This window comes from Mesoplodon bidens, assembly GCF_964165515.1.
Source record: "Mesoplodon bidens genome assembly, chromosome: 15".
Taxonomy (NCBI): domain Eukaryota; kingdom Metazoa; phylum Chordata; class Mammalia; order Artiodactyla; family Ziphiidae; genus Mesoplodon; species Mesoplodon bidens.
The window spans coordinates 627,571-693,450 of NC_138171.1; the positions used below are offsets into that span (position 1 = coordinate 627,571).

The window sequence follows — 65,880 nt, forward strand, 5'->3', positions numbered from 1 at the left end:
CACAGAGGGGCCCCAAGAACGCTGGCAGATGTCCTGAGGGCGAGACGCTGCCTCCCCTCTGGAGAGTGAGGGGGGGGACGTGGTCAGGGGACCCAGGGGGTCCCCAGGACCCTGTTGAAATGGGGTTAGGGTTCGGGTCACCTGGGCCCAGTCCTGTGTGGTCGAGCTCACTGTGAGGGCCCTTTCTGGAACGGCCGTGGATCCCAGGGAGGAACTGTGGCCTGACACACCCCACCAGCCCCCGGGGTTCCACCAGCACAGACAGAGCTCAGGCTGGGGGATCATGAGGACGGGCAAGCAGGAGGGTCGTCACAGGATGTGAGAGAGGGGCCAGGACGGGCCTGGCTGGGGAGGACATGGCCCCAACCAGGGTTGCCAGTGCCCCCCTGGCCCACAGCCCCTGCTCTGCCTGGGGCGCAGGCCCAGCCAGAGGCCTCAGAGCAGCCGTGAGTAGACACGGGAGACATGCTTCTGCACAGCAGGGTCTGCACTGCAGCCAGTGTGTCTGTACTGCAGAGGGTCCTCCCTGCATCTCACCCAATGCATCCACCTCGCAACGCACACACAGTGACGCACCTACACTGCAGCGCGCTCATCCTCCAGTGCGTCTAACCCCGGGTGCATCCACCTCGTGATCTGTCTACAAACACACGTGTGTCCATACGTGCACACATCTAAGCCGCCCTCAACGCCCAGCCTTCTTCCACACGGCCTCCCCTGGCCTCCCTGCAGGAACCTCCGCACAGACACCCACCCTGCTCTTGGCCCGGGAGTTAGCACACAGCGAGTGAAATAACAGCTTTTGACACAAGGGCCAAGATTTTACCTTCAAAAATTTACCCTTTAACATTTTCTAGAATTAGTTGGTTTTTGGTTTTTGTTTCAAAAGCCTCATGCTGCCTTCAGGGAAAATGTCCAAAGTCCTCCCAGTGACACACCCGCACCTTCCACATCCCCGCCTCCCGCTCTGTCCCAGGCCAGGCTGCACCTCCCACCAGGCTCCGCCTTCCCTGTAGGCCCTGCACTGCCTCCTTCCCTGTTTGGAGTGCCCCCGCGCTGGCACTGTTTGTGTTTCCTGGCCCCCCTGCCAGCCCTCGCAAAAGCCCACAGACTGGGGGGCTTAAAACAACAGAGATGTATTCTCTCACAGCCTGGAAGGCAGATTTCCAAAATCAAGGTGCAGGCAGGGCAACCCTTGCTCCAGAGGCCACAGCGGAGGCTCCTTCCTCACCTCTTCCGGCTTCTGATGACCCCACATGTTCCTTGACTCACAGACGCGTCACCCCAATCTCTGCCTCTGTTGTCACCTGGCGTTCTGCCTGTGTCTTCCGTGTCTGTGTCCAAACTTCCCTCCTTTAATAAGGACTTGACTGCAACTAGTCACATCTGCAAAGACCTGACTTCCAAGTGAGGTGGCCTTCACAGGGACTGGGGGTCGGGACCTCAACACGTGTTTCTAGGGACACAATTCACCCCACAGCAATCATTAATGAAGAACCCAGTAACATTTTACAACCCAGATCAAAGAAGAATCCAAACCACAGACACATCCACGGGCAACCCAGAATCCTGAAGGGCAACCCAGAATCCTGAAATGCATTTGTAAGTACAAGCAAGACCGGTCGGTATCCAAAGGGCAATCATCAATTGCTTTCCACTGGACAAAATTAATTTGCATTTCTATGAACAAGAACTGTTTGCATTACTATCAATTTTCTGCCATTGTAGAGCTACAAAACAGTTCAAAGATAATGAAAGGCAGAAAATCTGGAAGAGTGAACCAGCAGGACACCCAATACATTTTCTGACATTTCAAAGTCTTTTGCAATTGATCCTGACAAAATTTCAAAGACACTCAAAAATAGAGAGAAGAGGGCTTCCCTGGTGGCGCAGTGGTTGAGAGTCCGCCTGCCGATGCAGGGGACACGGGTTCGTGCCCCGGTCCGGGAAGATCCCACATGCCGCGGAGCGGCTGGGCCCGTGAGCCATGGCCGCTGAGCCTGCGCGTCCGGAGCCTGTGCTCCGCAACGGGAGAGGCCACAGCGGTGGGGGGCCCGCGTACCGCAAAAAAAAAAAAAAAGAAAGAAAGAAAAAACACCAGTACCGCCCATGTGGGCACTGCCAAACTCTAAGGTCAACTCCGGCCACCTTTGTTTTGTCTCTTCTACACCCACATCCGCAAGATCATCTTGACGCAAATCCCAAACACCATCACGTCATTTCATTCATGAGTATTTCAGCGATTCTGTAAGGGCTTCCAGAGGGAGACAGGACACGACCCTACTGGGTTTTAGAAAAATCACTCATTGCCAAGTAGAGAAGAGACTAAAGGAAGAGACCAGAAGGAGGCAGGAGGGAGAACTCCACCACACCACACACACACGCACACATGCGTGCACACAAAACATGCCGTGTGTGCACGTGTGTGTATGCACCGCACACGCGCACACACACACAGGTCCGCATGCAGGCATGCGCACCACGCGTGCACGCGCACCTCAGGTACCTCTGCATACTTGCGTGCCCACCACACGAGCCCCCCTCCTTGGATGACACCTCCACACAGAAATATCAGGTCCCCAGAGCCCCTCAAGCTATGCAGGCCTGAGCCCTGCGGCTGCCCTCCGCCTCCTGCCTCATCTGTCTCACCTCTTGGCTCCAGGCAGCCTCCCCCTCCCCAGACTTCTCTCCAGCCTCCAAAGACCCCCGGCTCCTCTCCTCTGCTATCTGGAAGTGTAGGATTTGACCACACAGCGTTGCCCTCCGAGCTCCCCGCTGACCCTGCGCAGCTGAGCAGGAAGCCAACTGAGGCTTCAGGCAGGGACTGAGTCCAGGCACCCCCACGGGCCCAGGTTAGTTTAGACACAGGAGACCCATTAAGCCCCTCCCCACAGACCTCTGCACCTCCCTCATCACCATGTCGGCCGGCAGCTGGGAGTCCGGCCTGGGTCTCCTAGCACCAGGGCTCCCCTTCTTCCTGTCCTGGGGCTGCCGGCATCCACAACTGCCCTCCAAGCCACACCCCGACGTTCAGCCAGTCCGTCCCCAGGCCCTGGGCTCTCCTCCCCAGCAGGCTGGGGTCTTAGCAGCTCCCTTTCCCACCAGCCACCTGCTGTTAGCCTCCACCCCTCCATCCACCTTCCGCCCAGCAGCCAGAATGACTGTTTTGAAACGCAGTGTGACCGTGTCACTGCTCTGCCTAAAACCCTCTTTGGCCCCAGGTCCCCTCCCAGTGCAGCCCTGCCTGCCCAGCGGCCTCAGCGCCCCCAAGTGCCAGCCTCTGCCGTGGCCCCACATGCTCATCCATCCCTCCGGAACCCCAGGAGCACAGCTCAGGGGCCACCTCTCAGGGCTGGCCCGTCCAGACCAGCCTCTAGCATGACAAAGGCCGACTCCAGATGGGGCGTCCCTGAATCCCTGGGTCAGGCCCCTCAACAGGAGTGCACACCTGGGTTGAATGAAGCCTTGCCACCGAGCCTGGGGTTCCACCATGGGGCCTTCGTTGGGTGTGTCCAGGCTAGACTTTGGGAAGGGCGGTGAGGCTCCTGGGCTAGGTCACAGGACATCCCCCTGGGTCACCCCCCAGGCCATCGGTCCCAAATCCTCGGCAGCAGTGCTCAGAATTGGCCACTGGGGGTCAGGGTTGAGCTGCACGATGAGAACCCGGCCCAGCTGGAAATGGAGAGACCCCACCCACCCACCCCGCCCTGGGGAAAATGGCTACCCCTGCGTGGTCAGGCAGCGCTGATCCGGGAGGGCCTCGTGGAAGAGGGGGGCTTCGAGGCGCTTCCCTCACGGCAGAGCTCCACACCTCGGGCGAGCGGCCGGCCGCCGGGTTTCCCCGTTCCCTGCACAGGCTGGTGACCCCCTCACATGCCTCCTCCAGGAATTTCTTTCTGCCTGCAGGTCTCGACCACTCAGCAGCCTCATGTCCCACTGACAGCTGACGTGAGGCCAGAGTTCACTCCAGGCCCCCATCTAGCTGCCCGAGCCCAAGGCTGAAACCCCGGACCAGGCACGGGCAGGTGGGACTGGGGCGGGGCTCCTTCCAGCATCAAAGGCACTGGGTGGGGCAGAGCCCTTGCCCGCATCACCTCAACGTAACCTCTCCACGTTCTGAGGCGGGAAAACTATGAGCCCCATTGGACAGGTGAGGAGATGGAGGCCCAGAGGGGTTGAGTACCTCACCTGGGTGCTCAACAGCAAGCACAGAGCTGGCTCTAGACCTGCACTCCCGACCGTCGCCTGGAGGTGTGGACAGACCGCAGGTGAGACCCGTCTCCGCAGCACGAGTGCCAGCTCTGCTCAAGCCCACACTCCTCCACCCTGGGAAGGAAGCCGGGGCTCGGGGTTTCCAGCCGCTCTAGCGTCTGCCAGGCTCCTGAGAGCACCACGGGGGTTGGCACCGGGGCCAGCCCTTGGGCGTCCGCCCGTGGACACTGCTGGCAGCGGCAGCTCCCTCGGGAGGTACACCTGCCTGTTGCTCAAGGATGGCACCTGCCAGGGGACCCCCACCAGAGCCTCCTGCTCTCGCCTGTGAAGGGGGGCCAGGGCGGCCCTGCCTCCTGGGTCACCGTGGGATGGAGAAAGCACGGATGTGCCAGGGCTCCGCCAGTGCCTGGCACACAGCAGGCATTTAAACCAGAGGCGACAGACCGGGGGGGATCAGCAGGGGTGCCTCGGGCCTGGGTGGAGACGGGGGGACAGGGGTTGTCTTTTGGCCGAGCCCAGGCCTGGCCACACCAGGCAGCCTCCCCTGGGGGGTAGCCTCTTCTCACGTCCACCCCCTCCCCAGACAGGCTCCCCTGGTAAGTGGTTTGTCCAGGACCAAGGGGATTCCTGGAATGTGGACATTCAGGGCTGAAACGTGGACAGTCACAGGTAAACCGGGAGGGCCGGCCACCCGCCTTCCCAAAAGGGGACATGGGAGGTCACAGGGTCACGGGCAGAGAGGCTCTCGAGGGGACACAAAGTGGACACCGGGAAATGTCCCTGAATGAGACCTGTTGGGACAGGGTTGCCATGGTGACAGGAGCACCCACACATGGGCAGGGGCGGGTGGGAACTGGCCCTGCTGCTGACTCACCAGGGCTGGGTGGGGGGCCCACAGCTTCCTCCGGACCCAGCAGTGCCTAGAGCACCAAGAAGAGGCCTGGGAAGGAAAGACACCCAGGTCCTGGGCTCCAGACGCAGTTCTGAGGACACAGCGACCACACTCCGGGCCTCAGTCCAGCAAGGACATACAGAAGAAGCCCGTGAAGTACCTGCAGGGCCTCTGGGCGCAAGAAGGTGGCCCTGCCCAGGGCAAGAGGCCCCCAGGCAGCTGGGTGCTGGCTGACACCGCCACACGCCAACCACTTCCTCCATGCCCACAGCCCCTGCTGACCCTGATCCCCCCTCAGGGGCCCTCCCAGACCACGCTGGCCCCTCCCAAGACACCCTCGCCCAGCCCAGCCTCTGACCTCCTCTCTACCACTGCCAAGTCCGCCACCACGGCACGAAGGAGCTGTGTGCACAGGCAACGTCCCCACGCACGCGTGCCGCCTTCCCACCCTCCCCTGCGTTGCCGGCTGATGCCACCGGAAGCTAACATTGTGGTGGGCGAGGTGCGGGGAGCCGCCGTCTGGATTCAAACCTCTGCCCTCCCCCAGCACCAAAAAAACGGTGCCCGGGGCCTATGCAGCTGGACTCTCCCCACAGACGCTGTAGGACCCAGCAGGCCAGGCCAACCGGGTCAGCGGGGCTGTCCCTCCCTCCCCACTGCGACCCACAGTCTGGAGCCAGGTGGGGGCTGAGGTCCCAGGCCAGGAACTCTGAGCTCCACCCAGGCCCCAGGCCTCACCTGGGCCCCGGAGAGCCGCCCTCCGACCTCCACACCCACAGCTGCGGGAGGCCTGCCCGGGAAGCTCCAGACTTTGCAAACCTGCTCCTGCAGTTCTTCCTCTCCTGCTGGAAGCTCCCACTACCTGCCATCCCTGAGTGCGGAGGAAGGGAGCCTCCCTGGAGCCCAGGGCTGAGCGCACGGCGGTGGTGACAGGGTGGTCCCAGACCCCAGCGCAGGGCTCTGTGGAGGGTCGGGCAGAGAGGAGTGATGTGTGTCCCACGGGACACACGACCAAAAGGGCCAGGACCAAGGACTTCTAGACCTGAGGCATCACTCACACTTCCAGCCAGCTCAGTCCCTCAGCCAGAAGCTCCTACCCCACCCCAAGCCAAAGGCTCTAGGTTGGGTAGAGCCGCGGTCCTCAGCTGGGCCGGTGGGTCCAGCCCCCTCTCCTGACCACTGCCAGGGTGACAACAAAACGGTCTTCCCACAAGCCCTGGACAGAGGCTCCCCACCCCGGGCCGGGCACACAGAGAGGCATCACTGTCTGTTATGTGGACCAGCAGAGCACATGTGAGCACAGGGCCAACGGGTGGGGGGGCGTCCAGGGCAGCCCCATCATTAGGAGACCCGGGTCCCCAAGCTGAGGGTGCCTCCCTCTGGTCCTGGTGGCACCCGTCCTTCAGGTATTCGCTTGTGCAGCCAACGCCCAGCCCTGCTCAGAGCCCAGGATGCCGTCTCCCTGGGCCCCCTCCCCGGCTGAGCCCTGCCCCCTCCCCGGCACTGCCCCCCTGTACCGTCTCCCCAGCCCTAGGCGTGGCCCCTCACAGACCCCCACATGCTGATCGGCACTCCTGCCACCAAAGCCCTCCCAGCATCGGGTCCTGCAGGGCCCTCAGAGTCCTGCAGACACCAGGCCTCCCCAGGGGTCACCCACAGCAGGACCCCAGAGGCCACGGAGAAGGGCCGGCGGTGGACAGTGCCCTGGCGAAGGCCCCTCTCGGGGTTCTGAGCCTTGTGGGAGAGCCTTGGGCGCGCAGACGAGACACAGCAGGGTGGCGGGGTGCTGCCCCGTGCCGACTTGAGGGGGCCCAGAGGTGCGTTAACAAGCCACATGTGCACGTGTCAGCCTGAGGGGGAGCACGCTGAAACACACATGTGTTCCCACACCTGTGCATCAAGCATGTGAGCATGGGGCTCCCGGCCTGCCCTGGCCACCTCCCCCATCACAGATCCCCCCAGCGAGTGACGGGCCCTCACCTGAGCCCAGCCTTCCCCTGCGGAGGCCCCGTCTCTCAGTGACCGGGCTGGACAGCGCCCACTGCAACCCAAATGGATCTAAGGGCAGCAGGCAGGATGCCACCGTGCACAATCTGGAATGAACCGGGAGGTTCATGCAAACGTCGGGGAGGGGGGGCATGTGCGTGCTGTCCTCGGCTTCTGCCACGGGCTCAGGCCAGGCTGCACCCTCTGAGCTTGGGGTTGGCGCCAGGCAGGTGGGAAGGGGGAGGGAACAAGCAAGACCAGAGGCCCCTGGGCCAGCAGGACCCATCACCCTGGCCCCACCAGCTGCCAGCTTGGTCTGTCCTCCACGTCCCACGGACAGAGAGCTTGGTCCAAGGTCAGCGAATCTGGCCTCTGGAGCATCCCAGACCCACTGGGTCCAGAAAGCAGCTGAGCTGCGTGGCCATGAGGCCACGTGGAGGGACAAGCACTGCCCCCTCCAGGGTCACAGGGAGGCCTGGCCTCCTGCCTGACTCAGGATTCCGCAGGAGTTGACTCGAGCGTGAACCAGCCTCGCCTGCCCACCAACCTTCAGTAAGAATTCACGGACAGGGACTTCCCTGGTGGCGCAGTGGTTAAGAATCCGCCTGCCAATGCAGGGGACACGGGTTCGAGCCCTGGCCCAGGAAGATTCCACATGCCACGGAGCAACTAAACCCGTGAGCCACAACTACTTAAGCCTGCGGGCTACAACTACTGAAGCCAGTGCACCTAGAGCCTGTGCACCGCAACAAAGAGTAGCCCCCGCTCGCCGCAACTAGAGAAAGCCCGCATGCAGTGACGAAGACCCAACACAGCCAAAAATTAATTAATTAATTGATTGATTTTAAAGACAAAAAAGAATTCACGACAGACCCGGAAGCCAGGCTCACGGATGCTCCCTCGCTGGGTGTGTCTCTGAGCCCTCTGCTGCCCCGCACGCACACTCCCGCCACCCACGTGCTTGCCCGAGGGCCCAGTCGTGCCTGTGACCCCTCCCGCCTGAGACACAGAGGCACCTGCTCACTCCCTCCCAGTCCTGCCTGTGCTCTGTGTGACCAGAGGACCAGTCCACACATACGCCATGGGCATAAGACCTCCCAGGAGACAGGCCCCAAGCTCGCTCAGGGCAGGGGCGCCTCCGTGAAGCCCTCCGTCGGGCCCAGCAGGCCTGACCGTGGTGGCTGGCGTCTGGGCAGGAAGGAGGGGACAGGGCCTTACTACCCCCACCCCGCCTGTTCCTGGGGAGGGGAAGGGAGTCCTCTGGTAACTGGCTTAACAACCCACCTAGGCTGAGAAGGGCTGGTGCCCCGGGGATCCATGCACCTCCTCCATGCTTCCTGCCTCTCAGCATGGGGAGGGGGCGTGTGGGCAGGGCAGGCCAGGGGGCCTCAGGGCACCCAGCCTCCAGCCCAGGCTGCCCCTCAAAACCCCACATCCCGAAGGCCTCGGACGGGTTTGGACTCTGTACTCCATCCTGACCTCCAACCTTCCCGCCCCTCCCAACCCCCGGGCCAGGGCTCCTGCCAAGGCGCCCTGCTCCCCGCACCCCACACCCCTCAGACCCTCTTGGCCTAAGGACCTGGCTGACCCACGCTTCCCTCCTCAAAACCCTCAGGAAGGCCAGAGCCCGCGTCCCTAGAAGGGCGGACCAAGCTCCTCCCTCTCCCGTGGCCCGTGCCCCCCACACACCTGCCAGGCCTCTCCTGTCTCCTTGGTTTCAGCACGAGCATCGCCTTCTCTACAGGACCACCCTGTTGATGGACAGATGTCTCTCTGCTTTCTTCCCCCTAGAGCCCCTGACCTCCGGCTAAACCTTGCGATGTACTTGGCGCTTCCCGATGTTGTTTCCCGCCTCCCCCGGTAGAGGGGCGGCCCTAGGAAAGCAGGAATTTCCCCCTCTTTGTTCACTGCTCTTTTCCTAGACAAATACTTGCAGAGCAGACAAATGACTCTGGGCCCAGGGCTGGGATATTTCGGAGCTGGCTGAGCAGCAGGCCCTGTGGGACCCCAGTCTGGCTTCCCCGGGCCTCTCTCACTGGCCCTGAGCCCGGGGAGATCAGGAACCGTCAAGAACCCCCAAGCCGGGCTTCCCTGGTGGCGCAGTGGTTGGGAGTCCACCTGCCGATGCAGGGGACACGGGTTCGTGCCCCGGTCCGGGAGGATCCCACATGCCACGGAGTGGCTGGGCCCCTGAGCCATGGCCGCTGGGCCTGCGCATCCGGAGCCTGTGCTCCAACGGGAGAGGCCACAACAGTGAGAGGCCCGCATACTGCCAAAAAAAAAAAAAAAAAACCCCAAGCCATGACCTGCCCCTGGGGACGGCTCAGTGCCACTGGTGCTGAAGGAGAGAGAGGGGCAGCTGGGGGCCGGGTGGCAGGGCCAGGGGTCCGAATGGCTCGGTTTGAAACGGGCCCTCTCAGTTTTACAAACAGAGTTCTCTCTGCTTCCCTGGAAATGCGCTCTGAATCACCTGTCTCTTCTCAGTGAGCTAAGCCTCCCAGCTACCTACTTAGAGGCAGCACTTACCCTTCAGGGCTGTCTTCTGAGGCCTGAGCAGGAGAGCGAGAGGGGACGGGCCTGGTGGCCAAAGCACACGCAGGGGCGAACGCATCCGCCCGGGCCTGCGTGTGTGTACGCGTGCCTGCGTAAGCGCGTGCGTCTGCTGCGTGCATCTGTGTGATGTGTGCACGTGTGCGTGACGACCATCAGGTGCAGGTGGAAGGTGGTTGCCACACCAGGTGAATTACACACAGCTGTGAAAGCCGCTCGACCGAGCTCGCTCACGACTCGACGCTGTCTCTGGTCTCCCTGCCCACCAGCCACACTGGGCTGGGTCAGGGCGGCTGCACCCCCTCCCTCCCTTCTCCCTCCTCCCTGCGCAGGGGTGGGGAGGGAGGCTCACCGCCAGGACCTGCTTCCCCCGACCCCCACCCCGCCCAAGCGGCTGCACAGAGCGCGCGCGCGCGCGCATACACACACACACACACACACACTCACACCGTGCAGAATCCCACGGGCTCCCATTGCGCAGGCCCCAGCCCCCAGCCCCTGGAGACCAGGCAGAGGCCTCACCCCTCCCCTGCGCCCCCACCTCTCTCTCCACAGCCTGAAAGCCCTCCCAGGCTGGTTGGAAACAGCCGATTCATTTCTGAAAATGGAACTCATCTCCCCAGGGTGACACGCACACAATGCCCAACCCACGTGCAGACAAAGCCCCCTGCTGCTCCGAGGGCCACAGAGCAGAGGCTGAGGCGCCCCCACCGCTGGGCCGGCGTGAGGGTCACCTGGGGGGGTCGCCACACCTGCAGGCCTGGTGCCCCCTCCTTAGCACCCCCAATCCCTGCTGCCCCAGGGCCCCCATCCTCTCAGCTTCCACCCCCAGCCCCCTCAGACGTGACGGGCCGGCTGGGGAGCCGGCAGCCCCCAGGACACTCAGGAGAGCAGAGATCAGGCTGAGAGGGGCTCAGAGCCCCAGGCCCTGCCAGACACTGGTGGGGTGAGCAGGGACCCCAGACTCATGGCTTGCCTCAGAGGAAGCCAGGGCCGTGCTGGGAAACCGCCGGGAAGTTTCTTGTAATTCTGGCACCTCCTGCTCCTCCCGGGGCTTGAAGGGAGACCTGCCTAGAGCAGCCAGGCCCGGAACAAGTTTGGGGTGGCATTTGGTGTCCTGCTGAGCTGGGGCAAAGAGCAGGAGGGGCATGAGGGTGAAGAGCCCCCAACACAGGCCCACGCTCAGGGGGGCACCAGTCGGTCACGTGCTGGCTGGCAGGCAGACAGAGCCCTGGGCACCCCCAAGGCACTCAGGAAATAGGGACCCCCAGCACCCATCCCCCGGGAGACCCACAACCAGGCCCAGAGAGGTGAGCCCTGCCCCACCCCCAGGACAGCAGCTGAGCGACAGGAGGCCTGGGCCACTCCCTACAGGCCCAGCACCAGGGCAGTGGTCAGCCATTCACCCCCCGGGCCAGCCCGCACGCTGGCTCACATGTAGGCCACATGGTCAAGGGGAACGGGCGGCCCATACACCAGGCCTGAGCCTCTCTCCGTCCTGTCTCTGGTGTCCAGGAGCTGTGACCTGACCCAGCACCCCTCCCCACGCATGAACGCCCCCAAATCACGAAAGTCAGCCCCAGATGCAGGGGCCTCCCCTCACACTCACTGACCACCCAACCCCTGACCTCGGTGGGTCTCAGGCTGGGGCACCAATGACCAGTCCAGAACTTGCCCCACCCAGACCAGAGGGCGGCTCCCTCCCTCCCAGGCCCAGCTGGTCACCTTCTCTCTGCTTCTCAAAGAGAATCTCCTCATCCAAAGCTGTGAAGCTCGTGTAGCCCACGTGAGACCGTGAGTATCCCGAGGAAAGTTCTAGCCCCGGGGCCCCCCGTCCCCACCTCACACCAGAAGCAAAAGCTGGTGTGTAGAGACCGCTTGGAAGCACGGGGTTCTTGGGGGACCGGGGGAGTAGGGGTCCCACCTGGGGGCAGCCCACTGGACAAAGGCTCGGCCCTGGTGGACAGCTGGAGCCCCTGGCCAAGGCTTGCAGCCCTCGGTCTCCCACAGCCAGCAGCGCTCGCAGCCCAGGGCTCCACGTCAGCCGGGGGACCCCCCACCTCCCCACCACCTCCAGGCACGTAGCAGCGCTGCCACGAGGCTGGAGACTCTGCGGGAAGCCAGCTCCCTCTGAGGCTGCCAGTGAGCAGGTTCTAAAAGCCCCCCAGGTGGTTAAGGACGGACTGGGACGCTGGCAGGCGGCCCATCGGTGGAGGCCACACCTCCCCCCTCCACCCCTGAGGCCGCCTGAGCTGGCCACCACATGTCACCCAGGCCACCAACTTCTGGCCATGTGTCTCCAGACAGGTCAGCGAGGAAAAGTGCTGGTGGCCACACACAGAGGGTCTGCAGCTTGACTAGGAGGGCACTGCTCCAGGACTCCCGATTCGAAGGGGGCCAGGAATATGACGGGAGGGGCATTTTCGAAGGGACTGCCTTGACTTATGTAGCTTGTGCTTTGGGGTGTGGCCGGGATGGGGGCTGGGGGTGGGGGGGGCAGGTCCAAGCCCTCCCTTCCCAGAAGGGTGGTTGGCAGCTGCTCTCTGCAAGAGGAGGGGGCCTCAGGGGAGGAACCCAACCAGCCGAAAGTGCTGCCCAGGAGGAGGTGCCCATGCACTCTGCCAGGCTCTCTCTTGCCACTGGAAAGGGGTGGATGGAGAGAGACGCCATGAATCCTTGACCCCGGCAAAGTGGCCACAACTTCTGCCAGAGAACTTGAGGCAGCTACCGTTCTAAGCTGACAGCCAGATCCCAGAGTTTCTGGTTGTTTCTTTCTCAGAATCCAGCCCAAGGAGGCCCCTGACCAGATTCCCAGCTTGGAAGCACCTTCCACCTGCCCAGGGCACAAACCATTATCGGTCCTGCCTAACGATGGAGGCCACGGGGCCGGAGGGCCTGGACAGCTGAGGCTCCCCCTGGCCAGGCACAACGGGCGCCGGCCTCTCTTGGGACAACAGCACCAGACACAGCATCACATCCCCTGAGCCGCTGCCGGCTCCCCATGTGTTCCCGCCAGTGGTGTCCGCTGCCATCCGCGCCATGGGGCTAACGGGCAACGCGGCCGTCACCTGTGTGATCCTGAGAGCGCCCGAGATGAAGACGGGGACCCCGCGTTCATCCTGAACCTGGCCGTCACCGACGACCCTTCACACCGGTGCTGCCCACCAACATCGCCGAGCACGTGCTGCAGCGCCGGCCCTTTGGGGAGCTGCTCTGCAAGCTGGTGCTGGCCATAGACCGCTGCAACAGCTTCTCCAGCGTCTACTTCCTGGCCGCCGTGAGCATGGACCGCTACCTGGTGGTGCTGGCCACGGCACACCGTCCGCGGGGCTAAGATCGCCAGCCTGTGCATCTGGCTGGTGTCACTGTCGCAATGCTGCGCTTCTTCACCTTCGCCGGAGTCTACAGCAATGAGCTGCCGGTCACAAGCTGCAGGCTGAGCTTCCCATGGCCTGAGTGGGCCTGGTTCCAGGCGAGCCGCATCTACACGCTGGTGCTGGGCTTCGCGGTGCCCACGTGCACCCTCTATGTTCTCTGCGCGGACCTGCTGCGGAGGCTGCCGGCCCTGCGGCTCCACTCCGGAGCCGAGGCTCTGGGCAAGGCCAAGCGGAAGGCGAGTCTCCAGGTCCTGGCTGTGCTGGCCGTGGGCCTGCTCTGCTGGACGGCCTTCCACCTGGCCCCCGTCGTGGCCCTGACCACAGACCTGGCCATTCATCCTCTCCTGTGTCGTCACCAGCCTCAGCTACACCGGCTCCTGCCTCAGCCCCTTCCCCTAGGCCTTCCTGGACCACAGCTTCTGGAAGAGCCTCTGCACCACGTTCCAGTGCCCGGGGGCATGAGCACCCCTCCCTCATGGCCCACGCAACTGTAGAAAAGCTCTGTTCCTTTAGAGCAACACCCCACTTGTTCACATCCCATCACTATTTTCTCCAGACAGAAAGAGAAAGACCCACGGAGGCTGGCCACCGAGCCCTCAGAGGTGGCCATGGACCCACCCCTGTCTCTGCCTCCTAGACAGCCCTTGGGTGGCCAGCTGCAGGGATTCAGGTCCTGCCAACCCAGGCAGGTGGTCCTGGCACAACAGACATCCTGGGGGACACCTGGGCAGCAAAGCCAGGTGTTGCTGTAAAAGCCAAAGGCGCACATCAAAGGAGGCCATGAAACACGCTCTCACAGCCGGAAACTCAGGTGACACTTCACCAGGAGGCCTGTGCCCGTGTCCCCTCCTGGCTCCCTCAGCAGGGCTCAGGCCCCCTTGAGCGCCCCATGCCCCTTGTGCCCTTCAGGCCGATGCCTGTGGTCCCCCCATGTCCTGCTATAGGACCCAGGGCCCTTCTGCCAGGACCTCTGGACCCACACTCTCTAGAGGGGGCACCTGTCACTTAGACAGGATGGCACCTGGACCCCTTCCCCCCTGAGGTGTGCCCTGGGGCCTAGACTCAGCCAGCAGGAGCTCCACACTGAGCCCGGGGGTGGGGTGGGAACGCTAAGGGGCTGGCTGCTCAGAGACCATTTCTGCCACTGGTGGGGGGTCAGAGGACAAGTCCCTGAAGACCGCTATGGTGGGCCTCGGCCAGGCTCCGCACTCTTGGTCCCATGGCTCCCAGCTGCTTCCAGGCCTGGAGCTCCAGCCTTGCCGTTCCGTAAGTCACCTGCCTGGCACCCGATAACCCTTCGAAGCTTATGGGGCCCCAGGTTGGTTTTAGTCCTTGTGACACGGCTCTGGCCAGTCTGTCCAGCTGGCAAACAGGACACACCTTTCGCCACCGGGTGAGGTGGCCCCCAGGCTGCATGGCCGCCTCCCCCCCACCCAGTCACGTGGAAGAGCTCGGGCCCACACCCCTCTCCCCTGCCCTCCCTCAGCGTGAAACAACTCAGAGGCTACCTCCGTCCTGTTATCTTTCTGACCACATGGTAATAGTAAGCTATTACTGTATAAAACATTCCCCCCAAATTAGCAGCTCAGAACAACATTTACTAGTTCACAACTCTTGTGGGTCGGGAACCTTCCAGCAGCTCTCAGCTGGCTCCAGCTCAGGGTCTCTCAGGACATTTCAGGCAGGCCTTCAGCCGAGGCCCCAGTCACCCGAAGGCTGCACTGGGGCTGGAGGAGCTGCTCCCTCTCGTGGCCACTGGCCGGAGGCCTCGGGTCCTGGCCCTGCGGGCCGTCCACAGGCTGCTTGGGCATCCTCCAGGGGTGGCAGCGAGCCCCCAAGGCAGCATCCGAGAGAGAGCCAGGCGGAAACCTCCATACATTTAAGGCCTATCTGGGAAGCCATTCTGCTACTTTCTGTTCCTTAGAAGTGAGTCCCCAGGTCCCAGCACACTCAGGGGCTGTGGCCACTTCTCAAACCGCCACTAGCACCCAGCCTCTCCCGCGAAGAACTAGCTGTTCCCGATCCGCGCTCTCACTGTGCTGCACTCACACCTCGGTTCCCACGCAGCAGCCGTGATTACCTCGTCAGCGTTCATCCTGCGCCCTGCGAGCCCCCCGAGAGGAGAAGCTGTGGCTCCCACACCCCAGCTAAGACCCCAGCTGGGCCGAAGCGAGGCGTGAATGTGCGTGGCGTGAGTGCGCGTGGCGTGAACGCGGAGCAGCAGGGGCGGAGCTGTGTCAGCCGGAAGCCCACGGGAACGAGCAAGGGTCTCCCACCCCGTCCCCAGCAGAACGTCTCCCTAGCACAGGAGGTGCCAACCAAGCCTCCTCAACGGACCCCACACTCTTTATTCCCTGGGGTGGCCCCCGCCCCACACACAGCCCAGCAACGGGAGCCACCGTCTGGCACTGGGAACTCCATGGTGGGGACCGAGGAGGAGCAGGCCCAACCAGGCGGTCCACATCCGATGGGAGGGAGGGTCTTCACGCAGGGCCCGCGACACGCCAAGGGTGGGGGAGCCATGGGCCAGCCAAGGTCGGGGTGAGAGGAGAGCCCTCACCGGGATCCCGCCCCGACTGAGCTGTGGACCCCGGGGAAAATGCCGCCCCCTCCACCGTGACTCCGGAGATGGACTGGGGAGCGGGGAGGGAGTGTCCCCATGCTCTGGGCTCCTGGTCCCAGAGAGAACTGGCCCTCTCCTTCCACTCCCCAAATCCCCTCGCCGTGACCCGGACCCCGGCCCGGCACCACCCGGCGCGGCCCCTGGGCGCAGCCTCCCGCGGGCCACAGCGCCCCTGGTGGGCAAAGTCCAGAGCTCCAGGTGAGCCCGCAGCTTCCCCGGTCCAGCCGATCCGCTGACACCCCCCCAACCCGGCCTTCCCCCACTACCCCGTGAGGAAGGTTCGGCGTCCCTTCTGCGCAGGCAGGGAAACCAAGGCTCAGCGAAGCCGGGAGACTTGACCGAGCCCAGCTGGTTGCGGTGGGCGGGGCGGGGATTGGGGCGAGGAAAGGGGCAGGGGGCGGAGGTGGCGATGCAGGCTGGAAGCCGGGTCGGGGCGGTGGGGCGTGGAGGTGGGGGCGGGTCGGGGCTGGAGGCAGGGGGCGGGGTCGGAGGGGGGAACAGAGGAGAGATCTGGGTGCAGGTGGGGGGGACGAGCCAGCCTTGGTCCCGCTTCCGAGGTCCCGCGGGCTGCTGGCCGGCCCCTCATCCCTGCCTGAACGGGGACGAGCGCAGACGCTCGCTGTGGGGTCGGCCTGGTTGGCAGCCCGGAGCACACCCTGAGCCGCCTCCTCCGCCAGGACCTCGCTGCCTCCTGAGCGCCCCCCATGCTAACTGCCACTGACTGTCTTGCACAGGTCGTTCCCAAATGGCCAGAAGCCCAGGAGGACATCTGTGCCCTGGAAGGGCAGTGTCAGCAGCACCAACGTGTCTGCCAGGGCCAAGTTAAAGATGTAAATGTTGGTAGCTGTCTTCATCTTGGTGTGTCTGCAGAGAGGACGGGGAGGAAGAAGGCTTCATTTGGCCACCTTGGCAGACCTGGCAGCAAAGGGCAAGGGGCCCTTCCTCTTGGCCGTCACAGGGGGCACCCTAAGCTTTCCCTTGATGCTGAATTTTTGTGTTAACAGCAATTTGCTTGTCATTAAAACTTATATAAACCCGGACATTGGCCCCTCAGCCTGTGCCCAAGCACTGCGACCGAGCTGGCCCTGGATGCCGCTGCGAAGCCCCTCTCTCTGACAGGGTTGTCTGCCCGACAGTCAGCCTGGGTAGAACCGGGCCCACGCAGGAGCCAGGAGGATCTCAGGATCTCGGGGCTGCCAGAGGAAGCGGCTCTGTCCATCTGTCATCAAACTCACTTGGATCCGCCCAAGGAACGAGGAAGGAGCTAGAGTGCGGGGAGGTGGGAGTGAAGAGAACCCAGAGCCCACTGTGGGGAAGCGCCCACCCACTGGACCCACAGGAACTTCCGGCTACAGGGGTGGGGAGTGCAGTGCTTGATTGTTTGGGGAGAAACTTTGTGCTGAAGCAAAGAAGACAGGCCCCCAAGACGTCATGAACTAGTCGACCCCTTCCCAAAGTGGGACAGTCGGCCAAGCACAGAGCCACATGAAGAGCACAGAGCAGGTTGGAGGACGAATCGACTTACACCCCACGTGCTAATCCCAGAGAGTGTACCCCAATGGCCCCCCCAAAGAGTCAGAAACACCTGTTGCAAGCAGAGCGCCCTGACCAGTGTGCAGGGGGTTATTCTGACCCTCCGTCACGGCCCCTGGAGACAGTTCAGGGCTGGTTACGTGCAGGGGAAATCACACTGTCCACATGCATAGATACATGGAGACACATGTTACACCAGCGCAAATGCGTGTCTTTCAGCCTTGGCACAAAAATGCTGCAGCCATAGTGGCTCTGGTCCTCAGAGCCTCCCGCTGCTGGCAGCACGGACAGAGCCCCGCCCTCCCCAAGAACGACCCCACAGGGCCGGGGCCCCCAGAGCAGGAGAGGCCAGTCCAGAGTCAGCACCTCCTCCTCTTTCCAGGTGCCTCAGCTCACCTGGCCAGGTCTGCAGCTCAGCTAGCAGGTACAGGCAGCTCTACCACTGCAGGTGTTTCAGCAGCTTGTCTGCAGGGCAAACGCTTGCCAAGTCACCGAGCTGCAGCCTCCATCTGCAGACTGGGAGGGTACTCCTCTGGGTGGTCACAGCGGGCAGGGTCCCCACGGCTCAGATGGTCCTTGCAGCCTCCCTCAAGCAGGTCTGCCAGCCCCAGCTCTCCTTCCAACTCTGCATACGAAGCCGCCTCTGACTGGGAAGCTCAGGCTTCCCCCACAGATAACTCTGGAGGCTTGTAAATGAAGTAGGGCCTCAGTCACTGGGGGTGCAGGGCAGGACCTGTCCCAGCTGGCATCCTTCCAAGGCCACCAGGACCCAAGCAGGACACAGGGTCCTGACAGCTGCACAGCCGCTGACCTCTGATGGGAGTCTGAAAGGAGGGCTTTGAGGGACAGCCCGAGGGGGGCCCAGGCAACCCAGACAGAGCACTGCAGAGCCTTCCCCACCCCACAGCTGAGACCAGGCACATGGGGCTGCTTCACAAACGACAGGGTGGCCTGCGGCGGTCCTGGCCACCTCACAAACCTGAACGGCCATGTCTGCGGCGCAGCAGTTCATGTGTCCTGGAGGGAACAGCCTTGCTGAGAAGCCTCCTAAGAGTTTCACTCTCAGGGCGAGTCTCACTGCCCAGGGATGCCCACTGGACTCTCCAGGCAGCGCCAGGCCCATCCAGCGGCCCAGAGGAGATACTGCAAGGCTCCATGCAGACAGCACACAGCACGAGGGGCACGTAGGACTGTACAGCCGCTGTCACGCTTCCGGCTGTGTGCCTACCCAGAGCGGGATGCAGCAGGGGAGAGGCCAGAACAGTCCATGAAGCTTGGCAGTGCCGGGGTGGCTCTGGCCGGGCATGCTCACCAGCGAGTCCTTGCACCCCCTCCCCGCCCTCCACTAGGAGGGCAGCTTTAGTACGACTAGGGCCTCGAGGGCAGCCCTAATGCTCTGACCTGTCCCATGATGTCACCAGACCCTCCAAGGCCACAGGGCCCGTGGAGGCTGGTGATGCGCAGTTGCACGTCAGCCTAGAGAGCGGTGACCTGGGTGAGCTCCGTGTTGGGTGTGGATGGGCTCTGCGGGCTGACAGGCACCATGGGCAGGTCCACGCCTAGTCATGCCGGCCGTGGCACCATCTCAGAGGTCTTGCGAGCAAGAGCCACATCCTTGGCAACGCTGCGCACGCGGTCTGACACCTGCGTCTCCCGGCGCAGGGTGGACGCGCAGCAGAACTTGCGGAAGCAGGCCTTGAAGTTCTCGTCCAGGAAAGCGTAGAGGATGGGGTTGAGGCAGCTGTTGACATAGCCGAGGGCCGTGCAGAAACGGAGGACGGCCACCACAGTCTCACTGCCTGGCTGGACGCCCAGCCCTTGGACCAGCACGAAGACCTGGACGGGCGTCCAGCAGCCCACGAACACAGCCACCACCACCAGCACCAGCCGCGTGATGCGCCGCAGGTTCCGGTCCTTCTCGCGGGAGCCTGAGAGCAGGCGGACGCCTCGCAGCCGCCGGATCATCAGGCTGTAGCAGACGGAGATGATGAGCACAGGGATGATGAAGGAGAAGAGGAAGATGCAGACGGCAAACACGGGGCCCCAGTAGTCCTGGGGGGTGGGGATCTCCACCAGACACTCGATCTCTGCAGGGAGAGAAGCAGGGTCAGGGCGGGTGGGCAGGTGGGCAGGGAGAGAGCCACCCAGAGCCAGGGGAGCGTGGCACTGGGGAGGAGGGTCCCCTGCACTGACCTTCATCCTCAACCTGTGCCGAGCCCATGATGGCAACAGGAACGCCCACAACAGAGGCCAGGGCCCAGATGGCCACATTGACAGCCTGGGCCTTGCTGGATGTCCGGACGTCAAGGGCACGGATGGGGTGGCAGATGGCTACGTAGCGGTCCACACTCATGGCAGTCAGCGTGAAGGTGCTGGTGAACATGTTGTAATAGTCAATGGCGATGACTGTCTTGCACAGGGCGTTCCCAAATGGCCAGAAGCCCAGGAGGACATCTGTGCCCTGGAAGGGCAGTGTCAGCAGCACCAGAGTGTCTGCCAGGGCCAAGTTAAAGATGTAAATGTTGGTAGCTGTCTTCATCTTGGTGTGTCTGCAGAGAGGACGGGGAGGAAGAAGGCTTCGTTTGGCCACCCTGGCAGACCTGGCAGCAAAGGGCAAGGGGCCCTTCCTCTTGGCCGTCACAGGGGGAACCCACTCTGCCCCCTGCTAAAATGTAGGCTCATGGGCCCAGCCCAATGCCATGGAGGCTGAAGGCAAGTATTTTAACACATTCTTCAAGTACTTACAGCACACAAAAAATGGTTCGCAACCTAAAGACTTGTCTGCCTTGGAAAAGAAGGGTGTGGGGTCGGGGGAGCAGAGTGTCTGCCTGCCCCTGCGTGAGAGCAGAGACAGGACTCATAAGACAAAGAACCTGTCCTCCTCCCTTTCAAGTCTCCCCCAAGACCCTTCTTGGACCAAAACGTTGGCCCTTCCACCACCAGAGGTTTCCAGGGGCTCCAGAATCTGGAAGAGCACACCAAACCAGGCCTCACTGTTGCCTAGCAACCGAGACAGGAAATGGTGACAGGGATGGGACAGATGCTAATGGGGTCTGATTGTATGCAAGAACCTGGCATGGGCCTGGAGGAACTGTGGGTGCTTAATAACTATCTGCTAAATGAATTAATAGTTGTCATAGTGGTGATGGTGGTAGTGTTGGTGATGGTGGTAATTATGGTGGTGGTGGTGGTGATGGTCATGGTGGAGATGGTGCTAGCAACAGTGGTGGTGATGGTGGTGGCAGCGATGGTGCTGGCGATGGTGGCGGTGGTGCTGGTGGTGGCAGTGGCGATGGTGCTGGTGGCGATGGTGGTGGTGATGGTGGTGGCGGTGGCGGTGGTGGTGGTGGTGATGGTGGTGGTGATGGTGGTGGTGGTGATGGTGATGGTGGTGGTGCTGGTGGTGGCAGTGGCAATGGTGCTGGTGGTGGTGATGGTGGTGGTGGTGGTGGTGGTGGCAGTGGGGGTGGTGGTCATTATGGTGGTGGTGATGGTGGCGGTGGTGGTGGTGGTGATGGTGATGGCAGTGGCAATGGTGCTGGTGGTGGTGATGGCGGTGGTGATGGTGGTGGTGGTGCTGGTGTTGGGGGTGATGGTGGTGGTGCTGGTGCTGGTGATGGTGGTGGCAGTGGCAATGGTGCTGGTGGTGGTGATGGTGGTGGTGGTGGTGACGGTGGTGGTGATGGTGGTGGTGCTGGTGACGGTGGTGGTGGTGCTGGTGACGGTGGCAACACCAGAGACGACAATGTTCCATGTCAATTAAACTGCCATGAAGGAATCTGGGGTTTCGTTCTGCCTCTTCGAGAGAGATTTAGAATAAGCTCAAAGAGGCCTTAATCATGACCAAATAACAAGGACAGTGGTGACGGCAGATGCCTGTGCCAAGTTCTTCACTTGGATTTTAACTCATTTAAGATTCAGAAGCGCTATTTTGATGCCCAGTCTGCACAGGAGGACATTCAGGCTCAGAGGATCTAAATGGTCTTCTCAAGGCCACAGAGATGGTAAAAGGAAAAGTGGGTCGAGAGAACTAGAAGAGCAGCCACAGACAGGAGGAAAGATTTGCCAAAGACCCATCTGACAAAGGACTGCTGTCCAGAATGCACGAAGAACTCCTAATACTCGACAATAAGGACACAGACAGCCTGGTTAAAAATGGGCCAAAGACCTTAACAGACCCTCAGCAAGGAAGATATACAGACAGCAAAGAAGCACATGAAAAGATGCTCCACCTATGTCAGCAGAGAAATGCACATTAAAACAACAATGAGGACTTCCCTGGTGGCGCAGTGGATAAGAATCCGCCTGTCAGTGCAGGGGACACGGGTTCGAGCCCTGGTCCGGGAAGATCCCACATGCCGCGGAGCAACTAAGCCCGTGCGCCACAACTGCTGAACCTGCGCCCTAGAGCCTGTGCTCTGCAACAAGAGAAGCCACCGCAGTGAGAAGCCCGCACACCGCAACGAAGAGTAGCCCCCGCTCGCCGCAACCAGAGGAAGCCCGCGCAGAGCAACGAAGACCCAACACAGCCAAAAATAAACAAAAAAATTTTAATAAAACAACGAGATACCACTACATACCTATTAGAATGACCAACATTTGGAACCCTGACACCACTAAATGCTGGTGAGGATGTCAATAGGTACAGCCATTTGAAAGACAGTTTGGCAGTTTCTTACAAAACAGACTCTTACCATAAGATTCAGCAATCACCCACCCTTTGATACTTACCCAAAGGAGTTGAAAATATATCCACATAAAAACTTGCACACGGATGTTTATAGCAGCTTTATTCATAGTGCTGAAACTTGGAAGCAACCAAGATGTCCTCCAGTAGGTGGATGAATAAATAAACTGTGGCTCACCCAGAAAATGGAATATTATTCAGCAGTAAAAAGGAATGAGCTCTCAAGCCGTGAAAAGACACGGAGGACCCTGACGTGCACACTGCTAAGTGAAAGAAGCCAATCTGAAAAGGCTGCAGACTGTATGATTCCACATTCTGGAAAAGCAAAACTATGAACACAGTAAAAAAGATCAGTGTTTGCCAGGGGTTGGGAGGTGGGAAAGGATGAACAGGCAGAGCACGGAGGATGTTTAGGGCAGTGAAACTACTCGGTGTGATATTGTAATGGTGGACACATGCCTTTATATATTTGTCCAAACCCATAGAAAGTACAACACCAAGAGGGAACCCTAAGGTAAACTATGGATTTGGGGTGATTATGATGTATCAGTGTAGGTTCATCAGTTGTGAAAATGTACTATTCTGGTGGGGATGTTGATAATGGGGGAGATGATGCCTGCGGAGGGGAGGGGAGGGCAGGGACTATATAGGAAACCACTGTACCTTCTCCTCAATTTTGCTGTGAACCTAAAACTACTTTAAAAACATTGCCTGTGGGCTTCCCTGGTGGCGCAGTGGTTGAGAGTCCGCCTGCCGATGCAGGGGACGCGGGTTCGTGCCCCAGTCCGGGAAGATCCCACATGCCGCGGAGCGGCTGGGCCCGTGAGCCACGGCCGCTGAGCCTGCGCGTCCGGAGCCTGTGCTCCACAACGGGAGAGGCCACAGCAGTGAGAGGCCCGCGTACCGCAAAAAAAAAAAAAAAAAATTGCCTGTAAAAAAAGAGCAGGGACTGGAACTGGGTGTTTCTGACACTGAGGCAGCCCACCCCAGTGCCATGGCTCAAAACACATGGTTCTGCCTCTGAGCCCGGCGTGCTCACAGCAGTTCCCGGGCATCACTCTCTGTGGAGACTGCTCGTGGGCAAGACGACCTCCCCTCTCTGCTCTAATCAAGACGTGCCTCTGAGGGGCTTGATGCCCCCACGCAGAGGAGAGACCCCACAAGAAACGCTCACAACCGGAAGGAGGAACACGCCCACCCCCACCCACAGTTCTCACCCATAGCACACCCTCCAGCCATGAAGGGGCACGTGAGTCTAGTACCCGGGGCCAGCGCTGGGGGGAGGGCGGCTGCTCCTCGCAGCCCCTTGTCTGAGCGCACACGTGACACACACCGGCACGTACAAGTGTACAAGGGCATGCTTACACACATGACACACACTGGCACTACAAGTGTACAAGGGCATGCTTACACACATGCACGGACACGGACAGAGCCACAAGGGCGTGTGCACATGCATGTGCACACACGCACACATATGTATACACATAAAGCACTGTGTGCCCACATGCACACACGTGTGTGTTCATACTCGCGCATTCATGCCCACGCTCACATACATGTACAAACATGTACATGCTCGCATGTATTGTGTCCATGCACACAGATGTATGTACAAGGTGCAGTACACACACATATATGCACACACCCAGACGTGCACACACTCACACACGTGTGCACATTCACATGGGTGCACACTCTCATGTGTACACACATTTACATGCTCATGTGCATGCGTACACATACATGTATACACGTGTGTGCGCACATGCACAGTGCATGTGTCCCCACGCTGTCCCGATGCCATCCCCACACGCTGTTCCCACCCTGTCCCCACATTCCCCCCACGCTCTTCCCACTCTACCACCCCATGCCATCCCCACGCTGTCCCCACGCTCTTCCCACTTTGTTTCCCCATGCTGTCCCCTCATACTGTCTCGGCCATCCTTCCACAATGTCCCCACATCATCCCCCATTATGTCCCCCCAGCAGCGTGGCTGCCATCCTTGACCCCACAAGCATTCCCATTCTGAGCGCCAGCAAATGCTGGAATCGGCCCAAACACCAGCGGTGAACACGGAGCCCCGGAGCTGAGGAAGGAGCTTCGTGAAGCTGCCCCAGCGCCGGACCTGGACGACGCCGACAAGAGCTGCCTTCCGGGATCACTGCGGGGCCCGTGAGGTACTCACGCGGCAGCTTGGCTGGGAGCCTGGCGCACGGCTCAGATGGAGCGTCATCTCTCAGGAGTCAGGGCGGCGCTCCATCTGGGACGGAGCTGTGCCTCCTCCCACACCCGGACTGGACCCTGCCTCTCCCTCTCCCCCAGCCAAATGCCTCTGCCCTCAGGAGCTGAGCCACCAGGGCCTCAGGACTGACCCTGCCCAGTGCCAGGGGGCCAGGGATTGAACAGGGGGGGAGATCCCCACGTGCCAAGCCTGCCAGAGCAGCCCCTGCTCCATGCCCTCGGCAGCTGCTCAGGACTCACCGGTGGGAGACGGGGGGTGGTGCCCAGCCTACCTGAGGATGACATACATGACGAGACAGTTCCCCAGCAGCCCCCCGATGCACACAGCCAGGTAGAGCCCCACGATGGTGACCTTGAGCCCGAGGGGCAGGAAGGCGCCGTGGCTGGCATTGAGCAGCAGGTGCGGGGGCAGCAGGCTGTGGTTGGGGCTCAGGAGGGACAGGTTGCCCTGCAGGTGGCCGCCGTAGAAGACTTCCCAGAACGGGGCAGGGAAGAGGGACTCCATGCCCCGCCCTGCACGCAAAGCCCTACGGAACCTGGGGAGGCACAGGGACATGTGAGCGCAGCACCCAGCACCCACCCAGCCCCGGGCCACAGACACGGAGGCACGTGCGTGTGCACACACGTACACGCACACACCGGGCACACGGAGACACGCAAACGTGTATGCCAGGGACAGGGATACATGAACAGAGGGGCACACGTGCACACACACAGGGACACAGTCTCAGCTGGCCTGCAGGCTGCCACATGGATGCGCGGACGCGCTTACACAGCGGGATGTGTCCACCCACGGGGGCTCACCGACACAGACGCACACACACACACACACACACACACACAGATGCCCAAAGCTGCCCTTGTGCACACGCAGGCACAAAAGGGACCAAGACACACCCAGAAACACCTGGAACACTGGACACAGGGCAACCGAGCACAGGGCCTCCTCCTGCCCCTCCCCAGCCCTGCCTGAGAGCGGCGGCCACCACAGGTCACCTCCACGCCAGCCCCCAGCGGCTCAGCCTTACCTCGGTGACCTCCGTGGGAGCTGGAACCCCGGAGACCCTAACCCTCGGCCTGCGGCGGAGCAGGGCTGGGAGCGCCGGCCCGACTCAGCTCCGGGTCTGGACGGGACTGCGGCTGCCGCACAGTGGCAGCTGCTCCTTTTCCTTCTCAGACGCCAGACCAGACGCAGCAGCCTGGTGCACGGAGCTGGGGGAGGGGAGGAGGCTGCAGCTCCAGAGGGGAGGGGCCGTGCAGGATGGAGGAGGGGGCCCCAGGCTGGATGGGGACAGATGCAAGGACCAGGGTGCACCCTCAGAGATGAACAGCAGAGAGAGGCTTGGACCCACAGAGCCCAGGCAGAGACAGGCTCGAACACACGGACACAGGGATAGGTGCACATGAGAACTCAGACACGTGGACGGACGCACACACACACACACACACAAGGACACACAGGGACTCAGGGACAGACACATGGAGACACAGGGACAAACACACAAGAACAGACACAAAGGACATGCAGAAACACACAAAGACATGGAACGGAGACTCGGAGAGACACACACAAGACAGAGACAGACGTGAAGCCGCATCTCACTCAGAAGCAGAGCCTTGGACGGACTCAGACCTGCCCCAGCCGGAGTTCCATGCCCAGAACAGCGCCCCTCAGCTGGGATCCCAGGGCAGCTGAGCCACAGGGGGCCGCCGGTCAGGTGGCTGGGCCCCTGCCCAGCCAGCCCTGATCAGATCAGAGCCTCATAAGCAAGCAGGATGTCTGGACTGTCCAGTGTGCCCCATGTGCCTCCTGGGTGCCAAGCCCATCACAAGCACAAGCTTGTCCATCCCCACTACCCCTAACTGCGGGCCTCAGCATCATCTTTGTGCCAACAAGAGCAGTAAGCCTCAGCACCTCAGCAGTGTGAAGCCACCTGTCAAAGTGGCAGAGACAGGGTTCAAAGCCAGGTCTGTCTGCCACCTGAAGACCCACCGAGGGCACCTCTGCCTCAGCTGGGTCCCTGAACAACATCTGAACATCACTGCCTCACAGCCTGGGCCCCCAGCACCCACACAGCAGAACACGGAGCTGCCTCCTTCCCATCCCTGGGGTCACATGCCTTGTGGGTGACCCCTGAGCTGAACTGCCAGCCCCATCCAGTCAAGGGGTCGTTCTTCCTGCCCGGGCTCTGCCCACACAGCCCAGACCCTGCTTGGAGCATCTGTCTCCAAGGATGGGGACCTGGTTGCTAGGCGACTGGCAGCAGCGTCGCTAGGATACCTGGCGAATCAGGAGAGGACAGAGCAGGCGAATAGCCCAGGGCTCAGCATCCCAGGCCGTCCCCCAGGACGTATCTGTGCGTCTTCACTGCAGTCGACCCAGGGACACGTGTGGAGACACGGGGCACATCCACAGAGGCACTCAGGACACAAAGACTCACAAAAACACACACAAAGATGCCCAAATAGGCACACAGGTAAACAAACAGACAGGGGTACATGCTCAGAGGACGCACAGACACTCGAAGGGACCCACAGACGCATGGGCCACACCCACGCAAACCCACACTAGGGTGCACGTGAGGCACAAGGTAGACACGGGAGAAGAGGCAGACCAAAGCCTCAGATGCCTGGGGACACACGTGCACCACATTCTCCAGGCAGAGCTCGAAGCCCCATCCCATTGACCTTGGGAGCCCCAGCAGGGCAGGAACCCCAGGGGCTCGCCCTCCTGCAGCCTCCCCGACCTGGGCTCCCCGAGGTCTGAGCAGCCAACCTCAGCCCCTCCCACCCCCACTGCCTGGGCCCACCTGCCCACCAGTTTACTAAGCTGTTTCCTAATGGCCTTCAGCCTGGGGAAAGGGCGGGGCTCGGAGGCTGCCCTGAGGCTGGGTGTGAGTTCCCGTCTGGACAGACCTCCCATGAGGGCACATCGGGCACGCCTGGGCCCACCTGCCCGCACGGGCAGTCTCAGCCCAAGGACTGGACGGTGGGGGGCCAGGCCAGGGTACTGACAACACTCCCTCTGGGGATGGTAGCCCCCAGCCCTGGACCCTGCAGGGTTCCCACAAAGGGGGCCTGGCCCAGGAAATGGCCCCGCCTCTCTCGACCCCTGTACGTCCAAGAGAAGACACAGAACATGTGTTACACATGGGGCAGCAGGGAACACGTGCGAGCATCTGTATCAAAGCAAGACAACCTCAAACACACACATCACATGCAGGCAAAACAAAACATGCAAGGGTACCAGCGACAGCCCAAGACACGCAGCTTCCATGAATGACAGAACACGGGTCCGCAACATATCCAGTGACAGCCTGAGCAGGGCTACACGTGGAGGTCACAGGCATTCCGGGCAGGACCCAGGTCCCAGAGTGCCAGTGACACCCACAAACTGGGGTGAACGCACCTCACCCTTGCACCCAGTGACTCAGGGCCCGTCAACGCCAGATGGCACACTGTCCGCTGCCCCTCGGTCCGCATATGCTTTGCCACCCCCCCCACCCCCCGGAGCAGGGCACGGGAATCAAAGCACAGTCGCCAGCAGCCTCACCCAGAACAGCCATCCCCAGGGAACTCAGTCACCAGGCCAGTTGTGCTGTTAAAAAGTAAAAGGAATGGGGCTTCCCTGGTGGTGCAGTGGTTAAGAATCCGCCTGCCAGTGCAGGGGACACGAGTTCAAGCCCTGGTCCGGGAAGACCCCACATGCCGCAGAGCAACTAAGCCCGCACGCCACAACTACTGAGCCTGTGCTCTAGAGCCCGCGAGCCACAACTGCTGAGCCCGCGTGCCTAGAGCCCGTGCTCCTCAACAAGAGAAGCCACGGCAATGAGAAGCCCCCGCACACCGTGACGAGGAGTAGCCCCCGCTCGCCTCAACTAGAGAAAAGCCTGCGTGCAAAAAAAAAGTAAAAGGATTTTCATAATTCTGGGCTTCTTCATAAAATATTACTTTTTCCTTGTGATTTTAACTTCCTAATATTTACATACAGTGACAGAGAATTGTAGATTTGCAATATAATGTTAAATATTGCAGTCATTTAATAATACTTATTAATATTATTTTGAAGTTTTATTTTCAGGCCTTGGCATTGATCAGCATGCTCTTAGATCTCAGCATTTCCACCAGCCCTTGAAAAACACATGAATCTTGGACACAGAAACAGGCGGGAGACGTGGCCCGGGGCCTCACAGTGGCTGGGCCCCAGACACAGGGAGCACCTCCGAGCACCTCCCCTCCCAGGGGAGCTGTAGGGGGGGTGGAGAAGCAGGAAGAAGCTCCGCTCAGGAATGTGAACTATGCCAACACCAGGCCCTCTGGGAATTAAGGAGGAGAGGGTGTCAAAGGTTTTCAATCCTACAAAAACAGAGGGAAAGTTACCAGTCCCTTCTCACAGGGGAGTGTGCCATTCTCCCCCTCCCCCCATAACTCCCACTCTTGCAAGTCACTTCCCCCCTGCATCTCCCTGGCCAGGACCCTGGGAAGCTGAGAGGAGGGCCCAGACTCCTGTCTCAGAGAACTCACTCCTGTGGGAGCGCAGAGTGAGGGCCAGAGGTGGTACTGGCCTGGGCTGCGTGTATCCAGGAGGACTGCTTGAAGGAGGAGGTGGGTCAGCCTGCCTAGGTCCTCACTGCTTCTTCTGGAGCCCAGAGACCTTTGCCTTCAAAAGCCCCTCGGTGATGCTGAATCCCAAGGCCCAGGCCTCACCCTAAAGGCACAAGCTCTGTGGGGCGGGGCGGGGGAAGGGGAAGCATCCAAGGAACAGCTCCTGCAAAGGCTTGGGGGCTGGAAGGATGGACAGTTCCATGCAGCTTTGGGAAGGGGGGGATGGCACGCCAAGTCAACAGCCTCCTTCGGAAAGGCCAGAACCTCAGCTGAGACACCACCCCCAAAGCCAGGACAGTCTCTCCCCTCAGGGACTGAGGCTGTGAACTCCCAAAACGGCACCATCCATGGGCGTCAGTGCCCACCTTGGCACATCCATGAATGAAGGGAAGAGGCATGTTTACACTGTGGGAACCACCAATACATTAACAAATTATGGACTTAATGCACTCATTTTGGCCTAACATCAACTGTGCAATGAGTACATGGATTAATGAATCCAGAATAATCTGATGACTGCACGAACAAACTAAAGAATTAATCAGTTAAGTGAATCAGTTATAAAATATTATGAAATTAACAAATGCACAAATAAATTACAGAAATCTAGGACCCAGGACCCAGAAATCAAAACCCGAGTCTGGGGACTTCTCTGGTGGTTCAGTGGTAAAGAATCCGCCTTCCAATGCAGGGGACGTGGTCTGCTCCCTGGTCGGGGAACTTAGATCCCACATGCTGCGGGGCAACTAAGCCCATGCACCACAACTACTGAGCTCACGCGCCTCAAGGAGAGAGAGAAAACGCACGCACCACCACTAGAGAGAAGCCCACGTGCCGCAACGAAGAGCCCACGCGCCGCAACTAAGACCCAACACAGCCCAAAAAAAAAGAAAGAAAGGACTTCCCTGGTGGCGGAGTGGTTAAGAATCCGCCTGCCAATGCAGGGGACATGGGTTCGAGCCCTGGTCCAGGAAGATCCCACATGCCTCGGAGCAACTAAGCCCATGTGCCACAACTACTGAGCCTGCACTCTAGAGCCCTCGAGCCGCAACTACTGAGCCCCCGTGCCACAACTACGGAAGCCCATGCGCCTAGAGACCCTGCTCCGCAACAAGAGAAGCCACCACAATGAGAAGCCCACACACCGCAACGAAGAGTAGCCCCCAGCTCTCCACAACTAGAGAAAGCCTGTGCACAGCAACAAAGACCCAATGCAGCCAAAAATAAATAAATGAATAAATTTATTTGAAAAAAAGAAAGAAAATAAATAAATATTTTTAAAAAGGAGAACAAAACCAATGGTCTAAAAAAAAAACCCGACTCTGTTCTTACACCACCCCTGGGACCCCCAGACTTGCCCTGGAAGAGGTGAAGAGTCCTGAGTTCTGCTGCGGGAGGCCTCGTGGGCCGTGAAGAGGGGAAGGGGCTCAACCACGAATGTCTCCTCAGATCTGCGCCCCCTGACCCCAAAACTAGCCAGCAAAGGCCTCTCCAGTCAGGAAGCTGGGCCCACAGCCCGCAGAAAAGTGCGTTTGGGGCTCTTCAGAAAAGAAAGAGAGCGCACCCGGGCTGTTAAAGCTGACAGTCATCTCCCTCATGGTCCTTGACAGCCGGGAGGTCCCGGGGCGGGGGATCTGGCCAGGGACCTCGGCGCACTTGGACCGAGGTTCTGACCACTCACCTCCCCGAGGGCTCGCCCCGCCCCCGTTGGCTTGGGGGAGGGGCGGGCCTCCTGGTTGCCGAGCAACCGCGTCAACAAGTTCCAGAGAGTCTGGGCTGAGTTGGAGGCCCAGACCCGAGAAGGCGGAAAGTATGGGGTGTGGAAATGGGAGGCAAGGGCCGGGCACTCGACCGCCGCTGCTAGGGACGGGGCAGGGGAGGGAGCGGACGCCAGCCTCTGTCCCAGTGCGGGCCAGGACCCGGCCCAGGATCTGGGGTCCGGGGTCTGGGGTGCTGTGGGCTGGGCCGGGCGAGGAAAGGAGCCCTGCAGGGCTGCACCGGGACTTCCGGGGTGTTTCCCTCTCCCACCTCGTGGGCCCTTCCCCCTCTACCACCTTTTCCCTGGGCTCCTCTCTCCCTTACTCCATCTAGACCCAGCGGGGGACAGGCTGGGGGGATGGCGTCTCCCCTGCAGCAAGCCAGCTGTCCATTCGACTCTGAGGCTCCGCCGCACACAAGTGAGACCTCCCACAGACACACAAACGGACCCACACAACAACATCAAACACACACACATCTCCCAGAGAAGCATGAGTCCTCTGCCCAAGATATAATGAAGGCCCGCCCCCTCCATCTCCAGCCCCTAACACTAAGACAGAGGGGTCTGAGGCCTACGCAGACATGGGGGACGGAACACAGCGAGGGTCCCGGCAGGGGAGGTAGTGTCCTCCTAGCCTCACCCGGGGCAGTCAGTCTCAAGCTGTCTCCACCCCTGAGGGCAACTCAGGGGTCTCAGCATTTTCCCAGTGGCGGGAGAAACAGCCCGTGGGCAGGAAGGGAGTGGATCAGAAAGTTCTAGCGGAGTAAGGAGGCTGAGCTGACCGGGACGTGTGCGAGGTTGCGGCAAAGGTGCAGAGGTCAGAGGAGGTGCGGGCCCTAAGGCGGGCTGCGCGGGGTCCAGAGGGGCCGGAGCTGGGAACCCACGGCGGGGCCAGGTCAGACCGAAGGAGAGCGGGCGCCAACGGGACATCGCCTTCCCTCGGCAGGGCCCGAGGATGCAGCCAGAGCCGGCGAAGGGGACCGCGCGCAGGGTCCCGCGGGAGCGAGCGGGTAAGGGCGCGCAGGGCGCAGGGGCCCGCGTGGGCTGTGCCAAGGCGGAGCCCCCGACGCCGGGCTGGGCCCTCACGCTGGAGGGCTTGGCGGCCATGCGGCCCGCGCAGCGCCACAGCCACCTGCTCTTCGGCGACCTGCTGGAGGACGTGGGCGCGGCCGCTTCCGTCTTCCCGAGCGAGTCAGCGGAGCTGGGTCACCGCATGCCTGACCCGCGTGCGTGGACGCTGCCGCTCGAGACGCCCGCGCAGCGCCAGGACCGGGTCCTCGGCGTCCTCAAGGCCGCCGAGGCCCGCGGCCGAGTCCGCGCTCTCCGACAGCGCTACGCCCGCCTGCGGGTGAGGCCGGGGCGGGGCCGGGGCGGGGGGACCACCCGGCCCGGGGCTCTGAGGGCGAGGCGGGGCCGCCCGTCGCCAAGGCTCCGCAACACCCCCGCGCCCTGACCCCGGCACCCGCAGGCGGAGGAGATCTCGCTCCTCATCCTGCGGCAGAAGTCCGCGCGCGCCGCCCTCCGGCTGGAGCTGTTTCTGCCGCCGCAGCTGAAGCCCACGAGGATCCCAGACCCCCTAGACCGTCAAGAGGTGCCTGCGAGCCCGGGAAGGGCCGGGGAGGGGGGGAGCGCGCCCTCCGCCCCGCACACCCGGCCCCAGCACCTCCTCCCCCGCAGCGGAGGCGCGTGGAAACCATTCTGGAGGAGAAAGTCGACGGCAGCATCTTCCCGCGTTGATGGCGACCCCACAGTGCACTACTGCGCCCCACCCTCCTACATAAAGTTCTCACTTTCCAAGCGCCCCCTGGTCTCTAGGCTTCCTTTCTCTAGGTCCCCTGGGAGGGAAGGGGGAAGGATGGATGCTGCGTCTCCCACATCCGATGGCACAGGCATTGGGGTACTCAGAGTGCAGCTCCTCCAATAAAGTGGAAAGCTACAAGCTGGCTGACATCACACTCACAGGGGGCAGGGACACCCCTCATCCCCCAAATCCCACGCTGCCCCCAGCAGGCACTCTGGTGCCCTGTGAGTCCGTGGGAGCCCCCAGCCTGGGTGTGATGGGAAGAAGAGCCTGTATCAGCAACAGTCACACCCCCAGAGGTAAGGGCAGCCTCAGGGAGAAAGTGGTACCCAAGTAGGACCCCAGACTGCAGGTCATTCCATCAGAGGGTCAGCGAGGAAGGTGACATTCTGGACAGGAGAGTGACTGCACAAGCCACAGCTGGCCTTTGGACAGTCAGCCATGCCTGGGAGGTCCCCAAGAGGACCAGGAGACTGGGGAAGGGGAGACCCCTTCAGGCAGAAATCACCCTCGGGTTTTCCTTTCCATCTTGATAGTCCTCCTCTGCCCCTTTGATCCCCCTTGCTGGACCACACACACACACACACACACACACACACACACACACACACGTACACACACATACACACACACAGAGGACAGGAAGGACACCGCCCCTGTTCCATTCTGACAAACCCACATCCTGCAAACCCTCTGGATTCTGAAGAACCTCCCAAGTTTTTGGACAGATCTCCCTTCGAGAACTTACTCTCCTGCCCAACACAGGCTCTTTGCAGACACTGAGATTTCTCTTAGCCCGCTCTCCCTTTTCCTCCCTCCCAGCAGTCCAGCGGGCTACAGAGGTGGGGGCCTCAGACAAGGCCCTCCCCTGCCAGGAGGCTCTGGCAGAGTTGCCAGCCTTCAGCAGAGAACTGGTCCTGGAGGGGTGGGCCCTCTACTGGCAGAGGTCAGAGCTGGGGTCCAGCAAGGAATCCTGCTCGGTGGCGGCCAGTGCCCTCCCTGACGCAGCTCAGAATGGGGACCTGAGCCCTCTGTGTCCTCAGCAAGCCCTTCCCCCTCACAGGACCCTTCGCCTGTTCTGGGTTGTTGCACCCTTGGCGTTGATCCAAGCCCAGAATTGTGTGTGGAGCGGGAGACTGGAAGCTCCATGAGGGAGGGGGGAGCTCTCTATGGGGGGGTGCGGGGGGTGGTTCAGGCAGGTAGGGGACACAAGGAACAGGGGAAGAGAAGGTGGCTTGGGCGAGGGGCAGAGAGACAGGGAAGGGGAGCATCAGGCAGGCACTTGAGGACACAGGACGAGAGGGGCACCCGCCGCCCTGAGGAGGCCAGCAAGAGGGCGGCCTCACAGACAGCTCTGCACCAGGTGTGAGGCTGGCACATGGGCACCCTCTGATCCCCACACCAGGGACGGGTCCTCGGTCTGCAGAGAAGGCCCGGGAAAGTGGCCGAGGACAATTCTGCAGGGCCTGAAGGAGGCTTCTGCTATGGGAAAGCAAAGCATGTAGGCCACAGCCCAATGTACTGGGGGCTGGGAGCTCATGCTCTAGACAGAGGGTCCTGGGTTCAAATCCCACTCTCAGCATTACCTGCTGCACAGCCTTGAATGAGCCCCTGCCCGGCCCACTTGGTTCCTCCTGTGGAATATGGGATAGACTCCCCAGAGGAAGGGCCGAAGACCCAGGAGGGCTGAGGCAAGGGGCATGGAGAGGCCTCAGTGGCTGGGGGACATGCGGGGATGGCGAGAGGAAGGACAGTGTATGGAGGGCTGGGAGGGGGAGGGGAGGGCCAGAGAAGCGTATAGAGTGTGGCCTGAGTGGAAGAGAAGTGCGCTGACCCACACCCGCATTCAGCTGCCCCACACGTCTCAGGAGGCGGGTGAAGATGCCACATCAAGTACCATGGCATAGGCAGGGCTGTGTGACCTTGACTAAGCTCTGGCCCGTCTTTGAAGGACCTACCTCCCGGGACTGTTATCTAGGCTAAATAAGAAGCAGCCGCCTCCCATCTGGGCAGGCCTCCAGCCTCTGCCCTGTTCCAGCCAGCCTGTCAACATGGCAGCCAAGCCCCCTGGGCACATGGCATCAAGAGACCCCCCAGACTGCAGGGCCCCTCTCTCCTCCCTGACCTTGGCCCGCACTCTCTTCAGCTCAGCCCCTGCCCTGCTGCCCTGCTAGTGGCCCCAGCTCCGTCCTGTGCTGAGCAAGAGGCAGCGCTGAAACACCCCCCTCCTCGCCGTGTGCTTCTCCTCAGCTCTCCTCACCTCTCACCCAGTCTGCAAGTCCACTTCTTCTCTGCTCCGGGGCTTGTCGGTCCTGCTCACTGCCAGGTCCCGCTGACTGGCACACAGGGGACACGCAGACATTTGCTGGATGAATGAAGAGCGCATGTAAAATCTCCACTCCCTTTATACCCCCAAGAGCACTGAAAAAAGTGAGCACCTACAACTTGAGCAACTGGAAGGCATTTTGTGAGCGGGCCCTGGGCACCAGGGGACAGGAGCTGCATACAGTCGGAGGCCAGGGGGACTCAGACACTCTGCAGACCACTTCCAGAGCAGGGTCAGGGCCTCCCAGACACTGGCCCAAAGCATGCTGAGATAAGGAATTTAACTCACAGCTATACCAGGTCATAAAATAGGAGGAGAGTTGTCCAAAGAGAAGGGACAGGCATTCGTGGCAAAGGGGAGGTGTGGCTTTAAACTGTAGAACATCTGGGGGCAACTGGAGGGGTTGAAAGGGACTCAGCCAGGCCCCGCAGACAGGGACATTTGGCGACCCGGATATAAGAACCAGTACCCCCGACATCACTGGCACCGAAGCCCAGGAACCTCCTTCCTTGGGAAGTCCCCTACAGCACGGTGACAGCGCGCCCTTAACCCTATTTCACAGGTGAGGACACCCAGTGCCAGAGAGGCTAAGGGCCAGGCCGGAACTGACCACGGGGGACAGTCCTTTCCAGTGGCCTCTCCCTCGAGCGGAGCAAGTAGCCTATGGGGACGCCCCCCACCCCCCGCCTCCACCCCACCCCGTAACGGCAACGCTGGACCGGCCCTGCCGAGCAGAGCTGGGACACGGCCACACCCCCAGCTGCCGCAGTACCAACTCAGCCGCCCCGGAGGGCCAGAGGCCCCATCATCAGCACGGGCCACCCTAAGCGACGGTGGGGACGGAGGCGCCGCGCTCCTGAGCGCGGGGCGGTGGGGAGTGGGCGCGTGGGGCGCGGAGCCGGCCGAACGCGGGGCGGGGCGCGCCGGGCGGGGCGGGCCGGGCCGGCGTCTGCCCGCGCGAGGAAGTCCCGGCCCCGTGCTTTGGGGAAGTGAGGCCGAGGCGCCTGCGCACTGAAGCCTGCGCCCGCTCCCCGACGATTCGGCCGGACCTCGGAGCGCGCGGGCCGGCGGCTGCGGCGCGAGTGGCTCGGGAGCGCGGCCGGTGAGTGCGCGCGCGCGGCGCCGAAGACCGCGGCCCTGCCCCTCCGGCCAGGGCCCGGGGGCCGTGCGGGGCGGGAGCCTCGGAAACCGGCGCCGGAATCCGCGCCCCAAGGACTCCGCCGCGGGGTCCACGTGGACCCTGGGCCGCGGCGGGACTGGAGCCCGTCCCCGCGCGTGGGGGAGGGGCCGTTGCAACCGGGTTCCCCTTTTCTGCAGCTCAAAGACTGGGGAAGTGATTGCTCAAAGCGGGCGGGGGGGGGGGGGCCGGAAGAACCCAGGTTTCCGCGTCTCCCGTCCCCCCCCTCAGCCTGTGGGGAGGGGCCGAGGCGGGACACCCGGTTTGCCCCCGCCCCCACCCCCACCCTGTTGGATCTGGCAGCCAGTCATCCCTGCCAGTCGCGGGGGAGGCGCTGCGCCCCCGGCCCGAGCCGATCGGGGGCTCCTGGCGCCAGCCTCGCTCCAGAACGCGCAGGAGGACCTCCTGCCGTCTGACTTGAGTCCTGCTGCTGCAGTACACGCCCCTTCGGCAGCCAGGGTGGGGCCCAGAGCGAACCTGGCCCCTCCCGCCCCTGCCTCGCCTTTGGGTCGCTGGTGAGTGGGGCGCATGGCGAGTTCCTTGAGATTGGGGTGGGGGCGTCAGAGGCTGGAGGGAGGGGCAGACTTCTCCAGGCCAAACCCCACCCTGAGAGAGAGGGAGCGAGAGAAGTGGGTTGCCCCCACCATTGTAGAGGTGGGCAGCGGCGAGGGTCACCAGGGCTAGGAAAGACCTGGCCTGCCTTGGAGGAGCCAGGCTGGGACTTACCTACGGGGGAGGGGGGCGGCGCAGCAGACAGGAAGGTGCTGAGGAGGATGAGAAGAAGGGAATGGAGCCCCTCTGTCCCCCCCCTCCCAAAGGTTATGGCGTTTTTTCCCTGGGATTGTCACATTTTCTGATTCTTTTTTTGGACTGGGCGGCCTCGGGGACGTTCTTTTTCCTTCTGTGGAGCAGGGCAGCCGCCGCTCCCAAGGGAGCCTCTGTCCCCAGAGGCCAAACTTGCCGCCTGTCCAGCTCCTCCTCTCCCAGACTTAGGGGCCGAAGCCTGGAGGGGCTGGGCAAGGGGAGGGAGCCCCCTCCCACGTGCCCGAATGAGGGGCGGGAACCTTGGTTCAGACCCTGTACCCCTACCAAGAAAGAGAGCAGGTGCCCCAGGGGCACAGGTGGCCCCAGCCAGCCTGAGGAGGGTGCACGGAGCCAGGCCCGGGGATGGGTGACCAGGTGCGGGGCCTACAACCAGGACCGAAGGGACGGCCTCTCCCCCTGCCCTCCCCGCCCCAGCACCTGGGCCCTGCATCCTCAGGCAGGTGCCCTCGTCCAAGTCAGAGCTGAGTTGGAGAAGGCAGCCTAGAGGGGTACAGCCTTCAGGGTGCTGGGGGGGCGGGGGTTGGGGCCCTGCCCCCACTCACAGTGGGTAGGGGTGCAGGGGAGGAAGAGCGGCTCTGCCTGGGGAAGTCACATCCCGTCTGGGGTACAGCTACCAGACCTCAGAGGTTGCCACACCCCTTCCTTTCCCTAGAAACTTGACCCCTGAGGGGAGGCATGCTGTCGGGCTGCTGCTTCCCCATCTGTTTGCTGGAAGCCAGTGGGATCCAGTTTGAGGCCCCCCCCCCAGCGATCTCAGGCGAAGCCAGGCAGGTGGCTGAGTGACCAAGGCCCCGTGGGACCCCACACCTGGCCCCCAGATTTGGGTCAAGGCCGAGGCCTCCGCATGCCCAGGCTCTGGAGGCAGGGGTGCCCCAGGTGTGCATATCCCCGGCTGTCACCTCTGAGCGCAGCACCCGGTCAGTGGCTGGGAGGCAGGAGCTGCCTAGCCTGGTGACTGCCCCAGGGCCTGTCCCAGAGCGTGCACTTTCCTCTTCTGCCATCGGACACCCCATGAGGCCAACATGGACCAAACAGACATTAAAAGGCCAAGAGCTGAGGGATGGGGGGCAGGCAGCAGGGAGAATGATCATTTAATGAGAAAATAAACTGAAACCAAGTCCTGAGCATCTCGCGGCGGGGTTTCAGGAAGGTCCGCGCGGCAGACGTGCCAGGGGGCGCCCCCGGCCCCGACGGGGCGCCTCGCCTGGGCCGAGGTGGGCGCAGGCCGAGGTAGAGGTTGGGAGGCAGGTGGGGAGGCGTTCAAAACTGCCTCCTGGACCCTGATTGGCCGCCCCCGCGGCTCGGGTCCGCGGGTTCCCCGCGGGGGCCGCTCACCCGGATGGGGCTCCGGCGCCCCCCGCGCGCCCGCACCGTGGAAGGTGCGCCCCGACGCCGAGCGGAAGGGACCCCGCGGCTCCGACCCGCCCGGGAGCAGGACGCGCCCCCTCCCCCGCCGCCGCCCGGCGCGCCCGCCCTGCCCTGCGGCAGGCCTGGGACCGCAGCGGTTTCCGCAGCCTGGCGAGGGGGAGGGGAAGGGAGGCCGGGAGACCCTGGGCGCGGGAAGGTGCCAGCCTAGTGTTCGGGTGCCGGGCCAGTGACCGGGCCGAGAAGGTGGCGGTCCCTGGCTGCTCTCGGCCCTCCTCACCGGTGCCTGCTGCACATCCCGCACCCTCAGGACGTCCCGCCCCAGCCCCAAGTCCTACTCAAGTCCTCCTTGTCGCAGGCCTGGTCTGCTGCCCCTGCTGAGTCCCCAGGAGCAGGTGGGGCGCCTCCCCAGGGCTGATCCGGACTGCCCGTGGGGAGCAACCCCCACCACCTCCCACCAGCCGAGGAAAACCTGGGATGGACGGAGCTGGGATGGGGGGGTCTAATTGTCTGACCACCACCCCTATGCACAGCCCTTATAGCCCCAGACTCTGGGGGCCTCCAGCCCCCTTGGGAGGGGCCAGGAGCCGGAAGCCGAGAAAGAGGAACCCTGGCTTCCGGCTTCCCAGGGAGCGAGCAGATGGGGGTGTCCCAGAACCTCCTGTGGAGATCTTGTCTGGGGTCCCCTCCTTCCTGACCCCACGTCCCCTCACAGCCACAGTGTAGACTGGAGTGGGGGTCAGGGCCTGGGCAGAGCCGTCTGGAGGTGGGAGGCCGGGCAGGGGCGGGGGGACGCCTCCGGGGGGAGGGAGAGGCTCGGGACCTCTCCAGGGGGCCAGGCCGCCCCCCGTGTCAGGTCCTCCACGAGGGTCCCGGCCTCTCTTCTCAGAGCCCCAGGCTGTGGTGAGGGTCCTGGAGCAGGCACCACGGAGCCCCGGCAACCTCCTCCACCCACCCATGCCCACCCCGCCTGAGGCTGAGAAGCAGGTGGGCCGCCCCCACCGCTGACTCTGTCCCTCGGGGGCTGGGGGCATGACTAGGAGTTGGGAGACCCTTGGACACCTGGGAGGCCAGAAGGGTCACGCCCCGCCGGGAGCAAGCACGGCCCCCAGCAGGCGGCTGGGGGGCGGTGCGGGGGGAAGCAGCGGGTTCCGATGGGTTCTGCCTGGAGGCTGACGTGGCCCCGTCTTCCCCCAGCACACAGGGCCAGAGGAGGGGGACCAGCCTCCCTCCATGTCCAGTCATGATGCGGCCCCCCCGGCTCCCCCCAGGCGAAACCCCTGCTGCTTGTGCTGGTGCTGCTGTTGCAGCTGCTCCTGGTACGTGGGCTTGGGGGTGCACCGCGTGCCTGGTGGGGAGGGGGGGCGCTGAGCAGACCTGGGATCCAGGACCCCACTCCTCAGCCCCTCGGGGGGCTTTTGAGGCATCACCCACAGCACTCGTCCAGGGGCCTGGTGACCGGCGGCCAGTGCCCAGGCCCCTGTGTGTGATTTTCATGGCTGGTGTGCCGAGGTTGTGCCCACATGCAGGCACCTAGCCAGCACGTGCACGCGCACGTGTGTACGTGTGTGTGTGTGCGCACGCGTGTGTCTACTGTAAGCCGGCCCAGACTGGCCCTGGGGACCTACAGCAGAACAAAAGCAGGTCCTACAGATTGTGTCAGGTGGAGGAGCTTTAAGCAGAGACCTGGCCCTGGGACAATGCAGGGGGTGGACGTGGGGCCTCCAGGGGGAATGTGGTTTCTAGGCACGTAGGGAACCTGTTGGGGTTTTTGTGCCTTGCAGAGGCCTGGCCCTTTTCGGGCTTCCATCCCTTGGCTGTTGAGTGGACAGCGCTGAGGGGACCCAAAGGGGGATCAGCTGAGCAGTGAGCAACTGAGGCCTGAAACAGGAGAGGGACCGCCTGGGGGTAGAGACGCGAGGCCGTGAATTGTTAGGGCTCGTGGGGGCCAAGCGAGCAGTCTGGCATCTGGCGGGTGGGGGTAGGGTGGGAACTGAGTTCTGTCTGGACCTTTGAGTTTGAGGTGTCTGTTAGCTGTCTCAGTGACCCTGGGAAGAGGTCCAGCTGGAGGTGTGCACTGGGGAGCCAGCACTGATGCTGTGCCAGGAACTAAGGAGAGAAGCAGGACCCCGAGGGAGAGTCAGGGCTCAGACACACGGGCTGAGGGCCTTCTCCACATCAGTCGGAGTCTCTGGGAGAAAGCAGTGGGGGTCGAGGTCAGGCCAGGGAGGGAGAGGTACCCGAGGGGCCTGTGACGCCCCAAAGGCAAGAAAACGGGCCCAGGGCCGGACCGGAGTCCGGGAAAGGAGCAGACCCCCCCCCCTGCAGGGGGCTCACACGTGTGCCGGGAGCCCCTAGGCCTCGTGCCCATTCAGCCACGCGTCGGTGTCACCGTGTGGCCAGCGTCCTGCGCGCACACGCGTGCCGCGGAGGGCAGTGCCACCTTCCCCTCTGCCGGCAGGAACGAGGAGCGGCGGCGAGCGTGGCGGGCCTCCCGGGAGAGCAGGCTGCAGCCCCTCCCCAGCTGCGAAGCCTGGTGAGTCTTGGCCGGGGGTCTGCGCGGTGCGGGAGGGTTGTGGGGGGATCCGGGCGGAGGGGGCGGGGCCTGGCGCGGCCGGTGGCGGATACCCGGATGCCCATGCCCCCACAGTGCCACGCCGAGCCCCGAGGAGGTGCGGAGCTGGGCGCAGTCCTTCGACAAGCTGATGCACAGCCCAGCGGGCCGCAGCGTGTTCCGGGAGTTCCTGCGCACCGAGTACAGCGAGGAGAACATGCTCTTCTGGCTGGCCTGCGAGGAGCTCAAGGCCGAGGCCAACCAGCACGTGGTGGACGAGAAGGCGCGCCTCATCTACGAGGACTATGTGTCCATCTTGTCCCCCAAGGAGGTGTGCCGCGCGGGGACCGGGGTGGGGGGCGGGGGCGCCTCCGGGCCCCTGACCGCGGCCCCTGTCCCACAGGTGAGCCTGGACTCCCGGGTGCGGGAGGGCATCAACAAGAAGATGCAGGAGCCGTCGGCGCACACGTTTGACGACGCGCAGCTGCAGATTTACACGCTGATGCACCGAGACTCCTACCCCCGCTTCCTCAGCTCCCCCACCTACCGTGCCCTGCTGCTCCGGGGGCGCTCCACGTCCTCCAGTGAAGCCTAGACTGCCCACCGTGGCTGCCTGGACGCAGGACCCCTCCTGCGGGCAGAGACTCCTTTCACAAGAGCGCTTCACGTGTGGGGCACACCCGCCGGGCCCAGCACCCCGGGCGGTCCCAGGCAGGAGCTCCAGGTGCAGGGCAGGCCAGAAGCCCCCTTCCCCACCCAGAGGACCCAGCGCCCCAAGATCCAGCTGAGAGGCATGCGTGAGGGCCTCTGGGCCTAGGCGGCCCCTCCAGCACCACCACCCCTACTGAGCGCTTCCTGCTGGGGTTCCCACCTGGTGAAAGGAGGCGCCCTCCCTGAAAGCATCCTGGACCCACAAAGCTCACAAGGTCCTCCTCCCCGGGCCCCTGGGGGCCCTGAGAAATGCCTTTGGTGGAGAACAGAACCTCTGTACTGTCTAGTTTTGTGACAAGAGGAGACCTCCAACTGGTGCCATCTGCACCCCGGGATCAGACCCAGGACCTCAGGACCAGGCTCAAGGCAGCAGGACCCGGTTTCTCTTTTATATGTTCATTGAGTTTAAACCAGGAAACATGGCACTGTGTGTTTTATCAAAAAAACAACAACAAAAGTTTTCATATTTAACTCCACTCCTCTTCCCCCCAAAATAGAATCTTATTATTGAAGATATTTTTAAAGTAAAAGCCTCTCCCCTCTGTCCACATTTGCGGGGGGAATTAGAGAAGGAGGAATTGTCCAGGACCCCCAGCAGGGGAGCAGCCACGCTCAGTGAAGGGACCCTGTGCTCTCTGCTCCCACCCCACCCCTCAGAGCAACAGCCTCGGCGGGCAGCTGTGCTCAGCGCCCCCCATGCGAGGGCGCCCCCGAGGCACCTGGCCACCAAGGGTGGCAACGCAACAAGAGGCACTGGCCAGGTCCTGGGCAGGCAGGGTCCCTGGCAGGGGCTGGCCGGCCGGGGCAGGACACTTACGGGGGAGACCTCCCCGAGACCCTGGGTGCCGGGCAGTCACCTGTACTGTCTCCCAGGCCCTACAAGGCACACACCTGCCACCCTGTTCCCTGAGTTTCTGCTTGGTAAAGCGATTCAACGCTGCAACCGGGGCGCAGAGGGTCTGGTCGGGGTCCACCCCCATCCACACTGCTTCCACGAGCAGCGGGGCATCCTGAAGGGTTGCAGGCAGGCACGGCTGTGGGGCCCAGACTTAGCCTCCCGCCCGTAACCCCTGGACCCTGAGCTGCGGTGCCTGGAGAGGTCGTGAGACCCTGGCCTCTCTGTGCGCCCACGGCCCCCCCACCCCACCTGATCCTCATGCTATGCACGCCCAGCCCTGCCCCTCCCACGGGCACACTCAGGCCCCTCTGAGAGCCAGCGGGCTCCTCCCTCCAGTGCTGTCCCAACAGGCCAAGCCTCAGCGTCACCTGACCCCAGGGGAGGTGGGCTGTCCCCGCAGCGGCGGGGGTCGGGGGGATCAAACCAGAGATGAGGGGACGGGGGACCCAGCTTGAAGCCCAAGCCTGTGCCTGGCCCACCAGGACCAAGGGCTAGGGAAAAAAACAGTGGCAAAAAGAAACATTTAATAACTGGGGGGAAAGAGGGAGAAAGGTGCACTGCAGGTAGGGTGGGGGGCAGGGTGTGCTGCCTTCTGAGGAAGGCCAGGTGGGCAAAGGGCAGGTCTCCAGAGAAGCTGTATCTGTTGGCAGAGGATGGGGAAAGGGCGACGGCCAGCACTGGCCGTGGCCCGAGGCTGCAGGCACACATGCACAGGGCTCAGCAGAACTGCAAGAAACGGGTGAGAGGCGTCCATCCAGCCATGTGGCCTGCAGGACCCCAAAGGGCAGGAGGCAGGGCTGGGGTCTCCATCCACCATCTCCAAGGCTCCCAAGAGGCTGGCTGGCATGGCCGTCCCCCAATTCACACCACAGACCCCACAAAGGCTGGAGACGCCCACCTCCAGAGAACAGGGCTGGGGGTGGATGGCCTGGGCTCACCCGCCTACCTTCCAGCGGTTTCCACACTCGTTGCAGACGACGAACGTGGTCATAGGCTCATCGGAGCTGCGGGTCTGCACCTGTGGGGAGGGCCACGGTGGGTGGGGCCCAGGGCCTCAGTCCCTTGCAGCTGGAGGCCCCAGGGAGCAGGACTTCCCAGGAGTCACAACCTGGGGAGCCCGCCACCCATGGCCTCGGGCCGCGCTGGCCGCACGTCACCTGGGCTGAGGCTGCCCTGCAACCCCCACCTTGCAGTCGCCCCGACTGCTTTCCTCTTACAGGCCCCCCGACACCTCTCAGGGCCCACCTCCACGACCCTCCTGCTACCACCACCGGGCACCCATCCTCCCACCAGCAGCAACACAGCGGGGTCGGGCTCCCAAACTTCAGTGTCCCAGAACGAACGGGCTGGACCCACCGCCCGAGACTGCCTACTGGGGAGCAGGGGTCCTCGGCAAGGGGGAGGCCCCAAGGGTGACCGCAGCTCCCGGCCCCATCGGAGACTAGGTTGTCGGACCCCCGTCCCAGCACCGCTCACACCGCACGTGTCCAGACGCAAGGGAGATCCGGCCTGCATAGCAGGGGCACGGGAGGCTCCGAGGAGGCCCAGGGCCCCGGGAGGCCTGCCGACGCTCACCTGCGTGTAGGTGCAGTTCTTCTTCCTGCACTTGCCGCAGGTGAACAGGTCGGTCTGCGTGCCGCCCGTGCGCGCCATCTGGTGCTCGCGGATGGCCTCCTTGGTCATGGCCTTGCGGATCTCCTTCAGCTCGTCGCTGGCCATCTCCTGGGGCGAGGGGCGCGTGCTTAGCCCGCGGTCCCCCAGGGGCATCCCCCCGCGCCCCCACGGGCTCACCTCCGAGGTCATCACGGCGATCTGCTGGGGCGTGATGGCGCCACATAGCACGTTGCGCCGCAGGCTGGGGTTCTTGGCGTCCTTGAGGTTGGAGAGGCGGCTGCGCACACGGTTCTTGTACTTCATGTCCGTGTTCCCCACGTCCCGGAAGATGCGTGTGGACGTTTAAGGACCCGTAGGGAGGCCGATGCCCCACCCTCTACCCCTGCCCCCAGGTCAGCCAGGGCCTTTTGTGGGGGCTGTGTCGGAAGAGCCAGCCACACCGGGTCGTCGACAACTGACGCTTTCCCGGCTGAGACCCAACTGCAGCCTGGAGGCCCGGGACCCAGGCCCACCGCAGGCCCGGTCAGACCCCAGAGGGTCCGGGAGGAGCCCCCTGGTCAAGACAAGCAAGCCTGCCCGACCGCCCAATCCCCTGGCGAGGGCGCAGGACAGTGGCCACCAGGGGAGCTGAGCCTGGCCGACCCCGCAATTCCTCCAGAACTCCAGCCCCCGAGCCGCTGCACAAAGGATATATTCCTCGATCTGGGCCGACAAGCGCTCGCAGTCTGCGCCGACAGCCACGTGGTCATCTGCAAGAAGGAGCCCTGACCAGCTGCCCTGCCCGGCTCCCCCCACGCCTCAGCCTGCGCAGGATCCAGGCGCCCTGCTCCCCAGAGACCCCCGGCTCCCTGCCCCCAAGGTCAGCAGCATGGGGTTGGACTCAGGCCTCCACAGGCAGGCAGGGCCCAGGCCACCTGGGAATCAAGCGTGTGTCAGGAGCCAGGACCCCGAGGTGTGCTGGGTGGCCCCGGCCCAGGCACTCACGGTCCGTCTGCAGGGCAGCGGTCAGCATTTCACGACACTTGTTGCGCACGGCGTCACAGGTGACCGGCACCGGAGGAAACGTGGTGATCCTGGGTGTCGATGGCGTCCTGGGCAGCTCTGGCCTCTTGCGGCTGGAGAGAGGCCCGCTCGGGCCACGTGCACCTCCATGAGATGCCGGTCCCCAGAAAAGCCAATGTCACAGCCACGATGCCCCCAGACCCCGTCTGCTCCACCCTGACAGCGGTCCAGAACCCTGCCCATCCACAGTCAGGTCCAGCATGTCCATGCGGTCTGGCCAGAGGCCGTGAGGACCACTGGGTGGGACACACTCCCAAACGGGATCCCCACCCTCAGGGAGACCTGGAACACGGGGCCACACTGCCCAACGCAAACTGCCAGGTCAGGGAGAGGCAGACGGGACTAGGGATCACCCAAGACCAGGTACCACTATGCAGGCAGCCCCACCCCATGTAGGTCTGGGCACCCCCTCCATGGGCTGCCTGCCCACAAGGCTCTGTCCACCCACGGCCCTCCTCTCCCACCCCTGCATCTCGTGACCCTGTGACCTCCACGGAAGTCAGTGGAAGCAGGCGGCTTCCTGGAGGAAAAATAACACGTTCAGGTGGGCGGATGAGCCCACGTCTCTGCACAGCCATGCCGTGAATCCAAAGCTCAGCTTTTCCTAGCCCTTGGCCACTGCTGCCCAGTGGGGTCAAGGGCAAAGCAGCCTCTCAGCCACAGCCCATCCCTGGGGCAGCAGGAGCAGGGAGGCCTCAGTAACCCCCAAACCTGCACCATGTCACAGCCTGGGGCATCCCCGGTGAGGGAGGGGCCGGCAGCCAGAGACACCAGGCCAGCGGGGGTAGCCAGAGTTAGACAGCGAGAACCAGACCCTAGACCGGGGCCTGGATCCGGGTATGTGAGCAATGGGCTCCCACAGGCCCGCTCAGGGTGTGGGTCAGCTCCGTGTAGCCAGGCAGACAGAGCCTCCCGCTCAGATGCTTGGGGCTAAAAAGATCCCGAGGAGTCTCTGGAGGGAAAGTGTCCAGCGAGAGGCTGACCCTGGCCTGGGGAGAGTCCCTTCCGAGGAGCTGAAAGGGCTGATGACCTCAGCCCCCCCACCCAGGGCTCCTGGAAATCCACACCCCGGTCTGCCGAGAAAGTGGGGCCACGGGCGGGGCATGTGTCTGCCTTCCAGACGTGCTACCTGGGGTCCTCGGAGGCCTCCTTGGAGGACGATGTGGGCAGAGGCCCGCCCCTCCTCCGCTCCCTGGCTTTGGCGTCTGAAGCATCTACATGTGCCGGGAAAGAAGGGAGGGCTGGCTGGGAGAAGGCAGACCCGGAGGGCAGGGCAGGGCCAGGGAGGGGGGCAGACCACCACCAAGGCACAGCCCCAGCCATCGGACATCGGACCCTGCCTCCAGCCCCAGCTTCCTGTGAATGACTGGGGTTCTCTCTCCCCAGCCAAGGAAGGTCCTGAAAAGTCTCCGAGTACAGAAATCCCCCCCCAGAGTGACAGCCTTCACGGATGGCACGTTGTTTGGACTTGAACAAAGGCTGGTCACCGCAGGCAGCCTGGGCATGGCCACTCCCCAGCTGGGCCTCGGGCCCCAGAGCGAGCCATCGAGTGAGTCCCAGCCTGCACTGGGGACCTTCCCACAGGACGAGAAGCGTCCCATATGCCACCAGAATAAATACGCTTGTCCAACACGCAGCCCAACAGCCACGCAGGACTGGAGAGAAGCCCAGGACATGCAGCTCTGTTTCCCAAGGGTTTGGACAGAGCCCAGGAGGGGCTGGGAAGGGAGGGGAAGCTCAGGGTCCGGTGGGGGCATCCCAGTCGCCCCACCGTCCCTAGAAAGAGGCTGCCCCTGTTCCCTCTGGGAGGCTCCAGACGCCCCTTCCCTCCTCCCTCTCCTCGTCCCCCACCCTCCCACCCCCATCCGGAGCTGCCCCCTGCCCTCTGCTGCCCCACACTCTTCCCCTGGGCGACCTCCCCCAGCTCTGCCAGGCCCCCCTCCAGGGCTCAGCGCAGCCTCCTCCCCTCAACTCCTCCCCTTGCTCCTCATGGAGCCCCCTCCTCCCAGCCTGAGCCAGTGCTTCCTGGACTGGATCCCAGGTGGCCCTGGCTCGGGAACAGCACAGTCTGCCAAGGGCCAGCGCGCCTTGGGTGCCCCTTGCCCCCACGCTCAGCCTAGGCTGCCTGACCCGCACCCAGGAGCTTTTTCCAGGACTTGATGAGAGACTTGGCCAGCGTGACGACCTCCTCGTCCGAGCTCTGCTTCCGCAGGGCGTTGACGGACATGCCGACGCGGGTGGACTGCAAGGCAAGCGGCCAGGCTGGGGGCAGCGGTCAGACCCTCCCCACAGACCCTCGGTGACTCCCACAGGGCAAGCTGGGGACCAGCGAGGGGAGGTGGATGCCCTCCCCAACGGTTACTGCCCCATCTGCAGGAACCTCAGTGAGGGACACAGTGGATTTTCCTTGAATGTCCCTCCCTGTCTCGTGGAGCAACAGAGAAAGGCAAGGGACAGTCTCCTCAGGGGCAGGGATTCATGCCAACCAAGGGCCGGGGTGGGCAGCAGGAAGCTCTGCCAGGTGCCTGGGAGCTGGGGTGCGGGGCACACAGGGCCCTACCTGCAGCAGGTGCAGCGTGACGGGCATGGCCTTCAGTTCCCGCAGCAGGTCCATGGCTCCCTCCTGGAAGGAGAAGGGAGGACCCTCGTAAATGACTTTGAGGTCTCAGTGGGCAAGCTCAGCTCCTCCTACACACGAGGGTTGGGGGAACACAAGGCAGTGACAGTTTGGAGATCCATCTGGGGTCAGATGCCCAGGGAAGGCAGGCACGAGAAGGGAAGCTGCTGTGCACTTAACCCCAGCCCAGGGCCCCCGAGGGCCGTCAGGGGACAGGGCCGAAGCCCCTCCCCAGCACAGGCGGCGCACCAGGTGGAGGCGACGCCCCAGGAACGCCCACACCTGCCCGGTCCCACATCCCCCGCCCACGTGGCTCAGGCAGCCTCTCCTCAGTGCCGCCTGCTGGGGCCAAGCCCTCAGGGGCCTCTCTCCCCTCACGTGCACCCCACACCCCCTGCTCACTCCCCCCAGCCGCGTCACCTCGCCTGGACGGCTGTGCCAGAACCCCGTCTCCCTTCTCTGCCCGGCACCCCTGCCCACATCTGCTTCCTCGTAGCCTCACACACAGGGGCCACATGGCTCCACAGCAGACAAGGCTCCCCAGGGCCCCTCAGGGGGCCGAGCTGCCTGCCCCGGGACCTCTTGCTCCCACTGCCAGCGACACGCCTGCCCCACTCTCCCTCCAGAGCTTTGTGCAAATGACACATTCTCGGTGAGGCCTCTCTCGCTGAAGACAGCAAGCAGCCTGGCACCACCCCATTCACTCCCTGCCTTGCCTTCCTCCATAGAAGGCTCATGGAACCCACCGGTGTGGTTTCACGTGTGCGTGTCTCCCTCACGACATGAAGGAGGCAGCCATCCAAGGGGTGACAGCCTCAGATGTCCCGCAGCCTGGCCGTGGGAGGGGCAGAGCCTGCCCCATCCCTGATCTGGACGGCATCTCTGCTCAGGCTGTAGCTTTCCCCTCATCACCCCCGCAGGCCCTGCCCCTTGGGCTACAGAGTCGAGCCCTGTAGTCAGCTCCTCAGAGGGGACAAATGGTCGCCAGAACCGAGGGCACAGGGCCACTCTGCGATTGATCATCTTCCCCCAAACGGAGCCCCGGGCTGCAGAACGCCAGCTTTCTGTGGCCTCCGGACCAGAGGGGCATAAACGTGATTCCCAGTCACAGCCCCCAACTCCCCCAAGGGGCCTCAAAGGCGCTGGGACCCACCAGGAGCCTCTACTAGCTCTCACTCCCCACTCCATGGCGCCCCAAGCCCCCTAGCCCCCTTCCCAGTCCACACCTGTCCCCCTTCTTCATTCTCCCCTGGGCTTACATCCATGCGGTGCTCAACCTAGATGCCCCCTCCCCCAGTCCTGCCTGGCCCGACCCAGCCCTCCGTGGGTTCCGTGGCCCATCTCTGCCCCCACCTGGGGGGCATTTATTTTGTCTCCTTCAGAGGGGAAGCAGCTTCTTTCTCTGCTCATCTCTGGAAACAGCCATAGATGTTCCCACATCCCTGCTCTGTGCTGCCCACAGCCTCCCAGGGGTGTGAGCATCGTGCGGGCTTTGGGGCAGGGGCTTTGGGGCAGGCGGCTGCTGCTTGATGGATGGATGAAAGCGTGGGAGCCAGCCCCGGGGGGAGAACCCTGTCCAAAGACCCAGACTCAACTATGCTCAGCCCAAAAGTCACCCCCAAACCACCAGTGCAGGCACACAGCCCTGGGGTGGTGAGGCAGGCATCTCAAGACCCCAGCTGAGCCTCCCTCACGGCCCCCACCACCACTCGCCCCGCCCCAGGAGCTCAGTCTGGGGAGAGAGATGGTCGCGTTTATTGAGCCTCTCAGGGAGCCAGCAGGACTCCTCCCCACCCTCTAGAGGCAGGTACCACCCACCAAAGATGCTTCCTGCGAGGATACCCAGATCACCAAGGTCCAAAGTTGAGAGGGGCCTGAAACTGAAGCCCCATGTGCTGTCCGCCCCCTACCACCACCAGCCCGAGACTGGGCACAGCCTTCCCCAAAGGCTCACTGGCCGAGGGACGACAGAAGCCGGCCGCAGAGTGAGCACAGCTGGTCGCGGGGGTCGGGGGGAGTCCTGCGCCCTGGTATTCCCAGGCCAGGCTGGGGGCTTCCTAGGGCTCTTTCCCAAGGGTGCCTACGCATCTACCCACTCCCCAGTAGCTGCTGGCTGAGCCCTGGCTAAGGAAGGGAAAGGATTTATTAGGGCAACCTGGTTTTGGGGGGACTGAACAGACAAGGGAAAAAAAAGGGCCTCCCAGACAAGAAAGGCCTCTGGCCAGCTGGCCGGTGAAAATGAGACGATGGGGGCTGCAGCCCCAGGCCCGGCAGAGGTAGGGGAGGCGCTGTAGCTCCAGGGGAAAAGAGGGTCCAATCTCACACTCCAAACTCTTGAAGGCGGAGAATGGGTGTGGGAGACCTAGGGTGGGACAGCGGGCTCTGAGTCGGGGACGGGGCTCGGCGGGGAGTTCTGGGGGGCTTCGAGGATGCCCAGGCTGGGGAGGAGGAAGGCGGGGGGGGGGGCGGCCAGTCAGGGCTGCACGGGCCGGGGCTTCCGCAGGGCCTGGAGGGGCTCGGCCGAGGAGGGTCTCCACCAGCCCGGCCTCCCGAGAGGCTCCGGAGTGAGGGGAGGAAACGGGCGGATCCCAGGCCTGCGGGGTCTCAGTCTGGCAGTTGGGGTTTGAGTCCAGAGCGGTTGGCTCCCGGGACAAGGTTCAGACCGGATCGCGGCCTCTGCCGTGGGTGCGAGGTGAAGGGCAGGGCTGGCTCAGGGCGGGGGTCTCGGCCTCCGGCGGGGGTCTCCCCGTGGCCCGGGAGTCTCTCCCGGGGCGGAGTCTCGTCCTGCCCCTCGGGTGGTCGCCGCGGCCCTGACGGGGGCTCGGCAGGCTCGGCGGGGGCTCGGCGGGGCGGGGGTCCCGGGGTCCTGGCGGCCCGCGCCCCTCACCGCGCTCTTCTTGGTCACCATCTTGTCCAGCCTCCGGGCGATCCGCGCAATCTCCTCCTCCTTGCCCATCATCGCCTCGGGGGCACCGCCCCCAACGCCCGCCGCGCCAGCCTCGGCCTCCCGGCCCAGACCCCGGCCCCGGCCGCCGCAGCCTCCCGCACCCGCCGCAGCAGACGCAGCCTCGCCACGGGCGGGAGACCCTCCGTTCAAACCCCCGGCCCCCGCGGCACCGCGCTGCATCTTGGGATACGTAGTTCTCGCGCCCGCCCGCCCCGCGCGCGCCCGCCCAGCCCCGGACCACAACTCCCAGGAGCCAGGGGGCGCGCAGGGCGTCCTAGGAAGTGTAGTCCTTACGCGGGCAGCCGCCAGTGGACCGGTTAGCCGGCGGAGGGCGCTGCGGCAGCGCGGGGCGCGGCCGTGCGTGGGGGCCGCGGCGCCGAACCCGCGCTTTCCTCCCAACACCTCGCGGGGGCGGCCAGGGTCCAACTGCGCAGGGCCGCAAAGGCACGCTGGGGTCCGTCCCCTCTCCCCTACCCATGAGCCCTCCTCCGCCACTTTCCGCTGTCCCGGGGCCGCTGCCCGACCTCCTGAGCGCTCTGGCCGGGATTGTGGCCTCGGAGACCCTCGGAGCATAGTCAAGGGGGGAGGATGGTCCTCAGGCTGGTTTTCCGGGGTTTCTGCATGCCCACCCCCAACCCCCAGCACTTTATCCTCCTTTGCCCTGCGGCGAAATCAGATGGGGACGGGCCTCGAGGCTGGCTCCGTAACAGTGACCCACTCCCGGGGGCCCCACTCCCGGGGGCTGTGCTGATGGCCCAGACCCTGACTGTCTGGCACGAACCCTTCTTTGGCAGCCCAGGTGATGCTTCTGAGAGGCCTCTCCTGATCCTCACCTTTCTGACTGTAATCTTAGGGACCGGAAGCTGCTTTGAGGTTTCTCGGAGATACATCCGCCCACTCCAGAGGGGAGAGGCTGAGTGCTTTGCTGCATGCTGACCGTGTGGTTGACGCGCTCTCCCCTGTGCTCCAGCCCTTGTCAGAAGCCATGGCTGAGCTCAGCATCTCAGGGTGCCCTGTCGTGGTGTTTGGAGGACGAATTTCCTCCTATCAGTCCTCGAATCAGCTTAACTTTGTCTGTTGGGGAGGCCTAGCTGGGCAGCCTCCTCTGTCCTGGCTTTGAGTGAGGGAGGCTTCTATGTGTGGGACTGGGTTGGATGTTTCAAGCCACAGAGACTCTAAAGCATGACCTAGAAGCTGGTTAAGAAGGAAGGGCCCTGGCCCTTGTCCCTCAGGGGTGGGGCCCTAGGGTTTTGTCCTTTCTCCTCAAGTGGCAGAGGCACCGGCCCCCAGCCAGCCGGGTGGACACTGAACATCGGGCGCACAGAGGAGGGCAGGGGCTTCGGGACTGTATTCCAAGGCTGCAGAGTTTGTACCCCAGCCCCTGTGACCGTAGCCAAGCTGCCGAGAGGGACAGAGGCAGCCGCAGGACAGGGACCAACCTGGGGTGGGGTTGGGGGGTGGCAGAGATGGAGACAGGGCAGGTCTGGGAGCTGAGGAGGGGGACTGGGTCGGGTGGGAGGGAGAATAGGACAGGGTGTCAACCTGAGGGTCAGGAACCAACCCCCTGGCAGAAAGACTGGTGGCAAAGACTCCCGGTCGCCTCTGCATTGCTCTCTAGGGGACACACATTGTCCCTTCACTTACGAATGAAGCAGTGAACCACGTGTCGCAGCAGGGCCGGGACTGACCGCAGCACAAACTAGAGCCACTTTGTGTCACAGCCATCCTGCTGATGCCCCAGCGTCCTGCCGACCCTCACTGCTGTCGCTGTCAGGAGCTGCAGCGATAAAGAAGCACTTAGGTTCTATGTCACACATTTTAGGAAATAATTTGGTAACTGTGTTTCAGTGTAATCGGTTTCCATGGTAACCCCATAGGCTTACTTTGTGCGCTGCCCCGCGATGTGGCACCAAAGCAAGGACAGGGAGGCGGGGAGGGGCTGTCAGCTGAGCACCAGGGCCCTGCCCCGGCTCAGCCGGTGGAAAAGCCAGACCGCCCACCTCAGGCCCTCGTCCTCTTTCATGAGAAGCCAGGTGGTCTCTACCTCTGGAGCTTCCGGCAAGGGCCACAGACAGCTCATCAGGAGCCTGACATGTCTCAGAAGCTCTCGACTAAGGCCACCGAGGCTGCAGACGAAGGGAGACCAAGACGCCATGGCGCTCGAGAAGAGTGGCCAGAAGGTGGGGCGTCCTGCGGGAGGAGGGCCCATCCTGGGGAGCCTGGCCCGGGCAGGGCAGGTGATGGGGAAGGGCGAGTGGACAGGCAGGCGGGGGTGCGTGGCAGGGAGGCGGGGTGCTTCCCAGCTGGGGACCTGCGAACCACGGCCCTTCGCCCTGTCACGGGAGCCCTGAGCCCTGGCACGGTGCAGTCCCACGTGGAAGCCACCCCCATGCAGGGTCCGGGCCGGGTGACCCGCCTTGTGTCCTGCAGGTTCCACAATGGAGCAGAGGCCGCTAGGTGGCGGGAGTGAGCCACAGACGGCCTGCGGCCAGGTGGCCACCACCCTCCCCCACCCCCCAGAAGGTCCAGTTGGTTCTGGCCACAGCCTCGAAGCAGCCCGGGTGGGGCTGTGGTTAGTCCTGGAGAGTGACCCTCACGTGTGAGGTCTGTCGGTGGGTCCCACCCTGGCCAGGGTAGCACTGACTGACCAACCCCAAAACCCCCGACTCCCCACCTTAGAAGTCCCTGGTCCCAGGGCCCCTCATGAATTCACAACCCCCAGAACTTTGCTCAGGTCAGTCACGGCCCACCCAAGACCCCTTGGACCCTACCGTAACTTGAGGGTAGGGAACTTCTTCCTCCAAGGAACGTCCCCCAACAAGCTGCCTGGGCCCCCAGACCCTCCCGCGCCCTCAGAAAGCTGTGCCCGCAGGGTGACGTCAGGACCGCGAACCTGGCTGTACCCACAACAGGGTGCTCACGGGGCTCCAGACCCCACGTCCTCTTTGTGGCATCCGGGGAGTCGGCATACCACCCGAGTCACGTGGGGGCGATGCGTGAAGCTGCCCACGTGTGTGCACGCTGGGCATAGTACAAATCACACGCACACACGCACAGGGGCTGTGAGGCGTCTGTCTCCCCGGAATGCTCGGCTGGCCGGAAGAACCAGGCCTGAGTTCCACCCTCTGCTGCATCCCAGCCCCCAGACACCTACTGGGTAACGGAAGGAACGTGGCACCCTGGGGAGAGCTGGAAAGAACGTACGTCTTCACCTTCTGGCCACCCCCAAGCAGGGGAGCCCCCAAAACACCCACCCTCACCCCGTGAGAGGCCAGCCCGGGACCAATTTGCCTGCTACTCTGGGCTGCAGGCCTGACACACAGACCTTCCTAGAATCAGGTGGGGCCCTGTCCCCACGACCCCCAACCCCTCCACTTCCTCCTGAGATGGGCCCAGGAGGGGCAGGAGTGGGGCACGGAGAGTGGAGGGCCAGGGGCACCCAGGGGTGGGGTGGGGGCAGGGCTCCTGATTAAAGGTCAGAGGCGAAAAGGAATCAGCAAGGAGCAGGGACAGAGCCCCCACGGGTGGGGGACAGACGAGCTCACCTTCCCAGACCCACCCAACCCCCTTACTCCAGGGTGCCCTCCTGGACACCCCACCAGCCCACTGCCAGGGGGCCTCCCTCCGTCCCCGCGATGGTCCCCAGGGAAGCGCCTAGTAGAAGCCCCGTTCCTGCCCCCACCCTGGGGCTGACCCCCCAGCTCCCCCTTAGAGCTTGTGTCCCCTCCTGCAGGGGTCTTCCACGCTTGACCCCTTTAGGGCGAGAGATACCTGGGTCTGCCCTCAGGAGTCCTGGGCCGTAGGGAGCCTGGCCCCGTCCTGGGGGCTCTGAGGGGGCAGACACAGCCCTGACAGGGGTCTGGGGACATCCCAACAACACGTCCAGGGTCCATCCCCCAAGGGACAGGCTGCACCTTTGACCCAGAGGCCTGCCCCTCCCCCGCCCTCAGTGCACGGAAACATCGGAAGCTCAGGCCATTTATTTTTCTATTTGTGTCCCCCACCACTTGCCCGCCCAAAGCCGGCCATGACCCCAGCAGGTCGAATCTGTGCTTCCCTTCTGGCTGGGGCAGGGGCCTCAGTGGGAAGGCCAGTGCTGCCAAACTCACACGGAGACCGCTCCCCCTCTCCCCATGGCCACAGGGGTGGGGCAGGGAGATCTCTCAGCCCCAGAAGCCCCCACCCCTCCCCTGTCACCCTGTCGGCAGCTCTCCCCCGACACAGGCACCCAGCTGTTTCTGTACCCTATTTCATCAGACCCTCCAGCCCACCCTGGGGGCTGCAGTTCCCCACCACAGGGGCTCTGTGGAGCTCGGACCTCAGCCAACCCCATCCGGGCCTCCCTCAGATCCCGGCCTCTGAGGCCAGGCAGGGCAGTGACCAGGGACCCAGTCCAGCACCAGTCCCCTGTCCCATGTGCCAGCGCATATCTCGACTCTGCCATCCAGCCGCCCCCTCTCTGGGCCTCGGTCTCCCAGTCTGAAGAATGGGAAGAACCGCTGCCCCCAGCAGCCTCTCGCGGAAAGTCCCCAGCCCAGCCCACAGCCTTGGCCCAGGCCCAGCTTCCTCCCCCAGAGGCAGAACTTTGGGGGAGGCAGGAGGCATCCCCCAGAGGCCAGCAGCAGCCGGCCCTGGCGGCCTGCTCCAGGCTCGCTCTAACAATGCGCTTCCCCCACACAATTCCCAGAAACACCGCCCTCCCTGCCCTGCCAGCCCGCCAGCCTGGCGGCCACTCCACCCTCCCCCTCCACAGGGGCCCCAGCAGCCGCAGGGTCAGGGGCTACGGTGAAAGCAGGGGGTCTGACTCACAGGGGTCCCCAAGGCAGTGCCTCCTGGCGGTCCAGGCCCACCAGCCCTGCCCTGGTGGAGAGAGACAAGAGGAAACTCCTAGGAGAGGCAGACTGGGGGCCGAGGAGCCAGGCCTCGGGCGGTGACCTTGGCCAGCCCCAGCCCCACTCCCACAGCGGACCCCTGCCCTTCTCTCCTAGTGGTGAGTTGGTGAGCCCATCCTACTGCCTGCACAGGCCCGTCTCCACACAGCAGCTGTGGAGAGCTAAGCCAGATCACACCCCTCCCCTGCTCAAAACCCTCCCAAGCCACCAAGTCTCCTTCAGATAAGAAAGCGAGACCCTCCCAGGCCCCACACTGCCCCTGGTCCCCTCTCCAGCACAGGTCCCTGCCCCAGGGCCTTTGCATGTGCTGTTTCCTCTGCATAGACGACTCTTCCCCACGTGTCCCCTCATTGCTTTCACGTGTTTCCTTCAGGGTTGGCTCCACAGTCACCTCCTGAATGGGCAGGCAGTGAGCACCCCGACATAGCCTTCTCTCCTCCACAGCCTGGCGCTCTAGATTCTGACTTGTCTGTGGATTTGTTGATCGGCTCCCTCTCCAACAGAGCAGAAACTCCCCACAAGCAGGGCTTGGGGCTGTTTTGTTCCGCTGCTAAATCCCTATCTCCTGGAACAGGGCCTGACCCACGGGGGTCAATAACCAATCGATGGATGGATGAATGGATGGCTCCTGACCCTGAGCAAGAAGGGTCCCCAAGAGCACAGGCCTGCCCCCCGGCCAGCTGCAGCCCCAACCGGCTGGACCATCAAAGCCGTTTGTCACCAAAGCCAGGGCATCAGCCAAAAAGAAACTCGCAGCTGCCGTGCCCCCCAGGCCCCGTGGGCCCATGACCGACCACCGGGGGGCTCTGCCGCTTCCTTCCGTGCTCCCCAGGGCAAATGAGAACTGTCGCCAGAGCCCAGGAGGAGAGAAGAGGAGCCAGGCCAGCCCAGGGCAGGGCAGCCGGGGTGGGAGCCCGGGATACGCAAGGGTGTCCACACAGTCCCCCAGGCAAGACACACGGAGAGCCCCATCTCTGCCCCACCAAGAGCCCCTGAGGGGGACCAGGGCACCATTCCTGGAGAACCGGGGCCGGGGTCACCGAGGTCTGAGCAAAGACAGCCGTCCCAGAGGCTGCCCGGGGCCCAGACTGAGACGCATGGGGGTGGAGCCAAAGGCAGGAACACGGGGCCTGGCTGGCCAGCTGGGCCGGACAACTGGACAGACAGAGTGTCTGGCGCCTGCTCAAACAGGCTGGCCCTCCTCTCCCTCCTCTCAGCTGCAGCCTTCCTTCCTGAGCTGGTGTTTCCTGGCTCCTCCCTGCTGTTGCCGTGGAAACCAAGAGGGGCCTGGGCCCCCCGCCCCCAGCTTCCCACGGAGCCCCCGCTGAGCACCAAGTGGGGCCCACACAGGACGCAGGTCGCTGGATGATGGGCATGGCCCCGATGCCCCAGGGCTCGCCGGGCTCAGCACCCCAACTCCCCTCCAGCACAGCAGCCCGGCGTTCGGAAATGCCTCTTCAAGACCCCAGCACCTGGGACACCCACAAAAGTGACCTAACCCAACTGCCCACAGCCCGCCTGCCCCCCTGAAGCCACCGTCACGGGGTCCTCCTCACACACACTGCATTCAGTGCCCCCCCCACCCACAAGGCCCCTTCAACCCAGAGAAGCCCCCCGCCCATTTGCTCCTGCTGGCCCAAAGCACTCAGGGGCGGGCCCAACCCCTGTGCGACAGCCCTGAGACATGCGATGGCACCATTCTCTCCACGCGCCCAAGAGGCCCAAGGGGCACCCCAACGAGCACACTGACACCCTGGTTCCCACAGCGCCCAGCTCTTCTGGGGGGATTTCCAGGTCCCACAACGGTGGCAAACCGTGCACTGACCCCAGCACTCCTGAGAGCGCTGCCCTGCAAGCGTGAGCACCGTGCCAGCTCCCTCGTGCCCCCGTGGCCCTCTACACACTGGGCCCGGCACCCCAGGACAGAGCAGGAAAGCATGGGTGGGGCGAGCCTGCAGCCCCAGGCCTGAGCCCCAGGGTCCACCAGGATGAGGCCTGCCGCTGGGTGTGTGCCCACTGGGTTCTAGGCCATCGGGTGCCCTCCCCAGAGGCCACCCCCATCCCCACCAGCCTCCAGCCTTTGGAGCAACCTCAAGGAGCCCTGGTCCCCAGGCAGGGTCTGAACTGGGCGGCCTGGCTCCAAAGCCGAGGTGTCCGGAGACCAGAGACCTCTCCACCTGGATGAGCGTCTGACGGGGACCCCACCCCCTCCCTCTGGGAGCAGGAGGGTCCTGCCCCACGGGACTCAGTAATTGGTCCCAGCCCCTGCTTCTGCTCCTGCAGCAGCCAGGCCTGGGCGGCTGGGAGCCTGTGAGGTCTATGCCCCGGGCAGCAGCGCCTGGGAGGTCCACCCCCCCAGGGCCCAGCCAAGGCCCCACTCAGAGCCACCAAGGGGATTACCCAGCACCCCTTGCAGGCTTCCACCAGAGCCTAGGGGTCCAGTCCAGGCTGAGGGAGGGAGCGGGTGGAAGGCCAGGAAGGCAGTGTCCACTGGACGCCCAGGCCAGACCCCGCTCACAGAGCAAGCTTGCCCTCCCTCCCACCTTCTGTCTGGGGAGATGCGGGCTGCAGACAGGGCCCCCCCCCAAGGGTGGGCGGCAGCAGACCTGGACCAGGCCAGCCTGAGGGGGGTCCTGGAGACGTGGGAACGCCCCCAGACTGTGGATGGATCAGAGGCCACAGCTTGGTAACCAGAGAAGCCTTGGGGAACCCCTCCCTGGGTGGGTGTCCAGGGCCAAACCTCCACTCTACTCCCCGCGGGGCCCCATCTCCCCATGGCAGAGTCCAGCCTCACCCCCACACCCAGGCAGACAGACAAAAACACACAGACCACCCACAGATGCACAGACACACACCTCGGATGCAGAACTGGCCACACCCACGCCGGCCCTCCTACAGCCCCAGGGAGTACCCCCAGCCCTGAGGCTCCAAGGTCGGGGCCACCCTGACTGCGTTTCCCACCCCTCTGTCTTCCCAACTGGACCATGGGCCAGAGCCGCCGTCCCTGTGCCTGCTGGGCAGCACACAGGGAAGGGTAGCCTGACCCCCAGGAGGTGGGTGGTTACCCCAGGAGACGCTCCCCTTGCCTTGCCCAGCCCTGGCCCACAGGACGTGACAGCCGGACACCTGAGTTCCGCAGCCCAGCCAGGAGGGAGGGTCACTGGCTGGCGCCAGGAGAAGCGGCCATCCTGGGGGGTGGGCACTGGTGGTGAGGTAATTCTGGGCACTGCGGCCACTGCGCTCCCAGCAGCTTGAGCAACTCAGCCGTCGGGGGCTGCAGGGGGCCAGGCAGGGCCCCTAGGGGAACCCAAAGTCCGTCCCAAGGTAGGGCGCTTGGGCAGAGGAACCGGGAAGCCTCTCTCCCAAGCCCAGTGATGATCATCCCAGACCCACTGCTGCCCAGGCTGCGCCAGGCCCTGGTGACCCCAGATCACACCCAGAAGGCTGCAGGGAGAGGCCTGCCGAGTGCTGGCCCCTTGGACCCATCCTGGACCCGCCTGGAGTGTTCCTCACACATCTCTCCCCCCCAACCCCTGCAGGCTGCCCAGTCCACCCACCTACACTGGTCAAAGGGGAGCTGGCACCCCTGGGAGAGGCTGTGCACCCATCCACCCCCAGGACCCCCGATCTTGCCTGCCTCCCAGGAAAAGCCAGCCTTCCCCCGAGACCCAAGAGGACCCGCCTTGACTATCCCCAGTGCCCCAGCATGGGGTCAGTGTCCACGAATTAGGTGCCAGGGCCTGGGAGGTCTGGAAACCAGTCTGAGCCACCCAGTCCTACACCACAGAACCTGCCCTGGGGATAGGGTGCGCGCCCAATGGCCCTCAGAGGACCCCTGTGGGCGCGCTGGCCTCTCCCCAGGACAGCTCAGGAGCAGCCGTTGGGGGGATCTGTCAGACCCACAGGGGACCCACCCCACCCATAAGCACTGACTGTGGCCTAGAGGGACTACCAGGGACAGAGGACCCAGAAGCTCTGGCCACACAGACCCAGGGTCACTGACACCTATGGTCACTCACGCACCGTGGAGCTCCCAGCACATGGGGTGGGGCTCCTGATGTGGTAGTGGGGCTACAGAGCTCCCAAGCTACGAGTGGATGTGCAAGAGGGAAAACTCATCCCAGCCCCAAGAGAAACACCCTCTGCAGGAGGGGCAGGGAAGGAGCCTGCCCTGGGGGAGACCCCTCAATGTCTGGAGCCCAGACCCCCTCCTGACGGGGTGGGAGGGGACTGCAAGGAGGCTAGAATCTCCTCTGGAAACTCTCCAGGGTCTGATGGCCCAGGGGAGGGCCCCTCTTCCCCCCACCTGCCCCGCTCGGTAACCAGCTACTACTGGTCCCATCAGGCCCGGGAGAGGGGGATGAGGCTCGGGGCTCCACCCACTCTGGACCCCTCCCCTCCGGCTCTGCTATGGATCCGGGGCATCTACCCTCTCCCTCTCCCTCCCCGTACTCAGCTGCGGCCGGCCCGGTTCCCAGTCGGTCTGGGAGTGGGGTGGGGGACACGGAGACCGTCTTCTCCTCTAACCCCGTGAACAGGCCTGGGGTGGCGGAGGGTCTCCAAGCCCCCAGCGCTGAAAGTCCCACGTGTGGGTGGAGGGTGGGCGAGCATGATGCCCCGAGGTTATCCAGAGCAGCTCCCCCAAGACACAAGTTGCTTTTCCCACGGCGCCCTTCCCTTGGAGCCAGCCTCTGGTTGGGAAGGCAGCCTTCCCCAGGTCCTCCCCGGGGGCTCTGACTCGTTGTGTGTGTGGGGGTTCGTCTCTGAAAGCATGACAGCCCCCAAGAGGACGTCCCCTGCCAAGCTTCGGGGCACATCAGCCACCCTCTCCCACTCAGGGGGTCTCTCCTTCAGAGGGTGCGGGGGGCGCCGCGCAGAGGAGGCGGAATCCGGCCGCGCCGAGAAGAAAGGGAGCCCCCGGGAGGAGGGGGCGGCCCGGGCCCGCCCCGCCCCGCCCCACCCCGGCCGCCACGCCGCCCATTGGCCCCGCGCCGCTATATCTGGGCGCCCACCCGGCGCGAGGCCACCGCCGTCCCTACCGCCGCCCACCCGCCCCACGCGTCCGATCCCGACGTGCCCGCTGCCCACCCTCCGCGCTCCCGCGCTCCGTTCCGCCCAGGCCGCGCCCAGCTGGAATGCAGAGATCGCCGCCCGGCTACGGCGCACAGGACGACCCGCCCGCCCGCCGCGACTGTGCATGGGCCCCGGGCCCCGGGGCCGCCGCTGAGCCGCGCGGCCTCCCCACCGCCCCCGCCGCGCCCGCCGCGCCCGCCGCGCCCGCCTCGCCGCCCAGCCCGCCACGCAGCCCGCCGCGCAGCCCCGAGCCGGGGCGCTATGGCCTCAGCCCGGCCGGCCGCGGGGAGCGCCAGGCGGCCGACGAGTCGCGCATCCGGCGGCCCATGAATGCCTTCATGGTGTGGGCGAAGGACGAGCGCAAGCGGCTGGCACAGCAGAACCCAGACCTGCACAACGCGGTGCTCAGCAAGATGCTGGGTGAGTGGCCGCTGGGCGGGGGCGGGGACGTGGGGGGGTGGGGGCGGGCGGGGCGCGGGGGCACCTCACGCTAGGGCGCTCGCGGAGCTCGGGCGGTCCGCCCGCCCGCCCGACGGCACCCGCTGACCCACGCCCGCGGCCCTCAGGCAAGGCGTGGAAGGAGCTGAGCCCGGCGGAGAAGCGGCCCTTTGTGGAGGAGGCGGAGCGGCTGCGCGTGCAGCACTTGCGCGACCACCCCAACTACAAGTACCGGCCGCGCCGCAAGAAGCAGGCGCGCAAGGCTCGGCGTCTGGAGCCCGGTCTCCTGCTCCCAGGCTTGGCGGCGCCGCCGCCGCCGCCGCCGCCCGAGCCCTTTCCCGCGGCCACCGGCCCGGCCCGGGCCTTCCGCGAGCTGCCGCCGCTGGGCGCCGATTTCGACGGCCTGGGGCTGCCCACGCCCGAGCGCTCGCCGCTGGACGGCCTGGAGGCAGGCGAGGCCGCCTTCTTCCCTCCGCCAGCGGCGCCCGAGGACTGCGCGCTGCGGGCCTTCCGTGCGCCCTACGGCCCCGCCGAGCTGCCCCGGGACCCGGGCGGCTGCTTCGGGGCGCCCCCGGCCGAGGCGCTCAGGACCGCGCCCGCCCCCGCCGCGCCGCTCTGCGGCCTCTACTACGGCGCCCCGGGTGTGCCGGGCCCGGGCCCCTACCCCGGCCCGCTGTCGCCGCCGCCCGAGGCCCCGCCGCTGGAGGGCGCCGAGCCGCTGGGGCCCGCCGCCGACCTGTGGGCCGACGTGGACCTGACCGAGTTCGACCAGTACCTCAACTGCGGCCGGACTCGCCCCGACGCCGCCGGGCTCCCGTACCACGTGGCGCTGGCCAAGCTGGGCCCGCGCGCCATATCCTGCCCGGAGGAGAGCAGCCTGATCGCCGCGCTGTCCGACGCCAGCTCCGCCGTCTACTACAGCGCCTGCATCTCCGGCTAGGCCCCCCGGGGCGCTGCGTGTCACCGTGTCACCGCTCTCTCGCGCAGGCGGAGTTGCCGCTACTCGTCATTAGCCCCGCAGGAACCGGCAACGCCGGGGCTTGGCCGGGCGGAGGGCGCCCCTACGGGGCGACCCCCACACGTCCCGGGGCTTGGCCGGGAAGCCCAGGCCTAGGACGTGTGGGCTGGCCCTGCCAGGGCTAAGTTTTTGAAGCGCCTAATCCTTTTCTTGCCGTGTACTTTCTAGAACTAGGCTGTGTTTTTTACTTTGCCTTTTTTATATACGTGAAACAATATATTTAATTTTTAATTAAACTTTTAAACTTTTTCTTGCAAGGGGTTTCCGTGATGCAAAGCACCAATGTAGCAAGGGCTCTTTAAATAACGTTCCTCTGTTGTAAAGGAGGAGCCGGTGGGCACTCCCCACCCTGCCAGCTCTCCACGCCCCCAGCCCCCATGTTAACTCAAGCCTCACAGCGGTCAGACTACACCAGAAATCCCCTCCACGCTCTCACCCGGGTCTCACCATCCTCACCTCACCCTGAAAACAACTTCCTTCAAGCCCAGTGAGTGCCTAGAACAGCGCCTCTCTCTGAAGGAGGCTGGTGGGGTTGACGCCTGTCTACAGACATGACATCCTGGGACTCCCATCCGTCATTCTCTCTCAACACAGTGTCCCCAGAGAGGGCAGCACCATGACAAATCCACACTGCTTGCCAGGGTGACGTGTGCAGGCTCTAGCAGTGACACGCAGTCAATGACCAGAGCGGGGGAGCCCAGGCCCCACATCTCGAGCCTCCACGTCTGGAACCCATCACACTAGCCTTGGGCCCTCTCCCAGCAGGACCGGACACCCTCTTTCCACACGGCTTCCTTGGTTCCGCTAGCGCCCCCTCACTGGGGAGCCCATGGGTTTAGGGAAAGTTGGCAACAATCATCTTGGGCGATTCTTCTCTCCTGGGACCGGGTCCCGAAGTGAGGCCTCTACACACGCACACCCTTCTCAGGGCCTGACGGGTCTTCCAAACCAAGACGAGAGGTCGTGTGCCCCCCTGGCCTGTCCTGCCCCAGTAGCATATGGGGGGGGGTCCCGCTGATCTCTGACAACTCTGACGTAGTGCGTGCGCCACGGGGCGTGGGCATCTTGTGATGAGGTGCGCTGCTGTGTGGCTGCCGTGAGCCTGAATCCGAGTGCGTGTGAGCAAGTGTGTGCACGTGCTCCGAGCATGGCTGTGATGCTGTGAGAGTGTGACCACGTGACTCGACGTGACCCTCCGTGAGGATGACTGAGTGTGACACCCAGGGTGTCTGAGACTGTGTGCACATGCGTGTGTCTGTGTGTCAGCCTGGGTGTCCGTGCACATGGGTCTGCTGCCTGAGCGTGTGTGCAGAGGTGAACAGGGTGTGGGGCTGTTCGTACAGGTGTCCTGCCTCTGAGAGGCACGGGGACATCACCTCTCTGTTAGCTGGAATGAGCCCCACACCTCGGTGGGTGGAGTCGGGGAGGGACACCTGGGCCCCCATCCCCACCTCATAGTGAGCAGGGCCCAGAAACCTCAAAGACAAAGGGACAGAGAAAGACAAGCTGAGGAGGGCAGGAGATGGATTCGGAGGTGGAGAGAGGAGCCCTGGGCGGATCGAGGCACAAACAGAAATGGCCCCCAGGACACCAAGGACAGTGCTGGTACACAGGAAGGAGGCAGGGAGTGAGGCCCAAAGGGACAAGGGTGGTCCAGTCCAGCCGCATCTGTCATGGTGGGAGGGAGCTCTGAGACACCAATGCTGAGTCCTGGTCTCACGCACGAAGGCTCACATCACCCATGAGTGTGCACACCCAGCTCTCATGGCCCCTGACTCCCACTCTGGGCCTGCCCCTGGTAGGGGGACAGGTGACCCACCCACTGGAGCCCTGGGTTAGCAGGGCCAAGGTGCACCCCCCCCGCCGTGGGGATGGCCTCTGTACGGATGGGGACCCATAGCTGCCAGAGTCCAGCAGCCTCTGCCCCCTGCCACCCCCTGGGGGGCGGACCCTCCCATCTCCTCCCCCCACCCCCTGGCCAGGGCAGAGGGAAGGGAAGACCAGAGCCATGTGACCAGCCCCTCGGAGGGCACCCGTCTGGGCCCAGGCATCGCCTCACCTGTGCCCCACCCCAGAGACAGCCATGGACACACACAGAGAGAGGCTGCAGACGGGCCGGCAAGGCTGTCTCTCCTGTACATGGAACAGTTTTCTAACATCCTCCTCACCCCACCCTCGGAGTCAGGAGGATGGGGGCCTCACGGTGCCTGGGGTGGCACAGGCCCCACTGCCCAAGTGGGGAAGGGCCGAGTAGCTTGCTCCCCAGAAGAACCTCCCTCAGTGCCAGCGTGGGATGCCGGGGGGGGCATGGGGGGGTCCGGGGGTCCCAATTTGGACCAAGTCCCTGGAGCCAGGGGCTGGGGGCATTCAGGAGCAGAATCAGGACTGGGGACACACACGCACACACACACGGAGGGCAACTGTTTTCAGGGAGTGCCTCAGGTGGGCACCATGCCTGGGGCCCTCCCAAGGGACCCAGGGCAGGCTGGGCAGCCCTCCTAGGCAGGACCACAGCTCCAGGGCCTGGGTGGTTCCAGCCCCGGGTCAGGCTTCCCCCCCACCGCCCCCCCCCGGCTCCACCCACCTGCTTCCCCTAAGGTCAGAGAAGGGATGTCCCCACCCCCAGCTCCCGCTGAGTCAGGCCCGCCAGGAACAGACCCAGGCGACCTAGCTCCTGGCGGGAAGTTCTAGCAGCCCGGCCTGGCCTAAGCCACAGCTCCCACACCCAGGACCCAGCCTAGCCCGGGGGTGACCTGAGCCGAGGTGTGGAACCCTCCCCAGCAAGCCGCCCACGGGAGGAGGTGGGGGGGTTTAGAGCAGGTAAGGTGCACCCCTCTCCCCAGTAGGCACGATCATCATCACCTCGACACCCTCAGGAACACCCCACACACAACCAGCCACACACCACACCAGGGGCAAAGCTGTGCTCACACACCCGCCCCCAGCAAGGCCGGGCTGGGCAGGCGAAGAGGAACTGAACTGTCCACCCACTTGATGGACAAATACGCTAGACGGTCCAGCTGCTCAGCTGACAGCCTCCAACACCTACAGACACTTCTAAGGGGACAACTCAGTGGTTAATCTATTCACAGGCTGGTGTAACTATGGTCACTAACTTCAGCACGTTTCCGTCACCCCAAAAAAGCCTCATCCCCACTAGCTGTCCTCCCTGCTGTCCTTCCCATCCTCCCTGCTCCCAGCCCCTGGGAAACACTAATCTGCTTTCTGTCTCTGTAGACTGGCCTATTCTGGACTTTCCATGTAAGTAGAATCACACAATAAGTGGCCTTTTGAGTCTGGCTTCTCTCACTGAGCATCGAGTCTTCAAGGTTCATCCATGTTGTAACCTGAATCAAAACTTCATTCCTTTTTAAGGCTGTATAATATTCCATTGTATGGATGGAACACAGTCTATTTCTCTCTTCATCAGCTGATGGACGTTGAGGTTGTTTCCATGTTTTGGCTACTGTGATTACTGATGCTATGAACACTCGTGTGCAAGGTTTTATGTGGATGTGTTTTCAGTAAAGTAACATAAATGTGTATCTCTAATGACCAAGTCTGAACAAGTAGATTAAGTACCTCAAATTCATATGCTGAGTAAATGACCCTGAGAAAACCGTAATTCAAAAGGACACATGTACCCCAATGTTCATTGCAGCACTATTTACAATAGCCAGGACAATGGACAAAGAAGATGTGGTACATATATAAAACGGAATATTACTCAGCCATAAAAAGGAATGAAACTGGGTCATTTGTAGAGATGCGTATGGAGTTAGAGCCTGTCATACAGAGTGAAGTAAGCCCAAAAGAGAAAAACAAATAGCGTATGTTAACGCATATGTGGAATCTAAAAAAAACTGTACAGATGAGCCTATTTGCAGGGCAGGAATAGAGATGCAGAGAATGGACATGTGGACACAGGGCGGGTAGGGGAGGGTGGGAGGAATTGGGAGATTAGGTTTGACATAAATACACTACCATGTGTAAAACAGAAAGCTAGTGGGAACCTGCCGTATAGCACAGGGAGCTCAGCTCGGTGATCTGTGACGACCTAGAGGGGCGGGGGTGGGAGGGAGGTCCAAGAGGG

General features: G+C 63.4%; 6 protein-coding genes across 17 annotated transcripts; 4 read left to right on the forward strand and 2 right to left on the reverse strand.

Annotated features, from left to right (window-relative positions):
- Window positions 1–12,511: 12,511 nt before the first annotated feature.
- Window positions 12,512–13,479, forward strand: NPBWR2 (neuropeptides B and W receptor 2; the record flags this gene model as incomplete). The annotated part of the gene is given in 8 exon segments (XM_081256489.1): window positions 12,512–12,544; window positions 12,548–12,746; window positions 12,749–12,781; window positions 12,784–12,955; window positions 12,957–12,994; window positions 12,997–13,346; window positions 13,348–13,413; window positions 13,417–13,479. Coding segments are annotated over 8 exon segments (954 nt in total).
- A 2,635-nt stretch (window positions 13,480–16,114) lies between these two features.
- OPRL1 (opioid related nociceptin receptor 1) lies at window positions 16,115–35,459 on the reverse strand. 3 transcript variants are annotated; one of them, XM_081255867.1, is made up of 5 exons: window positions 35,369–35,459; window positions 34,531–34,635; window positions 24,378–24,641; window positions 19,367–19,722; window positions 16,115–19,260 (listed from the first exon to the last, which is right to left on the reverse strand). In XM_081255867.1, the coding sequence occupies exons 3-5, from the start codon at window positions 24,608–24,610 to the stop codon at window positions 18,737–18,739; spliced, it is 1,113 nt and encodes a 370-aa protein (XP_081111993.1). In that variant the 5' UTR covers window positions 24,611–24,641; window positions 34,531–34,635; window positions 35,369–35,459; the 3' UTR covers window positions 16,115–18,736. The 3 variants fall into 3 exon arrangements, with proteins under 3 accessions (XP_081111993.1, XP_081111994.1, XP_081111995.1); XM_081255868.1 differs by having other exon boundaries at window positions 35,373–35,413; XM_081255869.1 differs by lacking the exon at window positions 24,378–24,641.
- Window positions 29,759–32,269, forward strand: LKAAEAR1 (LKAAEAR motif containing 1). Of its 3 annotated transcripts, XM_081256165.1 has the most exons (4): window positions 30,865–31,286; window positions 31,416–31,817; window positions 31,938–32,060; window positions 32,147–32,269. In XM_081256165.1, the coding sequence occupies exons 2-4, from the start codon at window positions 31,425–31,427 to the stop codon at window positions 32,204–32,206; spliced, it is 576 nt and encodes a 191-aa protein (XP_081112291.1). In that variant the 5' UTR covers window positions 30,865–31,286; window positions 31,416–31,424; the 3' UTR covers window positions 32,207–32,269. The 3 variants fall into 3 exon arrangements, with proteins under 3 accessions (XP_081112289.1, XP_081112291.1, XP_081112290.1); XM_081256163.1 differs by adding an exon at window positions 29,759–30,520 and having other exon boundaries at window positions 31,157–31,286; window positions 31,416–32,269; XM_081256164.1 differs by having other exon boundaries at window positions 30,865–31,296; window positions 31,416–32,269.
- Window positions 35,460–35,552: 93 nt separating the features above from the next.
- On the forward strand, window positions 35,553–41,704 carry RGS19 (regulator of G protein signaling 19). Of its 7 annotated transcripts, none has more exons than XM_081255872.1 (7): window positions 35,636–35,698; window positions 36,077–36,288; window positions 38,853–38,950; window positions 39,161–39,282; window positions 40,425–40,499; window positions 40,614–40,848; window positions 40,921–41,704. In XM_081255872.1, the coding sequence occupies exons 3-7, from the start codon at window positions 38,921–38,923 to the stop codon at window positions 41,110–41,112; spliced, it is 654 nt and encodes a 217-aa protein (XP_081111998.1). In that variant the 5' UTR covers window positions 35,636–35,698; window positions 36,077–36,288; window positions 38,853–38,920; the 3' UTR covers window positions 41,113–41,704. The 7 variants fall into 7 exon arrangements, with proteins under 7 accessions (XP_081112003.1, XP_081112002.1, XP_081112001.1 ...); XM_081255873.1 differs by lacking the exon at window positions 35,636–35,698 and adding an exon at window positions 37,251–37,365 and having other exon boundaries at window positions 35,705–36,288; XM_081255876.1 differs by lacking the exon at window positions 36,077–36,288 and having other exon boundaries at window positions 35,597–35,698.
- Window positions 41,705–42,628: 924 nt separating this feature from the next.
- Window positions 42,629–50,519, reverse strand: TCEA2 (transcription elongation factor A2). 2 transcript variants are annotated; one of them, XM_081256521.1, is made up of 10 exons: window positions 50,307–50,519; window positions 47,363–47,425; window positions 46,939–47,044; window positions 45,932–46,016; window positions 44,725–44,855; window positions 44,433–44,489; window positions 43,918–44,072; window positions 43,702–43,848; window positions 43,073–43,144; window positions 42,629–42,852 (listed from the first exon to the last, which is right to left on the reverse strand). In XM_081256521.1, exons 1-10 carry the CDS (start codon window positions 50,376–50,378, stop codon window positions 42,844–42,846), a joined length of 897 nt encoding a protein of 298 aa, XP_081112647.1. In that variant the 5' UTR covers window positions 50,379–50,519; the 3' UTR covers window positions 42,629–42,843. The 2 variants fall into 2 exon arrangements, with proteins under 2 accessions (XP_081112647.1, XP_081112646.1); XM_081256520.1 differs by having other exon boundaries at window positions 46,933–47,044.
- A 9,775-nt stretch (window positions 50,520–60,294) lies between these two features.
- On the forward strand, window positions 60,295–62,037 carry SOX18 (SRY-box transcription factor 18). The gene is made up of 2 exons (XM_081256419.1): window positions 60,295–60,751; window positions 60,898–62,037. The coding sequence occupies exons 1-2, from the start codon at window positions 60,394–60,396 to the stop codon at window positions 61,707–61,709; spliced, it is 1,170 nt and encodes a 389-aa protein (XP_081112545.1). The 5' UTR covers window positions 60,295–60,393; the 3' UTR covers window positions 61,710–62,037.
- The last annotated feature ends 3,843 nt before the right edge of the window (window positions 62,038–65,880 follow it).

What these genes read in the sequence shown, in the direction of transcription:
- SOX18 (XM_081256419.1), top strand. Translation starts at nt 60,394, where the DNA reads ATGCAGAGATCGCCGCCCGGCTACGGCGCACAGGACGACCCGCCCGCC. An exon ending in GGTGCTCAGCAAGATGCTGG is followed by an intron (nt 60,752 to 60,897) that starts GTGAGTGGCCGC and finishes CGCGGCCCTCAG; the next exon opens with GCAAGGCGTGGAAGGAGCTG.
- TCEA2 (XM_081256520.1), bottom strand. Translation starts at nt 50,378, where the DNA reads ATGATGGGCAAGGAGGAGGAGATTGCGCGGATCGCCCGGAGGCTGGAC. An exon ending in TCACGCTGCACCTGCTGCAG is followed by an intron (nt 47,045 to 47,362) that starts GTAGGGCCCTGT and finishes CTTGCCTTGCAG; the next exon opens with TCCACCCGCGTCGGCATGTC. An exon ending in GAGGCCTCCGAGGACCCCAG is followed by an intron (nt 44,856 to 45,931) that starts GTAGCACGTCTG and finishes GCCTCTCTCCAG; the next exon opens with CCGCAAGAGGCCAGAGCTGC.
- RGS19 (XM_081255876.1), top strand. Translation starts at nt 38,921, where the DNA reads ATGCCCACCCCGCCTGAGGCTGAGAAGCAG. An exon ending in CGCCTGAGGCTGAGAAGCAG is followed by an intron (nt 38,951 to 39,160) that starts GTGGGCCGCCCC and finishes GTCTTCCCCCAG; the next exon opens with CACACAGGGCCAGAGGAGGG. An exon ending in TGCTGTTGCAGCTGCTCCTG is followed by an intron (nt 39,283 to 40,424) that starts GTACGTGGGCTT and finishes CTCTGCCGGCAG; the next exon opens with GAACGAGGAGCGGCGGCGAG.
- OPRL1 (XM_081255867.1), bottom strand. Translation starts at nt 24,610, where the DNA reads ATGGAGTCCCTCTTCCCTGCCCCGTTCTGGGAAGTCTTCTACGGCGGC. An exon ending in GTCATGTATGTCATCCTCAG is followed by an intron (nt 19,723 to 24,377) that starts GTAGGCTGGGCA and finishes TCCTCTCTGCAG; the next exon opens with ACACACCAAGATGAAGACAG. An exon ending in GGCACAGGTTGAGGATGAAG is followed by an intron (nt 19,261 to 19,366) that starts GTCAGTGCAGGG and finishes CTCTCCCTGCAG; the next exon opens with AGATCGAGTGTCTGGTGGAG.
- LKAAEAR1 (XM_081256165.1), top strand. Translation starts at nt 31,425, where the DNA reads ATGCAGCCAGAGCCGGCGAAGGGGACCGCGCGCAGGGTCCCGCGGGAG. An exon ending in AGCGCTACGCCCGCCTGCGG is followed by an intron (nt 31,818 to 31,937) that starts GTGAGGCCGGGG and finishes CGGCACCCGCAG; the next exon opens with GCGGAGGAGATCTCGCTCCT. An exon ending in ACCCCCTAGACCGTCAAGAG is followed by an intron (nt 32,061 to 32,146) that starts GTGCCTGCGAGC and finishes CCTCCCCCGCAG; the next exon opens with CGGAGGCGCGTGGAAACCAT.